The sequence below is a fragment of the Caretta caretta genome, chromosome 2 (assembly GCF_965140235.1).
Source record: "Caretta caretta isolate rCarCar2 chromosome 2, rCarCar1.hap1, whole genome shotgun sequence".
Taxonomy (NCBI): Eukaryota; Metazoa; Chordata; order Testudines; family Cheloniidae; genus Caretta; species Caretta caretta.
Window position 1 is genome coordinate 246,224,145 of NC_134207.1, and position 72,089 is coordinate 246,296,233.

At 41.9% G+C, this 72,089-nt stretch overlaps 1 protein-coding gene across 1 annotated transcript; it reads right to left on the reverse strand.

Annotated features, from left to right (window-relative positions):
* Positions 1-24,148: 24,148 nt before the first annotated feature.
* On the reverse strand, positions 24,149-25,903 carry LOC125630834 (uncharacterized). Its single transcript, XM_048836957.2, has 2 exons — positions 25,323-25,903; positions 24,149-24,735 (listed from the first exon to the last, which is right to left on the reverse strand). The coding sequence occupies exons 1-2, from the start codon at positions 25,876-25,878 to the stop codon at positions 24,179-24,181; spliced, it is 1,113 nt and encodes a 370-aa protein (XP_048692914.2). The 5' UTR covers positions 25,879-25,903; the 3' UTR covers positions 24,149-24,178.
* Between the last annotated feature and the right edge of the window lie 46,186 nt (positions 25,904-72,089).

The following is a 72,089-nucleotide window of genomic DNA, read 5'->3' on the forward strand; positions in this document are numbered from 1 at the left end:
CATCTTGCCTCCTAGGTGAAGGATTCCATGTGTCTTTGCTCTGAAGATAAACCAGTCTCATCATTTTGCTTATTCAGAAACAGGACACTCCTGTTCTTTGTTTCATCTTGTAGACTTTGCAATCTTTCATTTCACAACTGCATAGTATGCAAATAGGCATACAGCATGAGGCATACAATACCCAAATGGCCAGAAAGAGATAAATGTCTATTACCTCCTTCCTGAAAGAAACATTCCTGAGGTATATCAACTCATGGTGACTTGCTTTAATTTAATATAATTTAATTTGGTTTCAAGACCCTAAGACCTATAATTATAATAGATACATAACTCCTTAAATAGTATCCATACATGATGTGACAGGGTCGGGCCGGATGGCTACAGTAGAGTAATAGAAGGCAGATATATTAGCCCCAGGTTAAGTAGGTCCCTTTTCCCTAGGTAAGGTTACAGGGAAGATTCCAGAGCCATCAGGAACCTTCTGGAGACAATTAAGACAGACAGGCTGATTAGAACACCTGCAGCCAATCAAGAAGCTGCTATAATCAATTAAGGCAAACTAATCAGGGCTCCTGGGTTTAAAAAGGAGCTCACTTCAGTTTGTGGTGTGCGTGTGAGGAGCTGGGAGCAAGAGGCACTAGGAGCCGAGAGTGAGAACGCGGACTGTTGGAGGACTAAGGAGTACAAGCATTATCAGACACCAGGAGGAAGGTCCTATGGTGAGAATAAAGAAGGTGTTGGGAGGAGGCCATGAGGAAGTAGCCCAGGGAATTGTAGCTGTCACACAGCTGTTCCAGAGGGAACTCTAGACAGCTGCAGTCCACAGGGCCCTGGGCTGGAACCCAGAGTAGAGGGCGGGCCCGGGTTCCCCCCAAACCTCCCAACTCTTGGTCAGACACAGGAGGAGTCGACCTGGACTGTGGGTTCAGAAAAACGGCCAAGCTGAGGGCTGTCGTGAAGCTCTAAGGTGAGCAAATCCACCAATAAGTGCAAGACCAACTAAGGTAGAGGAGGAACTTTTGTCACAATGCATTTTGCACTATAAATGACCAATGGACTGCTTACATGCCACCCTTTGTTGAACTATTATACATATATCCGACCCAGGCGATTCCTGTAAAACCCTATATACCCAGCCACCCCAACCCTTGCCCTTTTCAGAGTCTCATGTGTCTTCAATACCCAGACCACCCAGAACCCCAACAAGGAGGAGCTTCTCCTTCCTAGACTGAAGAGATTTGTGTTTCTTCTTTGTCCTTTGAGATCTTTCAGAACACCCTATAGTCCTTTCACTACCAGAACTAAAGCCCAGGACTGGTTTCCCTACAGTGAAGCTCCAGTCCCCTGTCATGGATGACTCAGTCTATGCCATATGCTCTATCACCTTACTGGTCTTGGGCTTCCCTTAGAGACTCCAGACCCTCACCTCTTTCACTTTCTAGGGAGAAGTCTCCTTCCCCAGAACAGGATTTATTTTCTCAGCATCCTGCTACCATTCCTCAACCTGCTGTGCTGGATTTCAGGGAGGAGGGAGAATTGTTGGAGGGAACACTACACATTTCCCTCCCGCCCATTTTTCTTCTTCACTGGTGAACCAGTTACTCTGAAGTAGACCTCTCCCCTTCTCCCTGCCCAGAGGACTTTTAAGCTTTCCAGGACCTCATAAGAAGGATGGGTACTTCTTTAGAGGTGCAGACAGAGATTGTGCAGGAGAATCCTCATATCGTCCTGGATATTTTACAGATTACTGCTCCAGGAAGGGTTGCCCTTCCTACGAATGAAGCCAGCTAAAACTCTTTGGGGGACCCCAGTCTCTATTCCTCCTACAGCTAAGTGAGTGGACAGATGATACTAAATCCCTCCACAACATTTTGGCTATTTCTTTACCCATCCAATTCCTGATTCCTTGGTGGACACAGCCACTAATAAGCAGACCCATCAAAGCCTAAACTAAGACCACTCCCAATGATGATGAATTTATGAGATTGGATTTACATGGCCTTAAAGTTTATTGCACTGCCACACCTCAAATGAGATTATCAAGGTGTTTTGTCAAAATACAATTTTAATAATGTCCCTGCCATTTCTAAGTTTGCTGATAAGTTTCCAGATGAATATAGGCACTAGTTTCTAGCTTTGGTTTCCAAGGGTCATCTTGCAGCTCATATATTTACATCCGTTCAGGCAGCCACTGATATCATTTGCATTCTGTGACCACCGCAGTCTCCAGGAGACGCTTTTCTCACTGTGGGGTTCTGGCATTCCAAAAGAATTGCAGAATACAACAGAAGATTTACCCTTTGAGGGTGCAAATTATTTCTGCTAAAACAGATGATGCGATGTGCACACCAAAAGACTTTTTTGTGCCTCACTTTGTTTGTAAGACATTTACACTCCTGCTATGAAAGGACAACAGTTTAAGCCACGATCTTACTCCAGACTCTCTTTCCATCAGAGGCCTCAATCTGCTTCTAAGAGAAAGTCAGGACCTCCTCGATGTCACCAGCTCCCTTTGGCTGCAGCAGGCTCTTCTCATCAGACAACTGCAATCTCGAAGCAATCATTTTGACTTTTTCTGATCGAGGACCGCATGCTAACAATATCTCCTCCCTTCAGGGAAAATATCAAGTCAGTAAATGGGTATTCAGCACCTGTCACAGGAAGTGCCTTTGATTCACAGTAGGCATCAACCATTGCCAGCACACAGTGCTTCCCTTCAGTCTGTCATCAGCTTGGGGGGTCTTCAACAAGTGCACTGGAGAGATAGCAGCCCTTTTTCACTGATTGGGTGTTAAAATATTTCCTTACCTGGACGATTGGCTAGTTTGTTCAGCATCAAGCAAATGGGTCCAAAACAGTGTCCTAGTGATCAGACAGAATTTCTCCTGTCTAGGCCTGAAACTAGATTAGGACAAATCACAATTACAACTGACCTAGCACATAACTTTCATAAGAGCAGACCTCAATGCCAGGACAACCATGGCTTATCGTCCAAAGGAGAGGTATCAATCTATAGACTTCCTTTCCAAAAGCCTGAAGTCCAACCCAACAACAACAGTGCATGCTGCCTTCAACTCCTGGTCCAAACGACCTCATGCACATCCATAACTCCAAGTGCCAGATTTCATCTTTGCTGTCTGCATGCCTGGTTCCACTTGGTATATCACCCTGCCAGGCACCCTCTGGACATGTGGATTCATGTAGCTGCGTGAGTGCCTCGGTCTCCCAATTGGTGGTTGGATCCCTACAGTGTGAGCAGAGCTCAGTTTTTATTTCCAGGACTGACCATGAAATGCTAACAGATGCATCTCCCAAAGATTGGGGAGCCCATCTCGGCCAACTACAGACATAAGCTCTTTGGCCACCCCAGGAAGTGCATAAATGTGCTGGAGCTCAGACTTATTTGTTGGACCTATGAGATATTTATGTCCACCACTGAGAACCAGATGGCAGTGGTGTTGTCTGAACACCATATTTTACCTGAACAAGCAAGCAGGTGCACGACTGCGTCATCTGTGCTAGGAGGCTATCCTCCTGTGGAATTAGTTCATTCATCACAATATTTCCCTGAAGGCCTTTCACCTTCCAGGAGTGAAAAAAACTCTAGCAAATTCCCTCAGCAGGGTTTCATAGACCAACAAGTGTGGTCAATAAGGAAACACATTCTCCTCTGGATTTTCCAGTAGAGGGGATATATAGTAATAGATTTGTTTGCAGCCAACCTGAACACAGGTACATGACATTTTGCTCCAGGGCAGATCACAGACTGGGTTCCATCACAGGTGACTTTCCCCCCATAGTCCGGTCATCTCCTATATGCATTTCCTCCTGCTCCTCTCATTCTGAGAGTACTCAGTACTTAAACTAGACAAACCATCATTAATTCTTATTGCACTAGCGTGGCCAAGACAATATTTTTGGCTCATGGATCTACATCAGCTTGCCCATCCAGTCACCAATAACTTTACTGCTAGTTGAGCATCTTCTGTCCTAGAACCAGTACAAGTCTCTGCATCTCAACCTCTGAACACTTCTCCACCTTATGGTGTGGATGATCTCTGTTTAAATACTCAGGATAATTGCTCATGCATTGTGCTCCTGAGAGATTCGGATCATCGAGGTGAGCCGTACAAAGGATTCCACTAGAGCCATGCACTCAGTGAAGTGGAATACATTTTTTGTTTGGATGCAACCTCAGTATTTATCACCGTCATCACACAGAGGTTATACATGTGCTGGATTATCTTTTACATCTTTAAATTGACAGGCCTTTCAGTTAGTTCTGCGGGAGTCCACTTGTATTTCTGCACTATACATCTGCCAGTAGATGGATTTCCATCTTTTCTCATCCACTCTTTTTCTTAATTTCTGAAAGGCCCCATCAATGTTTATCTTCCTGTGTCTGCTCATGTAACTGTATGGAATTTAAATCTAGCTCTCTCCAAATTAATAAGACCCCCTTTTGAGCCTATGACTACACGTTCATTATCTTTGTCTATGAAGATGGCTTTTTTTAGTAGAAATCACTTCTGCAAGGAGAGTTTCAGAACTTTAGGCACTCCTGATTGAATCTCCTTTCACGATCTTCCATAAGGACAAGCTTTCCCTGAGGCCACACCCTAAGCTTATGTGTAAAGTAGTGTCAGCTTTCCATCTAAACCAAATGATTAGTGTTCTTGTGTTTTTTTTTCTGAAATTGCACTCATCTAAAGCTCAGAAAATACTTCATACCTTGGATATTCATAGAGCCCTGGCATTCTAGTTGGGCCAAGCTAGATCCTTCAAGACTTCCTCCAGACTTTTTGTAGCCATGCTGAGAGAACTAAAGGTCAATCAGTGTCAACTCAGTAATCTCACACTGTATTTCTGACTGTATTAAGCTCTGCTACAATCTTGCTAAAGTCTCTCCTCCACTGAGAATAATGGCTCACTCCACCAGGGCTCAGTTTTTCAGAACAATGTTCCAATATCTGATAGAAGCAAGGGAGCCACGTGGTCATCTGTGCATAGCTTTTTCCACTCATTATCCCATCTCTCAAGCCTCTCATGACAATGCCAACTTTGGCAAGTCAGTGTTACAATTTCTGTTCAGAGGACCAGATGTCACACACAAGGGAACTGCTGATGAGTTACCCACAGTGCAATATGTGCCCAGTCCCTCAAAGGGTAAAAGAATGGTTACTTACCTGTGTGGTAACTACTGTTCTTTGATATGCCATGCACATACATATTCCACAACTCTCACACCTTCCCTTCTACTTTGGACTTTACATACAGCAGTGTGACGGAATGGACAGGGAGGCAGCAGACATGGGTCTTTTATGCCCTCACCTGAGAGTACGAGGAGAGCAGGGGTGCATGTGCCGCCTAGTGGTACTGCTGGAAAAATTTTCCAGCTTGACTGCACTGAGCGCACATACCCCTACAGTGGAATGTATATGTGCACAACACCTCTTGAAGAACAGTTACTGTATAGCTAAGTAATTGGTTTTGTCATTCTTTTTTTAAAATTAGTTTCCCGGTAAATCTAAATACTGACATGGAAGGGGGTGCTCATGGTTTAGGGATAGGATGCTGGCCTAAGTGTAAAGAAGCTGGGGCTTCCATCTCAGTCCTCCCACTAACTTGCTGTGTGATCCATTTTATTTTTTTGGCTGTTACTAAAATTCTTCTGACCAGCTTTTAGTTACATTTCGGTTCCCTATGGAATTTAACATTATATTTCTAACTGTAACTCTTCTATTATATTTTTTTCAGGAAATGTGGATAATTTGCATTTAGACTATGCAGAAAAAGACAAGTCTATCATTGTTCGACTGTGTTCTTTTTAGATGAATCAATTGCATAAAACAGATTTATCTTCTTTCTTGTATTATTTTAAGTGGGCTGGTTTTTTACATCCTAAGACCCCGAGAAGAACACAAGGGAAATGCCTTTCATGACACAGAGCTGCAAAGGAAAAGGCAGAATTGAAAAGCTCAGTTAAGAGTTGCTTAGTATTCAACACATCTCATTACACTGTATCCTCCCAAAGTGGGACTCATGGAGTAGGACTAAGGACGCTGTGTCAGGAATCAGGGCCTACAGCAGAGCATGTCTCCAGGCAATCTAACAGGCACAGCTGGCCCATAGTATGCTGCCTGATTGGCAGGAAGAATCAACAGGCCGTCTCTTAAGCCCAGGAACAGTAGCAATTTGGGGGCTCCTCAAAGCCTTTGCTCATGACTGCAATAGTTCCTGTGCCTGCTTGTTCCCAGCCTTTCTTCATTCCCGGTAACCCAGCTCTGATTCCTGACTTTCGCTCTGGCCTCTGACTCTGGTTTGGAGCTTTGACTCTGGTTCCTCACCCTTGGCTCTGGCATGTGACTTCCAACTCCAGCTCTGACCTTGGGCTTCTATTCCTCTTTACTGACTCCTGCTCCAACCACTTGGCATGACTGCCCATGTCCTGGTCTCTGACATACAGGAAAATCTGTAAAGCTCAGAGATCTGTGTGGCATTCTGGCCTGGATCCACAAAGTCTTAGGGCATGGCTACACTTGCAGATGTAGAGCCCTTTGAGTTAAACCAGCCTTCGTAGAGCGCAGTAGGGAAAGTGCTGCAGTATGTTCACACTGACAACTTCAAGGGCACTGGTGTGGCCACATTTGCGGCACTTGCAGTGGAATTGGGAGTGGTGCATTATGGGCAGCTATCCCAGCATGCAAGTGGCTGCAACATGCTTTTCAAATGGCGGGGGTGGGGTGGAGTGTGACAGAGAGTGTGTTTTGTGTGTATGGTTGGGGAGAGAGAGTGGGTTTTTGTGGGGCTGAGAGCACGTCAGTGTGCTGTCTTGTAAGTTCAGACAGTAGCAGACCTCCCTCCCCACCATACCTCTCTCTCACACACAGCATTACACAGTAATGGTTGCTTTGTCTCGTAGCAGATAAGCAACTGGCTGTCAGAAACGGAGCTTTCAACGGGCATTTCCGTATTCCTACAGCCGATTCCAAACAATGACAAGAGTGGCCACTTGACTTAAGGGGATTATAGGACATTTCTGGAGGCTGATCAGAGCACAGTAAACAACACCTCATCCACACTGGTGCCGTGGTGCTCCAACAGGGGCGTAGCAAACGTTATTCCACTTGCCGAGGTTGAGTACCAGCCAGTGTGGACGGGTAGTGAGCTAGTGCACCCGGGGCTTCTTTATTGCGGTGTAACTCGCAAGTGTAGCCAAGCCCTTAGGCACTGCAATACTGAATTTTGTAGTGTCTAATTTTCAGGTGCACAGGAAATCACAATGCAACACTGTGATCCATAAAGCTTGACTTAGGTTCCTAGGGTCCCTATACAATGAATGGAGGCAGGAAGACATCTTGCAATGTGATCCACAAAAGGCAGCATGCTAGGCAGGGAGCTGCCTCAGTTAGCCTGTGGGAAATGCCAAGTTGAAGGGTGTATCCGAAGCCCATTCCCTCTCATGGAAATAAGCACCTAAGTTGAGGCTGCAGGGAAGTGCCTATCTTTGTTTATTGCTCCATAGCTGGGAGCAGGGAGTCTCTTGGAGTCAGGTGGCTTTGGCATCTAAATTGGTTCTTGTGAGAATTAGGTAGGAACCTGCCTCACTCCACACAAAACAAGAAGAGGAGGAGGGGGTGATGCTGCTTTGACATTTAACCTAGTAGTTAGAGCACTAAGCTGGGATTTAGGAAATCCACATTCAATTCCCTCCCTCTGGGCCTGAGTAAGAGAAAATGTTTGAACAGGACATCTCCTGCCTCTTAGGAGAGTGCTCTACCCACTGAGCAATGGGATATTTTGATGGCAGGGGGTGTCCCTCAATTTCTCCTGTTGAAGCTTTTCTACCAAGTGTACGTACTGAAACAGTTGTTAGGCCAGAGACAGAGGAAGCATGAGAATGATTATGTGGCCTGGTGATTAGGGCACTCGTTTGAGAGGTGGGAGATTCAGGGTCCAGTATCCATGCTCCTGTGGCTTTTTAATGATTTATACACATTGGAACAACTTGAACAGAAGAGACCGAGAGAGCCTCCTTGCCCTCTCAGAATATCCCATAGGTCAGTGGTTAGAGCATCTCTCCGGAGAGGTAGGCAGACCCCCTGTTCAAATCCTTACTTCGCCTGAGGCAAGAGCAGTGGTGAAATTGAAAATAGGTATCCCACAACCACTGGGCTAAAACTTATGAAGTGGGTGGTACTACTACTACCCCCACCTTCTTCTGCTCTTCTGCTGGCCTCCAGATTTGGAATGAAACCCCACCTGGTAGGTGGCCTCTGAGCATACTTGCTGAATTGGGTGTGATAGGCAGACCAAAGTCTATCTTCTCCCAGTTGGTGGATCACACTGGGGCTTAGGTGGGAGAGAGGCATTCAGGTGCCTAGAGTGAGGCAGTAGTGCACATACCCAGAGCTAGAAACTTAGGCCCCTAGGGAGCTTTTATCGCAAAAATGTGGGTGCTGAGTGATTTTAGGTGCCAACAGGGTTAAGCAGCAACTTAGCAAGAGTTTTGTAGGTTACAGTGGAGTCTAAAAATGGGACTAAGGCACCTACGTACCTTTCTGGATCTGGGCCTTGGCTCCTAAGCGCTGATAACACAGCCTCTGGGCAGAGAGTTTCCACGTGTCTACTTCCTGAATGGCAATGTTGCTTTGAGAAGTATTGGATTCCAGAAGCCCCTGGGATGCCCTTACTCTGGCCTGTGAATCACACCTGTACAGCAGCAGTGAAATAGGGGACTCTGGGATTCACCAACATTAAACTCCTGCATGGACTGATGCTTGAAAATGTGCAGGATCCTGTAGGGAGCATGTTTCAGAGAGTACCTGTTGCCCAGATGCACCCTGGAAAACCTTCAACATAGACAAAGCAGCCTCTGGCTTAGGGAACAGAGTGTTCTTAAATCACACGTCTTTACTCCCCTCCAAACCATGCCAGGGAAAGAAGTAAAGAGTCCTTTATTGGCAAATAACATATGCTGTGTGGGTACTTATATATATGCTCTGTGATGCTAGAAATAGAGCATGATGAATTCATCACAAACTAGGTCCCTGAAATCAAATCCTCCTGACCTTTCATGGGCCCATCTCAGAAAAACTCAGTCTGCAAAAATACTGGAGTTGATCCTGGGCCAGAAACTCAAATGGTATAAATCAAGATGGTGGTGTTGAAGTCAGTGGATTTACTCCAGCTGATTAAGTCAATTTACACCACGAGCTCAAGGTAGATGCCAAATCAGGTGTGATCAGCATCACCTATCTCTAATAAATGTTATCAGTAGGTTTGTAAATCTATTCAGTACATTATATACACTCATTCAGCACAAGCTTGAAATAAAAATCCTAAAAAATACAAGAACTGAACATTTTTTGTCAAGTTTACAAATTAATTGAACGCTTAATATAAATATTTATATTCTATATTTATAGTAGTGTAACCGAGTAGGGGCAGGACTTTATTTATTAATCTTTGAAATTCTTTGTAAACTTTGGAATTTTCTGATTATTTTATTAATAAAATGTCATTTTTCGGCATAAATATTCAGTGATTAATTGCCTTCTGAAACTATATTTAAGACATAAACAAACTGCAACAGTGACAGCTTGTCTTAAACCATAAATACGTGCAATGCAATAATGTATGAATACACTGGAACTGGGAGGAGCTGTAAAATAGATTATTTCAACCCTTTGGCCCATCTGAGTAGCTTTAGGCATTCTATGGGACTACTCCCATGTCTAAGCATTTGCAGAATCACAGTCTTAGTAAGAAATTATAGCCCCAGATCTGCACTAGCAGAAAGGGGGAAAATACCTGCAACTCTCATTGAAATTAATGGGATTTGTGGGTGCTCAGTAGTCCTGCAAATCACACCATAAATATTTCTTTAAAAAGAAAAGAAAGAAAGAACCTCAAGTGAAAACAAATGTAGGTTCCAAAGTCAACCAAAAAATATTGAGGAAATGCCAGAATTAAGATTTGCCCATGCAACCTTTGTTTGCCTCCCTTGTGTATATACATTATGATACAATCTTAAATTACATGATCATGTACTATCTTTTGCATCTTTCTTTTAACATAGTATAGTTTAATATAACTTCTGAAGATTTTTTTTTAAAAAAACAGAAATTCCAGTATATGGAACCATTTTGACTATCCTACATATCATGTGCAGGGTTGGAATCTTGAGCTCCATAGCACAGACCTCTTCTTCTTGAGTTAATGGAGTAAGTGGTAGCTGGAGTAGTCACTAGAAGGGGATGAGATGCACATTTTCCCACTAGATTTCATAGCTATTTGCAAGCCACAACAGGAATGCTGAGACTTAGGAATCCTAGGTTCAACTCTAGATTCTGAAGAAGATTATGCTCTGGTACTCAAAAATGCTTCTTATCCTGTCTCTGCCCCTCTCTGCATGCATCCCTACTGCCCCTGAGTTCTGCTTCTCATACTGTCTGTAGCTGTATCTGAATCTTTCTCCTCCAAAATCCTTGTTAGTAAGTAGCACCTGGTAGCTTGGATAATCTACATAGTAAATTTCCATGTTTCTTCTGTGAAGAAAGATCAGGAAGTCTTCTGGGATAAAGAAAGTCTGAAACATTTTTGTCTGACTTATTAGAGACAAAATACTTCACATAATGGAAAAATATAAACTTAAAGTAAGTTTTCCATAGGCCACTCAGGTTTATTGTTTGTATGCTGATATCCTAGTGCAGTGATACAGAAAGAACAAGTTCAAGGTCAAACAACCTTAGACAGGTATCTCATAAGCGAACACCGTTGTCTTTAAAGGTTGAAGCTATGCCATTTAATGCCTGTCAGGTTGCTGTGAGAAGAGTAAACCCATTCCATTGGATGTACATTTGGATTCTTGACAGGCAATGTGGAAAAACCATTTTTCCCCTTTCCCCTTTCATCCAACCATAAGGATTAATAGAGAGGAGAGAGATTTAGGACCAAATTATTTTTTCATGTGAATTAGGCATTCTCACCCTACTAATAGACTAAATATTATGTATTTCTTTCTGGTATAACTCTATTAGGAGTCAAAGGAGATGACTTTGTTTACACCAGTGCAGAATTTGACCAGTTATGTTAGATGATTACAAGCTGCATCCATTTTTTTGTTGAAACTTTCTGAAGTGGCCTTATGTATTAAAAAGATGAAAATGTCTTTTCTGGTTGCCTGAACTGCCCAATATCCTTCTGCAATTTTCATTATTAATTCAGAATAGTGTTTGTCTCTGTTTCTCTCCTCTTCATAATATTAGCACACAGAAAAACTTTCTTCAGCAGAGGCCTCTTTGTGAGGCCTTTCTAAAACTCCAGACGCAGCCTGTAAAGCAAAAAGTATTTTAAATCATTCTCTGAAGAGTGCAAACAAAATGTGTCAAAACTTAGAAGTTGTAGCCAACAGATAAATAACAACTGTTTCCACAGTGTTGGAGCTAAGCCAATGTAACAGTCACTTTTATATAGAACTTGTAAACTTTATCCTTGCAACTAAAAAGTTTCAGTACCAGATGCCATAACCTATCTTTCTGACCACACTCTAATGCCCTGTGAGCTTGTTTAAGTATTGAACTCATCTAAACAACTGTATTATAGGATTTAGAGCTTATCTGTACACAGGAGTAATGTGCACTTTGGAGGTGTGGTTTCTAAAGTTCATTGCACATTAATTAGTCCATGTAGTTCCTGCTGATGCGCACTAGAAATTCCTTAGTGTGCTTTAACCAGAAGCAACGTGTGTGTGTGGGGGGGGGAGGGGGGGATGGGACTGCAGGGGTCACATGCCCCCCCCGCTTGCTTCATCACATGGTCACAGAGGCAGACGCAGGGGCAGGAGGAACAGCTAGGAGCTGAGGGGGTTGGTGCTTTCCAGGGGGGACAGTGCCTGGGGGCTTGTGTCTTGAACTGTTGTGGGGTTGTGCCCCCCTTCCCCCACTATCAGCAGGCATGAGTCATCTCTGGCTTTAACATAGCACTTTCTCAAACAATGCTCTGTTAAAGTGCACCAGCAGGGGCTACATGGACCACTTAGTGCACACCATCCGAATGTACTTTAGAAATCACACTCCCATCATGCACATTGCTGCTCTGTGTGGTCAAACCATAAGTTATTTATACCTATGGCCATACTGAAGGCTATAGTGAAGTTGTAGTGACCAGAGATGCTGAGATATGTACTATAGTGATGTGGGTCCAGGAGCAGCAAAAGCTTCCTAAAACTAAGGGGGTCCACAAACACCCAAACTGTGGCCCCATCCCTGCGATGCCCCTTCTCCCTGAAGACCCACCTCACGCTGCCCCTTCTCCCTGAGCTCCCACCCTCGTGCCACTCCTCCGCAAACCCCTGCCTTTGCACTGCCCCTTCCCCAAGATCCTGCCCCCGTGCCACCTCTTCTCCCCAAGACTCCACCCCCTCTCGCTCTTCTCTGCCCCCTTGCCTCCATAGCTCACGCCGACACACCTACGTGGGTCCTATAAGAACGTAGACCAGTGGTGGGCAACCTGCAGTCCGCTGGCCACCACTGACCTAGACAGATAAAGGCCAGGAGCTGGCATAGTGCATCCAGGCCCACTGTGGGGAAAGTTTTCACTAGCAGCCTTTCCTACACCTTTGAAAAACCAGTACGGAGAGGTAGGGAGCAGGGTTATGCTCACATACCCATCTTCTCCAGACATAACCCTGTAGTATCATAGCTGTCTTCTGCACAAGAATGCTATGGAAGAGAGATGCCTATACCATCTCTTAGGTGACAAAATATTTAAGCACCCACATTTAGATTTGGGGCCCTCGATTGATTTTGGGTAGCAGATAAGATGATTCCATGTGTTTGAGGGGAGACCTCACATCAAGGAGGTGAGCAGAACCACATGCCCAAAATTTACAAAACCCCTATTGAGACTAAAACTAGTTGGAAATGAATACAATGTTTACAATGTCCTTAGAAAAGAAAACTTAAAAAAAAAAAACCATCCAAAACATGAAAAGATTAAACTTTATTATTCTGCTAGTTATTCAATGACAAGTCAGAGATAAAAGTCAGAATCCACATTTGAATAGAGAGATTTCAAAATGCTTTTAAGGAGGAGGGAGGGGGAAAAGGAAAGGAGGGAAAGAGATGAATCCATTAACAATTATTAGTGAGAGAATATCAGGCATCTCCTCAATCTATTTTTATGCCAAATGATTCTGACTAAAAGTAGCTATATTCATATACGGCAAGTTCTAAGAGTGTTTACATGATTGACCCATTAAAAGCATTTATATGTAATTGGTGGGTCAATCAATCATGTAAACACTCTTAGAACTTGCTGTATACGAATATAGCTACTTTTTATTCCATTATTTTTTTTCCTTTCTAAGTGGTTAATTGTAGTGTAGCTCTTTCAACAGAACTATTTTTTTGCCGCAAGAAAACAATAAGACTTGTACCTACTCCCCATTCCCACGAATAGATTTAGGTCACTATAGTCTTTCCTGGTAACCAAAAGAAGATAACAGTAGATGTGTTAAACCAAGAAACATTTATTTTATTTCCAGTCCAGAGGAACAGCTTTTTTCCCCAATTACATACAAAGAATGGGCTGCTGTCTATCCCTTTTTGGCTCTGCTTACCCCGAGTCCCTAATCAAACAAAGTGAATTATGTAGTTCCTTGCACTGTATTCGCCACATTACAATCACCAGTCTGATTGCTTCAGTATCTGTATTATTATAGTTAAATTGCAGCCATGATTAACATTAAAAAAGCTGTTCTACCATGACAATTGAGACTATGTACTCATTATGCAAACGTACCCATCACAAGTGTGATCTTGTCCCTTGAACCACCCAATGCCTGTTTGTCCCATAGAATCTTATCATAAGGTTATGCTTTCTGGGACGGGGACAATATTTGTTTATATAATGCCTCACACAATGGAACCCTGACTGACACCTTATCACTGAGTGGATGTGTTTCTAGGGGTGTCCTGCAGGAATCAGTTTTTGGCCCTAACATCTGTTTAACATTTTAATCAATGATTAGAAGAAAACATAAAATCACTGGTAAGATTTGCAGATGACACAAAGGTTGGGGGAGTAGTAAATAATGAACAGGTCACTGATACAGCACAATCTGGATCAATTGATAAACCTGGGCACAAGCAAACAATATGTGTTTGAATATGGACTGATGTACAGTTTTACATCTAGGAACAAAGAATGTAGGCCATATTTACAGGACTGGGGAATCTCTCCTGGGAAGAGAGTTAGGGTTCATGGTGTATAATCAGCTGAACATGAGCTCACAGTGAGATACTTTGGCCAAAAAGGACGAATGCATTCCTTGGCTGAATAAGTAGGGGAATATTGAGTCGGAGTAGAGAGGTTATTTAACCTCTGTATTTGGCACTGGTGCAGCTGCTGCTGAAATTACTGTATTCAGTTCTGGTGTCCATAATTCAAGGCAGATATTGATAAATTGGAGGGTTTGGAGAAGAGCCACCAGAGTGATTAAAGGATTAGAAAGTATGTCTTATAGTACGACTGCAATATAATATCTAAATAACATTAATAATTTTCTCCACACTTCCTGTTAGAAGAATATAAAGACAATCATTTAAGTCAAGCCTGTCTCTAGAAACCAGACATTTGGATATCTAAAAGAAGCACCTATTGAAAGATGAGTGCAAAGCATCTGAGATGAAATCAATTGTCTTTGACTTCAGTGGGGTCAGAATTATTCTTTGTAAAATTTTTGTGACACAGCAAGAAATGTTCACAGATTGTAAGAAATTTTTCAAGGTCAGAGAGAGATGGACCTTGTGGTTATGAAATTCTTAACAGCAGCAAAAAAAATCCAGCAAAACTTTTTCTCACACTCATAGTCTGCAGTGTTTCAATAAAGAGGCACACATGTCTCTCTAGAATTCTGCTCTCATTCCCTGTCCCTGCTCCTTTCTTGAGGTAAATTTTCAGAGTGCTATGGGACTTCACACTTATGACTCTCATTGGGCCCAATTCATTTCTGCTGGAAGAATACAAGCTGACCCAAGGGCCAAAGAAAAGCCATCCCCAAACTTGAAGGATCGCCAAAGATCCCTGGAACTTTATGGGAGGCCAGAGCCATCCACACAGAGGCCTGAGAGCAACTCTGTCCCCATGGCAGCACCTATCCTCACTGAATAACTGTTGGAGCTGCACTACCAGAGATTCCATGATGGCTGGAATGTCTCAAAGAACTACAGGGTGAGGTGGTGTCCATAATAAAATTAGAACAGCTAAGGTTTATAAATGTTTCCAAGTAATTTCTGTGACGAGGCGGATGGGGCAAAGTGTGGGAGAATCTCGAGTCGGTTCCCCTTGAAGCCACATGGATCCCAAGCTTTGCGTGGAGCCTTCTACTGAGTCCATAGCCAGGGAGAGAACAGTCCCACCTGACATTTGAGCCCCCTTCTGTGTGGAGGAGAGGAGTTCTGTACTTGGAGGAGCCCTCTCCTCTTGGATATGGTCTGGCCAAGGAGCAGGCCAAATATACAACTTCAAACCCATTTTGTAAACTGCCTTTGGCTAAGTGGCTTAATAAAAAAAACCACATCCCTCCCATAAACTTCACTCATGTCTTTGAATGTGTGAGATTATTTATGTAACTGTACTTACACTTTACACAGTATGAAGTCTTTTAGGCCCCAGTCCTGCAGGGAACCCCATGCCAAAAGGTCCCTGCAGCATTGACTATAGTAGGGCTTTGCATGGGTCCAGAGTCTCAGCTGCATGGAACCCATTGCAGGAATGGAGTCTTCAGATGTAAATATTCGAGCAAAGGGTTTAAAACAAACTGCAAAATCCCCTTTTCCTGGTAGGTAATAACAAACAAATGACATTAAGATCAGCACAGCATTAGTGTCTTAAAGTGGCAGATAAGCCCATGAACATTAGCTGGTTAAATAAACACACTAAACAGCTACTATTTTGCTGTGACAAGATATATGGAACAACATTGCCCTTTAGGGGTTACATAAAGTGGAACCAAGCTAATAAAAACGTAAATGTATTCCTCCACATATTGCTATTTAAACTGGGAATACTCAGATGTCTCCAAGGCCTTTCTGGATAATTTTATCAGTTTATGGCCACTATACATCTGGGCCAAGTAATAACATTTTTTTCTTAAAATGAAGTTAGAGTACAGAAATCTTTCCTACATGACAATTTGGTGGATCTCTGAATCCTCCCATGTCTTCCATTTGAGAAACAGTGAGGTGAATTAAATCTATTTAAAGTTTTATATACGGTGTCATAATGCAGGGAAAGTAGTAACATAAAGCAAAGTTAAGTACCAGAGTAATTTGTAACATATACAGGCACATGTTTTTCAGTCTTCTTATCAAATGTAGGACAAGTTTGGGCTTCCTTTATAGAACAATGCAAGCCTGAGTCCTGACACTGCTCCTTTTGAAGTCAATGGGAGTGTTCCCATTGACAGCAATGGGAACTTGATTGAGACCCTGATGTCTGTGGTAAAATGGGTCCTGATCAGGCTCTCATTGATAGAAATAGAAATACTCCCATTGACTTCATTGGGAGCAGCAGGATTCCCCTAAAATGGGGTCTAGAGAAAGGAACTGCCATAAGAGATATATTCGCCACATGACAGGGGAACAGCTGGCACATTTGCAGCTAGGTATAGTCCACACTAGTTATCATTATTTTGTTCCTAACCTCTGAAATGAAATTTGTTTTGGGCTAGCAAGAAGGGCAGTTCATGCTCCTGCATGTGATACTCAGAACAAGCCAATTTGGGAAGCTAACTTAATTCACAGTTCTAATCATGGAACCAAGCTGTTTCTTTTTCCTGAAGTTTTTATTTTAACATTTCTCACACCTACTTTCCACTTTTAGTGCTTATAGGTAACTTTGGTACCCCTTACATGTGTCTATGAAGAATTATGTCCTCAGAGACATTATAACATTTAGGACATGACTTCAGGTCTCCAAAAAAATACAGAAGAAACTCTTTGTGTTTGGGGTCTGCTCAATCTGTTAATGAATATAAACATTGTAAAGGGAATTATCTACAACAGCTGCATTCCTAGCATGGTCTGAGATAAGTGAAAATATTCCCACCGAGAAGATCTATGGATGTTCAAGTTACTACCCACAGTTGCAAATAAAGAGTACTTGGATTTATTACTGAGTGTGAGATGAAAATGTCTATGAGCTTTTTCCTCTTTTTTTAAAAGAAAGTTTCTTCTAGGTAAACCAATGTGTATTTAATACCTGACTCATCTATAGCAGTGCACGTGTGTGCATACCCACACACATATACAGAGAAAAAAAACTATTTTCAATTGTAAATTTCCTGTCAAATTTTATTTTTCTCCAGAACTGTTTTTCTATATGTATCTCAGCTTTCATTCCCAACAACGTGAGATGGCAAAATTATTTTTGCTGCCCCATCTGCTTCCTTCTTTCACACACTAAGTTTGTCATGCAAACATTTAAAAATAAGGAGATGAATCACTCATCAAGTTGTTTAAATCTCCAAAATTTGTGCAATTCATTCAACAATTTCTGGTGAAGTTATAACATTTTTTTCAAATGTTAATAACATTTAATACAGTAAACTAAGATAATCAAAACTGAGTCCCCGTTAATACCTATTTGAGTACTTAAGTGGGACTTAAATACTATGTAGGCCTTGTGATGACTGTCTTCACAGAAGTTAATATCACTTATTCTATTCAGATTCTTATACTGCACTCATACCCATAGTACTTGAACACTTTCCAGTAGAGCATTAAGCAACATTTATAAGGCATTAATGAGACAATGATTGGAATGCTGTGTCCAGTTCTGGTGCCCACACTTCAAAAAGGATCTTGCCAAATTGGAAAAGGTTAATAATCCCACATCCTCAAACATCATAGAGATGGAGTCGACTACTTCTGTTGACATAGTACTAATATAGAGCCTGTATTATCTCTGATCCTAACAGTCCTCCAGTAGCTGTCCCACAATGCCTCTGTCCCAGCAAAAGTGGCTGCTTCAGTCACAGTTTTGAACTCCACTGCTCAGGGTTCACAGATACTAGAAGCCCACTCCCCACCATGTTTTTGAAATACCTTTTCCTCATGGGCCACCTGGGAAAATATACGTCCCTGTCTACCTTCATGAGCATCTGCCCATGTTGGCTCAGTGTAGACAAAGATCTACACATAGAGTGCTCCTTCCTGGAGCAGGACAGAGGTCCTGACTCTCCTCTGCCTGTGAGGAGAAGAGGCTATGCAAGCCCAGCTAAGGAGCAACTGAAGGAATATACGTATATATGTGCAAATTGCATAGAGGATGCTAAACCTGGGGCATGACAAGGATGAGCATCAATGCCAGGTGAAAGCCAAGGAAGTTTGGCTGTTATATCAGAAGGCGAGAGAGGGCAACAACAAATCTGGAGCTACCCCACAGACCTGCTGCTTCTACAATGGTCCCCATGCGATACTTGACAGGGACTGCACCACCACCCCTGAAGTGCACAGTGAGAAGGAGAGGAGGGACGCTCAGGGGGATACAAACCATGCAGCAACTGTTAAAATAATATTTTAAGCCTCCCTCAACAGTATAACACAACAGTTGGCTTTCTAATAGCCTTTGTGTCTGGCTGTTCAAAATCAGCAGACAGCTGATCCACTTCACCCCTCTACCCTGCCAGTAGCTTTTACCTCTTCACTTTACAAATATTATGTACTAGACAAGATGAAGCAATCACAGTAGGAATGTTTGCCTCACTAAGATCCAGTCTAGTCTTTGAGCAGTTCCAGCAAGTATTGAGTCTACCAAATGCACGTTCAACAGTCATCCTCCACTTGCTCAGCTGGTAGTTGAATCTTTCCTTGGTTCTGTTGAGGTGGTCAGTCTATGGCTTCAAGAGCATGGGGTAGGCTGAGTCCTCAAGAATCACTATCAGCATTTCAACATTAGCAGTGTGAATGCACCAGTCAGGGAAGCATGTTCCTGCTTGCAACTTTTGGTGCCAGACAAGGATATGCATCCTGTCTATTGCCCCACCATAGTTCGGGAGCCCCACTGCTTCAAATCCATCTACTGTTTCCTGCACATTGATGAGAGTTACAGTCCCCACGCAGCAGGAGACGCTTAACGGCCTTGCACATTTGGATGACAACAGCCCTCACTGCAGATTCCCAATTCCAAACTGATTGCCCACTGACTGATAGCAATCTGGCACTGCAAGCTTCCAGAGAATAATTGCCATTCACTTTTTCATTGCCAACACAGCTCTTATTCTGATGTTTCTGCACTGGAGAGTGAAACAGCACAGAGATCTAGAAATGTAGCCTTTTATCCCAGGGGAAGTTCTGTCTCCTGCACAAGTGAGATTTACCTGCAGTCCATATTCTAAACTGTTGGGTTTGTAACAGTGTAAATATTTTACATTTGGTATTTGAAAACCAGTTTTTTTCTTTACTTATGTGCCAGGAACTGCTTTCAAAAGTTTCTATATTTTCCCATGAAAATGTCATAAATGTCTTTAAGCAAATGCAAGGCAGGCAGGAAAGAGCGTCCTGCGTTGTTCAGCTAGCACCGACTGTTGGAAATAAAACATAAATCTTCAGGACTTAGCATTTGCCATAACAGAGAAAGAAATGCTGACCAAATGCCATGTTGAAATATTCTTTCTCATTTTTAAGTCTGTGGGTGAGATCTTTAGATGCAGCCAAAATACATAGAACACAAGTCACAGAGTGTGGGGCAAAGGTAGCTTAAAAATCCCCTTGAACCTGGTGCTTCTGTGCAAATGAGAACCCTGATATCTGTTCTGTCCTACACAGCCACAGGGAGTTGAAAACACTCTTAAGGGTCCTGGCCATGCTTCCTTCTGTAGCTCCACCTCTTTCATTTTGTGAAGCTGGCAGCTGGGAGGCATGTGGATTATAAATCTCCTTGCTGGGTCTACACTGTCACAGTATCACCTTTGTGCTGGGATGATCCTCCCTGACCCAGTGAAGCTTGACTTACAGCCCAATTATCATAGGCTACTCCTCATGTGAGAGCCCAGTGCTAACATTGCGTCTTGAATGGTTTAAAAGAGCTTTGCAGTTCCATTTTGATGATGTGCAGTCAATCTGAATAACAGATTTCCATGCTGGAGCAGTATTAGTCATGCTCTCCAGCTGCTCTCACTGTGCTATTTATTAGCCCAATTAATAAGGTGGACTGTTCCCAGTCTGATCCCCAATCAGCTGTTCGGGATGTACGCTGAAGTATACTGGGGTCTGATGCAGGAAATGTAATAAAGGTGGTTACTGTTAAGGGTGTGCTAAAAAACCAAGGACAAACTCTCATAACGCTGCTGTATACAGCAGTCTTTCAACCCCAGGGTTTAATTTGTGCCAGGGCTTGCCAGGGATGAGCCCCGGCACTTCTAGGCTTGGCAGTTCATAGCCCCAGTACCTCTGAGACATACCGTGTCAGGTATGAAAGTATAAAAATTGCTTGAGCCCTGGCACTTCTTTCATTACAAATTAAGCACTGTTCAGCTTAGTCATGCTTTTTCTGAAGGAAAAGGGGATTGTAATAAATTGATCTCGTAGGTAAGACCTGGGTAACTTCCTTGAACCCCCTTCTGCCATCCGCACTTATGGCAAGTACTGCTGTACTCACACAAGCAGTCTCGCTGCCTTCCATGTGGCTACTAAGTGCTTATTTGGGCCCAGTGGGTCAGAATTCAAAAAGAGTTCAGCAACTCACATTTAGACCCTCAACTAAATTGCCAAAAGACATCAGCTCCCATTTAAAGTACAGGAGTACTTGTGGCACCTTAGAGACTAACAAATTTATTTGACCATAAGCTTTCATGGGCTACAGCCCACTTCTTCAGATGCACAGAATGGAACATATAGTAAGAAGATATATATATACATATAGAGAACATGAAAAAGTGGAAGTTGCCACACCAACTTTAAGAGGCTAATTAGTTAAAATGAGCTATTATCAGCAGGAGGAAAAAAAATCTTTTGTAGTTAGGCACCTCCGTGTAGTGGCCAGATTTCCAAAGCTTCTCAGCCCCCAGTGCTCTCATTGGTTAAATGGAAACTGAGCTCTTTTGAAAATCGAGCCTCTACTGCTGGAGCTGAGCTTTTTTAAGATCTCTCCCAGTTAAAAACAGGTGAGTGGAACTGAGCATTCCAGCCCTACAGTCCATTTGCGTAATCAGACTCCTTAATCTCTGATTGGAAGCCACACAGTGATTTTCAGTGCAGAATATTAGTCATTCCTATGCAACCTGTAAGATATTTAAGTTTTGCACAGAGATAATCGACTTTACAAGGGGCTTTACTGACCCTCCTTGCTAATACTGTATATCCTTCATTATTTTTTCTCCTCTTACTGTTTTCTATTCATCCATCTCTGCTCCCCTTTTTTTTCTAGGGGTATGTCTACACGACGGAATAAGGTCGAACTTATAGAAGTAGTTTTTTTAGAAATCGGTTTTATATATTCGAGTGTGTGTGTCCCCACAGAAAATGCTCTAAGTGCATTAAGTGCATTAACTCGGCGGAGTGCTTCCACAGTACCGAGGCTAGAGTCGACTTCCGGAGCATTGCACTGTGGATAGCTATCCCACAGTTCCCGCAGTCTCCACTGCCCATTGGAATTCTGGGTTGAGATCCCAATGCCTGATGGGGCCAAAAAGATTGTCGCAGGTGGTTCTGGGTACATATCGTCAGGCCCCCGTTCCCTCCCTCCCTCCATGAAAGCAAGGGCAGACAATCGTTTTGTGCCTTTTTTCCTGAGTGACCTGTGCAGACGCCATACCACGGCAAGCATGGAGCCCGCTCAGGTAACCGTCACCGTATGTCTCCTGGGTGCTGGCAGACGCGGTACGGCTTTGCTACACAGTAGCAGCAACCCCTTGCCTTGTGGCAGCAGACGGTACAGTACGACTGGTAGCCGTCATCGTCATGTCCGAGGTGCTCCTGGCCACGTCAGCTGGGAGCGCCTGGACAGACATGGGCGCAGGGACTTAATTTAGAGTGACTTGACCAGGTCATTCTCTTTAGTCCTGCAGTCAGTCCTATTGAACCGTCTTATGGTGAGCAGGCAGGCGATACGGATTGCTAGCAGTCGTACTGTACCATCTTCTGCCAGGCAGGCAAGAGATGAGGATGGCTAGCAGTCGTACTGTACCATCTTCTGCCGAGCAGCCATGAGATGTGGATGGCATGCAGTCCTTCTGCACCGTCTGCTGCCAGCCAAAGATGTAAAAGATAGATGGAGTGGATCAAAACAAGAAATAGACCAGATTTGTTTTGTACTCATTTGCCTCCTCCCCTGTCTAGGGGACTCATTCCTCTAGGTCACACTGCAGTCACTCACAGAGAAGGTGCAGCGAGGTAAATCTAGCCATGTATCAATCAGAGGCCAGGCTAACCTCCTTGTTCCAATAAGAACAATAACTTAGGTGCACCATTTCTTATTGGAACCCTCCGTGAAGTCCTGCCTGAAATACTCCTTGATGTAAAGACACCCCCTTTGTTGATTTTAGCTCCCTGAAGCCAACCCTGTAAGCCGTGTCGTCAGTCGCCCCTCCCTGCGTCAGAGCAATGGCAGACAATCGTTCCGCGCCTTTTTTCTGTGCGGACGCCATACCAAGGCAAGCATGGAGGCCGCTCAGCTCACTTTGGCAATTAGGAGCACATTAAACACCACACGCATTATCCAGCAGTATATGCAGCACCAGAACCTGGCAAAGCGATACCGGGCGAGGAGGCGACGTCAGCGCAGTCACGTGAGTGATCAGGACATGGACACAGATTTCTCTGAAAGCATGGGCCTTGCCAATGCATGCATCATGGTGCTAATGGGGCAGGTTCATACTGTGGAACGCCGATTCTGGGCTCGGGAAACAAGCACAGACTGGTGGGACCGCATAGTGTTGCAGGTCTGGGACGATTCCCAGTGGCTGCGAAACTTTCGCATGCATAAGGGCACTTTCATGGAACTTTGTGACTTGCTTTCCCCTGCCCTGAGGCGCATGAATACCAAGATGAGAGCAGCCCTCACAGTTGAGAAGCGAGTGGCGATAGCCCTGTGGAAGCTTGCAACGCCAGACAGCTACCGGTCAGTTGGGAATCAATTTGGAGTGGGCAAATCTACTGTGGGGGCTGCTGTGATGCAAGTAGCCCACGCAATCAAAGATCTGCTGATATCAAGGGTAGTGACCCTGGGAAATGTGCAGGTCATAGTGGATGGCTTTGCTGCAATGGGATTCCCTAACTGTGGTGGGACTATAGACGGAACCCATATCCCTATCTTGGCACCGGAGCACCAAGCCGCCGAGTACATAAACCGCAAGGGGTACTTTTCGATAGTGCTGCAAGCTCTGGTGGATCACAAGGGACGTTTCACCAACATCAACGTGGGATGGCCGGGAAAGGTACAGGACGCTCGCATCTTCAGGAACTCTGGTCTGTTTCAAAAGCTGCAGGAAGGGACTTTATTCCCAGACCAGAAAATAACTGTTGGGGATGTTGAAATGCCTATATGTATCCTTGGGGACCCAACCTACCCCTTAATGCCATGGCTCATGAAGCCATACACAGGCAGCCTGGACAGTAGTCAGGAGCTGTTCAACTACAGGCTGAGCAAGTGCAGAATGGTGGTAGAATGTGCATTTGGACATTTAAAGGCGCGCTGGCGCAGTTTACTGACTCGCTTAGACCTCAGCGAAACCAATATTCCCACTGTTATTACTGCTTGCTGTGTGCTCCACAATATCTGTGAGAGTAAGGGGGAGACGTTTATGGCGGGGTGGGAGGTTGAGGCAAATCGCCTGGCTGCTGGTTACGCGCAGCCAGACACCAGGGCGGATAGAAGAGCACAGGAGGGCGCGGTACGCATCAGAGAAACTTTGAAAACCAGTTTCATGACTGGCCAGGCTACGGTGTTAAAGTTCTGTTTGTTTCTCCTTGATGAAACCCCCCGCCCCTTGGTTCACTCTACTTCCCTGTAAGCTAACCACCCGCCCCTCCTCCCTTCAGTCACTGCTTGTAGAGGCAATAAAGTCATTGTTGCTTCACATTCATGCATTCTTTATTCATTCATCACACAAATAGGGGGATGACTACCAAGGTAGCCCAGGAGGGGTGGTGGAGGAGGGAAGGAAAGCACTTTAAAAGTTTACAACTTTAAAATTTATTGAATGACAGCCTTCTTTTTTTTGGGCAATCCTCTGTGGTGGAGTGGCTGGTTGGCCGGAGGCCCCCCACCGCATTCTTGGGCGTCTGGGTGTGGAGGCTATGGAACTTGGGGAGGAGGGCGGTTGGTTACAGAGGGGCTGCAATGGCAGTCTGTGCTCCAGCTGCCTTTGCTGCAGCTCAACCATACACTGGAGCATACTGGTTTGGTCCTCCAGCAGCCTCAGCATTGAATCCTGCCTCCTTTCATCACACTGCCGCCACATTTGAGCTTCAGCCCTGTCTTCAGCCCGCCACTTACTCTCTTCAGCCCGCCACTTACTCTCTTCAGCCCGCCACCTCTCCTCCCGGTCATTTTGTGCTTTCCTGCACTCTGATATTATTTGCCTCCACGCATTCATCTGTGCTCTGTCAGTGTGGGAGGACAGCATGAGCTCGGAGAACATTTCATCGCGAGTGCGTTTTTTTTTCTTTCTAAGCTTCACTAGCCTCTGGGAAGGAGAAGATCCTGTGATCATTGAAACACATGCAGCTGGTGGAGAAAAAAAAAGGGACAGCGGTATTTAAAAAGACACATTTTATAAAACAGTCGCTACACTCTTTCAGGGTAAACCTTGCTGTTAACATTACATACATAGCACATGTGCTTTCGTTACAAGGTCGCATTTTGCCTCCCCCCACCGCGTGGCTACCCCCTCAACCTTCCCCCCTCCCTGTGGCTAACAGCGGGGAACATTTCTGTTTAGCCACAGGCAAACAGCCCAGCAGGAATGGGCTCCTCTGAGTGTCCCCTGAAGAAAAGCACTCTATTTCAACCAGGTGACCATGAATTATATCTTCTCTCCTGAGGATAACACAGAGAGATAAAGAACGGATGTTGTTTGAATGCCAGCAAACATACACTGCAATGCTTTGTTCTACAATGATTCCCGAGTACGTGTTACTGGCCTGGAGTGGTAAAGTGTCCTACCATGAAGGACGCAATAAGGCTGCCCTCCCCAGAAACCTTTTGCAAAGGCTTTAGGACTACATCCTGGAGAACCGCAAATGCCAGGGCAAAGTAATCCTTTCACATGCTTGCTTTTAAACCATGTATAGTATTTTAAAAGGTACACTCACCAGAGGTCCCTTCTCCGCCTGCTGGGTCCAGGAGGCAGCCTTGGGTGGGTTCGGGGGGTACTGGCTCCAGGTCCAGGGTGAGAAACAGTTCCTGGCTGTCAGGAAAACTGGTTTCTCCGCTTGCTTGCTGTGAGCTATCTACAACCTCATCATCATTATCATCTTCTTCGTCCCCAAAACCTGCTTCCGTATTGCCTCCATCTCCATTGAAGAAGTCAAACAACACGGCTGGGGTAGTGGTGGCTGAACCCCCTAAAATGGCATGCAGCTCATCATAGAAGCGGCATGTTTGGGGCTCTGACCCGGAGCGGCCGTTCGCCTCTCTGGTTTTCTGGTAGGCTTGCCTCAGCTCCTTCAGTTTCACGCGGCACTGCTTTGGGTCCCTGTTATGGCCTCTGTCCTTCATGCCCTGGGAGATTTTGACAAAGGTTTTGGCATTTTGAAATCTGGAACGGAGTTCTGATAGCACGGATTCCTCTCCCCAAACAGCGATCAGATCCCGTACCTGCCGTTCGGTCCATGCTGGAGCTCTTTTGCGATTCTGGGACTCCATCATGGTCACCTGTGCTGATGAGCTCTGCATGGTCACCTGCAGCTTGCCACGCTGGCCAAACAGAAAATGAGATTTAAAAGTTCGTGGTTCTTTTCCTGTCTACCTGGCCAGTGCATCTGAGTTGAGAGTGCTGTCCAGAGCGGTCACAATGGAGCACTCTGGGATAGCTCCCGGAGGCCAATACCATCGAATTGTGTCCACAGTACCTCAAATTCGAGATGGCAATGTCGATTTAAGCGCTAATCCACTTGTCAGGGGTGGAGTAAGGAAATCGATTTTAAGAGCCCTTTAAGTCGAAATAAAGGGCTTCATTGTGTGGACGGATGCAGGTTTACATCGATTTAACGCTGCTAAATTTGACCTAAAGTCCTAGTGTAGACCAGGGCTAGGTCTTTCTCTTTACATATGTCTCTTTTCTTCCTTGTTCCTGCTTTTCTCCCTGCCCACCTTGTTGAGTGTGAGCCATCCTAGCTCTCTTTCTTTCTCAGTCTTTCTCTTTATGTATGTCTCTTTTCTTCCTCATTCTGTTTCTCTCCTTCCCCACCTTGTTCAGCGTGAGCCACTATGCTAGCACTTCAGCAGATTCCTCTATTAAATGTACAATGTTTGATTATCTGAGAGGTTTTTTTTCCTGCACCACTTATATCCCCATTATGAGCAGCAGCAATCACTAACTCTGTGAACTAATTAAAACCTATCTGGATACAGTCTGACTCTATTAATGCAAGAAGCCGCTAAGACCTGACTAAGATGAATTGAATTGGAATCCCCAGCAAACCTCTTAGGACTTTTTGAAATCCATTTTATTTTTAATTATAGGTTCATTAATTCTCCGGTCAAGATTTGAATATTAGTTAATCTAGTGTATAGTGACAAAGATGTGCTTCTTCAAGGGTTAAAACATTGTTGTTCATACCATAAATATTCAAGAGGAAAGGCAGTTAATTCTTTTTGAACCATGACTTATTAAAGAAGAAAACAAACTGGCTTTTAACTTTAAAAGTCCCTCCCCCATTTCAATTATACTTAAACTAGATTAGAGGCAAATCTAAAATGAACAAGGAATTTTTATAAAGAATGAAAAGAGAAAAGGTAAAAATTATTTTTGCAAGAAAACAGACCGGACAATCATTTACAGTGATATGACCGAAACTCTGATTTTATTACCAACATGTTGGTCCCCTAATAACAATAATTAATAAGCCACTGTAATTCCTCAGAATTTTAAAAACTGGAAAAATGTTCTGTGAAAGATGAGCTTGTGTGTATGAACTTAAATAGATGAATATATATCTTAGTAGATGTATGAACCATTCTAAATTGTACAAAGATGAAATTAGAAATCGTCTTGTGTTTATCTATTTTTGCCTGAAAGACTAGACATGCTAGATTCAAAGCTGAATCACTGCATCACTATTTGCCATTAAAGTCTGGCTGATTAATATTTGATTGGTACCTTTAATGAGACTGAACTTCGCCCCTGGTCTTGCTGATTTTGTATTTTAACATAAAGGATTCAATTCTACCATACGTCATGAAAAATCTGCCGTTTTCATAATGCGTTTCTCCCTGTTTTTATGAAATCCTGAATCTATGTGCAGTAGGTGCAATTTATTAAATGTCATGGATGGGTCATCTGACCAGTAGTTTGAGCAAGAAATTCATATCCCATGATTCTGAAGGCTGAAAGGTTAATACATAACAGATGGTGCTTTGAAGGAAACCATTATAGGCAATGCTTTTCAATCAATGAGATGCTATTATGAGCAATAGAGCCAATTTCTTTTAATCAATGAACCTTTATTACTACATTTACTAAAAGAAGCTGTATGCAGTTCTTATAAACCATTCTGCAGTGTTCTAAAAATAATTCCTTTTGTTTTGTTTTTTCTTGAGGCCCTTCCATGATTTCTCCAGTTTTGCTCATTTTAAGGTAGCACACTGGATTTGCACGTTACTTATCCAATTAAGCAAAGCAAACACAGCCGTTAAACATATGTTTGAGAGATAGTAAAGGCAAATATCATCTGTGACTCCTATGATGGGGCTATATTGTGCCTTAGTAGGCAACTGTGAGTGGAGTAATGCACTCTTCTGCATGTGAGCATGAGATCTATCTGGATCTTATGCCGTTGGAGAGGAGCTCGGGTCTGAAACTGAGATGATTCTCCCACAAGGGTGGTGCTGGCTGGGCAAGAAGGGGAAGAATGTTCCGTCTTGTAAAGGAATGATTCAATAATACACTGCCCCATCCTAGTGGTATAGAGGTGCTCTGGGAGAATTGTAGGCACAGTGCCTGCCCAATGGTTCTCCTGTGATAGTGCAGCTGTGTGCTACTCCTTTCTCAATCCAGTGCCTTCAAAGCATCTATAACAATTACTCCTGAGGGCATTCTGCATCACAAATTAAAAACTCTTTGCACCTTATTTTAAAATTCTGCAAAATTTATTTGTCAAATAAATGTGGAGGCTCCAGCATGGCATCGGGGAGCAGAGGCCACTGGCTGCATGGAGGTAGGAGATCACTTTGCAGCTCCTCCAGCTCGGGACATGGACTCAGCAGTGAGGCCGCACCCAACCCTGACACAAAGCAAAGACCGGGCCTGCCCCAGAAACTCCCCATGGCCCTGCCCCTCCATGCCAGGTGCACCAGGTATGGGCAGGCAGGCTCAGCATGGCAGGGTCCAAATGTGGAGGAGCTTAGTGTGGGGGGGGGATCCAGGTGTGGGTTGAGAGGGTTCTGTGTGGGGGCAATCTGGATGTGGGTGGGTCAGTGGGGGATCCAGGTATGGGGGCGGATCTGGATGCATAGGGGCTTGTTGGGGGGTTCTGGGTGCAACAGTAATGGGACTCTGCAGGAGGGTCCAGGTGAAGGTAGTTGGGGCTAAGTGGGGGGTCTAGGTGGGGGGTCTAGGTGGGGGAAGATAGAGCTTGGCAGGGGGCCCTGGGTGTTGGGCATTCAGTGGGGGATCCAGATGCTGGGGGAGTGGGACTCAGTGGGGTGAGGATCCAGCTGCAGTTAGTTGGGACTTGGTGGGGTGGGGATCCAGGTGTGGGTGGCTTGTCTGGGTGATCCAGGGTGAGTGAGGCTCATCCGGTAGGTTCTGAGTCTGAGGGGTGAGTTTCAATGGGAGGGTCTGGGTATGAGAGGATCTGGATGCATCAGGGTTGGGTGGATGGGAGAGCAGCTCCCTGCAGCTGAGGAACAATGGGTGCAGGAAGCAGGCAGGAGGGGGAGCTTGCAGAGCTTCCTGCAGTGGGGGCGGGGGAGGGGAATCTAGGGGTGGGTCTGACCCAGCCCTGGATGCCGTGCAGAGGAAGAGGAAGTCCCATCCTCCCAAATCCAGTAGGGACTAGCAGCTGAGCCCAGCACAATTAAGGATGTCCTGATACCACAGGAAGTGCTCAACAACTTGTGAGATCAGGCCCCTTCTTTGGTCAGTGGCATCTCTCCTTACACAGTCTGGAAAAGCTAAACATGACAAAATATTGACTATTTATTTTTTTCTGCCAAATGGGGAAAGTTCCATATACACACAAATTTAGTGCTCAGTGCCGCAAGCCTTCTATATGCAGAACTCCTTGCTGAAACCAATAGGAGTTCAGCATGTGTCAAATGAAAATAAAATATGGAACTACCCAAGCAGATGCAGCTTTTCACTATATTCAATTTCTTGTGTCTTATATCCCCATCCCCTCATCTATTTTGTGTCTTTCAGGGTGCATAGCCTTTGGGACAGGGATTGTCTCATTTCTGTATTTATGCATCACCTAGCACAATGGGGCTCCAATCTTGATAGGGGCTTATAGGTGCTATTATAATATAAATGTTTGCTGTCAGTACTACTAATAAAATCAGGCCTCAATTTTTTTTAGAGGCAGAATCCCATCCATTTAGCCATGAAAAGTTGTAGTCAGAAATGGTGGAATTCATTCCATCTAGATTCAAGTGTGCAAATACAAACTAATCAGTTTTCATCTGTGAACACTCATAAAGTGATGGCTTCTGAAAGCTCTCTTCTGACTTGGGTGGGCAGAAAAGGTTCTACAGGAAAGGTTCTTTATACATTGCCTTCTGCTCATGAATGTACTCCAGCCCCCTGCTTCGCCAGCCACGCAGTTACATTTATCAATGGGCACAAGTCTAGAAAAAGAAGAAAGCAATTCACATATTGTCAATAATAACATGAAAGGGAGGTCCACTGCATACAATGAAAAACCCTACTCTGAAATTAAATGTCTCAATTTGCAGTATATAAGCAAGAATCTATACGTTCTAAACAACAATGTATAGTGTAGTGTTGCAGCACGTCATTAATTCAGTACAAATGATTGGATATATAATATACAGCTGGAGATGTGGAGCATAAACTGAAGATAAGATACCTTAATCATAGAGGGCCAAATTGTCCTCCATGTGGTTATTTTCATGTATGTGACAAGAAAATCTCAACAGTTTAGTTTCAGAGGATCTGACTTATAGTTACCTCAAAGGAAGAGTGTCTTCTCCCTCTGCCATATGGGAAGGTAAGATATGTCCCTGAAACCGACAGAGCTCAGGAGTCCACCAGTGGCCACGGCTATCTTTGTGGAAGCCCTGTACTTCCACACTGCCTGCTCCCAACAACTGTGCTTTCATGGTGTCCCTGACTGCTGCTTCCCTTGTTGCACATCTCATGGGGGAACTGGTGTAAATTAATGTGAAAAGATCAGTAGTAAGTGTGTATGGGGCATACCTTCAAAGTTCAGTCAGAATAATGCTGGATATTGCCTCTAGTCTCTTCCACCCCTGCCTATCAAGTCCCACTTGCAGTGCACTGATAAATGTACATAAAGATGCTTCTGCTAGGTCAGTGAGGGTCCGGAGGGAACGCTGTGGAGCTGGCATCCCTTCTTCCATTCCTCCAAACCTGACCTGCAGCTTTTCTCACCCCTTACCTCATAGCACAGAGAGGAGGAATTTTACCAATATTTACAAGCAGTAATAAAAGGCTGAAAAAGCAATTGGAGAAAAGTATGGAAATAAAAGAAACACCATGGTAAAGGGAGTTCATATGATTAATAACAGACTCATGAAGTACAGATAAACTATAATACGATTGATTTGGTTCTCAGGGGAATATTGACACAGAAAAAGGGAGTTAGCAGCTAGAAGAGGAAGAGAGCTGATTGGACAGAAAGAAGAGCAAAGAAATCGGAATTTAAAGATATTATATGGTGTTCTCCTGTATGTACATGGAGACAGCCAAAAAGATATACAGTCACCAAATGTAAGGTTTGCAATGTAGCCCTGAAGTAAAATATAAGTATTAAGTATATTTACAAGTACAGATGGGCCCAAACTAAAACCATGGATCCCAAAATCCTGAAACTTTGAGAAAGTTTGGTTCTGATTCTGGATCCAAATTTTGTGGCTTGAGCCCATTTCTACTTGTAAGTATTTTTTAAATTATTTCAGCTCTGTTCATTACTATAAAGAGCCAATCAAGCAACCTTTCACCAAAAATATGATGTCTATCAAAATCCTTAAGGAATTCTAGCTGTGTTTCTGTGAAATGTTAAGATCAATGAGATCTATGTGATATTGAGTGGTTATTTTACACACCATGGGGCCACATTTCAGTGAACAGCAACAGTTAATGGTGTGGGTGTATTATGAAAATTCAATCTGTATAAATGGCACCTTTTTACTCAACTGATTGGCTCACTATGCACTTGTCTACACTACAGCTTAAGTCGATATAACTTACATTGCTCAGAGGTGTCAAAGAGCCAGACCCCTGAGCGCCGCAGGTTACATCGACCTAAGCGCTGCCCACACCAGCACTAAGTCAGTGGGAGACACTCTCCCGCCAACATAGATTCTGCCTCTGATTGACGTGGAGTAATTATGCCTACAGGAAAGCACTCTCCTGCTGGCATAGCTCATCATCACCAGATGTAGCGTGGTACTGCAGACTAGCCCTATTAGTATGAAAAGTCAGTATTAATTTTGCTGACAAGAACATGTATTTTGTGACAAATTTGTGTTGTTTTACATTGTTGGTTTTCAAGTAGAAAATGATGATGGGGGAATCCACTTTTGGTGTGTGTTTCCCCTTACTTCCCCTGTTTTCAATGGCAAAATGGAAAAAGAAGAGGAAGGAGGAAAAGAAGGGAAGATAAGGAGAAAGGAGGAAAAAGAAAAAAATCTCAAACATTTTGTAAAATAGAGAAAACTTTATAATGAAAATGTTCTCAAAATATTTACAAATATGCCCTCCTCCCCCATTCTTGACTAGCTCCAAGTATGCTATATTGCATCATTAACCATCAAAGTAATGTAAAACTGAACAGAAACCACAGAAAAGGACTGACCTTCCATGGTCAGGTCTTATAAAGGTTGCATCAATGTTCCTTTTTGTCATGTGAATGCCTTGCTGAAAACACTGTCGTGAGAAGCAGAGAAAAGATGAGTTTCCTCCTTGTCACAAGTCCTGTCCAGTACAGCTTTCATTCAGGGATGCTTACAAAAAACACTAGACATCCTGCCAAATGAAATCTTTTATAACAAAAGAAAAATGGTGTATCTAACATATGCTAACAAGGCACCCCAGGTTGGGTATTTGAAAAATAAAGTGAAGCTATGTGACAGCAGTAAAATTACACCATTCATTTGGTGCTAAACACTGGCAATGAATTTACACTGAGGCTGGCAGCGTTGCTTCCTGATGTCCCTTATTGAACAAAGTTTCCTGTGCCAAGCCATGATTAACTGTTTTCACATCAGTGATAAATTGGACAAGGAGGCATTGGAGCACCAGAGATGTTTGGTGGCCATACGCCAGGTCAAGTCCAGGGAAGTTGCCTCAGGAAATTTCTAAGACTTGGCTCCAATCCCAGCAAACAAAGTTTGCAGGGGAATGAATATTCCCTCACTTTTGCTTTCTTGGAAAATTAGCTAGTATAGAGCGACTGTGCACAATGTTACATGCAACATGTATAAAATCGGGCAAGACAGGCATCAGGTTCTGCATTGTCTTCCATTATAATCATTGCAGGGAGAGAGTGAATCGAGAGACAAAGATGAAGTCCTTGTGCCTTGATTAATGTATTGATTTTGGAAAATTTGGAGGATTTCTAAATCATTTGAATTTAACATGGATAGGGGATGTCTGAGAAGGTGCTGCAGTTTTACTGTGTAAGTTATATAAAAATATCGTAAAAAGCCTTGATGAAGGGCTAGCCTTGGGTTTCATAGGGCCCAGAGTTAAAGAAGGCAATGAAAAGCATCTAGTGAACTACCTTTACCACACAGAACATCAGGGAAAGTGGAAGGATTTAGAAGCTAGGCAAGACAGACTGTGGGTACTTTCTCGATATTCTTGGGCATTGGATCACATGTTTTCATAGATTCCAATGCCAGAAGAGATCACTGTGATCATCTAGTCTGGCCTCCTGTATTAAACAGGCTATAAAAAGTCCCCAAAATAATTCCTAGAACATATCTTTTAGAAAACTATCCAATTTGAATTTAACATTTGCCAGAGATGGAAAATCCGTTATGACCACTGGTAGATTGCTCCACTGCTTAATTACCCTCACAGTTAATGTACACATTATTTCCAGTCTGAATTTGTATAGCTTCACCTTCCAGCCTTTGGATCATGTTATATCTTTGTCAGCTAGACTGAAGAACTCATTGCTAAATATTTCTTCACCCTGTAGCTACTTATAGACTGTAATCAGCTCACTCCTTCACCTTCTCTTTATTAAGCTAAATAGGTTGAGCTCCTTGAGTCTATCACTACAATGCACGTTTTCTAATCCTTTAATTATTCTCTTGGCTCTTCTCTAAACTCTCTCCAATTTATCAACATCCTTCTTGAATTGTGCACACCAGAACGGGACACAATATTCCAGCAGCAGTCACACCAGTGCCAAATACAGAAGTAATATAGCCTCTCTACTTCTAGTCGGGATTCCTCTGTTTATGCAAACAAGGATTGCGTTTAGTCCTTTTGGCCACAGTGTCACACTAAGGGCTCATGTTCAGCTGATTATTAGCAAATCTTTTTCCGAGTTGCTACTTCCCAGATCACAGTCTCCCATCTTCTAAGTATGGCCTACATTCTTTGTTCCTAAATGTATGCATTTACATTTGGCCATATTGAAACACATGTTATTTGCTTGAGCCCAATTTAGCAGGCAATCCAGATTTCTCTGTTTCAGTGATCTGTCCTCTTCATTATTTACCACTTCCCCAATTTTTGTGTCATCTACAAACTTTATTAGTGATGATTTTATGTTTTCTTCCCGGTCATTGATAAAATGTTAATTAGTGTAGGGTCAAGAACCAATCCCTGCAGGACCCCACTACAAAAACACTCTCTCAATGATGATTCCCCATTTACAATTACATTCTGACACTATCAGTTAGAGAAATTTTAATCCATTTATTGTGTGTTAAGTTAATTTTATATCATTCTAGGATTTTTTAACTATTTATTTAGGAAATAGGTTTACAAATCCTTGCCATGTAAATATCAGCAACAAAACAGTCATTACAACAATTAGCTTTTGTTTAAAGAGACATAATACAGGAATATAGCCATCAGATCATTTTGTGTAACAGACTGTTATATTACAGATTGAGCATCATTACAACACCTATGTAATTTCTAGAGACTTTATTATATTGAGTAAAATCTTGATACACACATATTTAACAAACCTCTATGTCTATCACATGTTAATATTCAAAAAAATTGGACAAGTGCGCTGGGGTTTTTTTGTTTGTTTGTTTTGCAGGTGAAGAATATACTTTGTTTAAGGACTGAATAAAAGGTAACCAAATATCTAAGTATCTGTCTGTCCTTTGTGTATTTTGCTGTGTAGATATTTGGTGTGTTAATTTTTCCATAACCACAACCTCCCATATTTTTTGAACCATTCCTCAATAGTTGGGCTATTTTTTCTTTTTCCAATGAGAGGCTACCAATAGAAGAGCAACTATTAGCTAATGAAAAAATTAGTTCGTCATTTGTTTTTGTGTGACCATTCCCACTTGAAAGCCTCAGAATGATTACCAAAAGAACATTTGGTAATAAATATCCCACAATTTTGTGATATTTGGTTATGGATTGCATCCCAATATGTTCTAATGTCTGGACATGTCCACCATATATGTGTAAAATCTCCTCTTTCCCCACATTTTCTCCAACTTTATCTCCAATCAATCTATATTTATATATTAACCTGTCTGGTGTGAGGTATCATTGAAACTGTATTTTCTTTTATTGTGCTACAGACTGAGGTTGCTGGCCCTCTTTTCTAGACCAAATCCCATTCCTCTGGGATAATTTGTCTATCCACATCCCTTTCTCAGCGTTTCATATATGGACACTTTTTTGTTAGGAAAGCTGTTTGCAGAGATTAATATAAATCGGTTATTATAATTTTTCTCTGTTTCCTAATTGACCAGACACCATCACTTCTATTAAAGTTAGCTTTTCATATAGAACAAGTTCTCTAGAAAATTAAGAAACATTCGGCCTGATTTGAAAGTACTGGTACCATAGGAGAGCGGGCCAGTAAAAGTTAATTTTGATCTCTAAGTTAGAAAACTTTCTTTACTGAATAGCTGGATAACCATGTGTATTCCATGGCTTCCCCCATCTTTGAAGCTTTCTGGTTAAGATCTGAATTATTTGCTATAGGTTTCAGTGGTGGTGGTGGGGGAAAACCTGATCTTATCTCTAGTTCTATTCCAAACCCACAGAGCAGCCTTTGTGAAAGGATGTGTATAAATTTATGGAGGGCATGATTTTTTATCATTATTCATGGTAGCTTAGTGATGTTCACACTGCCTCAGTTTTCTTGTTCAATAAAGACCCAGTATTTGCCTGGGTTAGAGTGACCCCAGCCCACCACTGCTTTGACATGGCTGGCTCGATAGTACCGTAAAATATTTGGACCAGCTAGTCCACCTAGTTTAATGAGCCTGTACAAAGTATCTGCCCTCACTTTGGGTCTTCTCTTATTCCATAGCAATTCTAACCACATCCTCTGTATTCCTGCTAGGGTTTTATCTGGCATAATTACAAACAAGAAAGATATCCTTGGTGAATATTCATTTTGACTGTGGCTAATCATCCCAACCAAGAAATTGCATACTTCCTCCAGTACTCCACACCTTTTTCATGCATTTTCAATGGCTTGACGTTTTAAATCCTAGAGCTCTTCTAGGTTTTTGAGGTTTGAATTCCGGATACTTTCCCAACATCCTGGATTTCTTTAGAAACTAATTTTAGGAAAATATTTGATTTAGATGAAAATAATATTACATCATCTGCATATAATGGTATTTGCTGGTGTATTCCTGTAAATTTTATTCCTGTCGTCGATTCATTGTGCCTTATCCTCTGTGCAAAAGACTCCATGACCAGCACAAAAAGTAAAGGAGACAATGGATATCCCAGCCTCCTTCCTCTATGTGTTTGAAGAACAGGGGAGATTTAGCCCCATTAACTCACACAGCTGCTACTGGACTGATGCAAAGAGCAGTTATCCATTTAAGGAACTTGAAACAGAAAGTTCCACTCTATGCTATCAAAGGCTATTTCTGCATCTAGAGAAGACAAGAGAAATGGATCTTTTTTTGATCTGGCATTATGGATGATTCCAAGTACTCTCCGAATATTGTCGGACTTCTGTCTATCCTTAGCAAATCCAGTTTGATCTGGATTTATAAGAGCTGAGAACAATTGGCTAGCTAGTATTTTTGCTAAAATCTTTTTGTCATGATTCAACAGAGATGTTGGCCTATGAGAACTGCATAAAGTAAGGTCTTTTCCATCTTTAGGGAGAAGCACAACAGTAGCTTCTTTCATAGGTTGTGGAAGTTCCTTCGTTAACAGGATACCATTGATAGTACCTCTCAAGGGACTCACTAATACCTCCTTAAATAACTTGTAAAATTCAGCTGGAAAGCTATCATGTCATGGAGTTCTACTACTTTTCATACATGCTATTGCCTCTTGGATTTCTTGTTCCGTTATTTCTCTATCTAAAGTTTCTTTAATATTTTTTTTACTGTTGGCAAGTTTGCTACTACCAGATATTTTTGAATAATTTCAGAGCTTGGAATATCTAGGAATAGAGATTTTTATAATGAGTGGCAAAAGGAGCACATATTTCATTATGGTGTGTACCTATCTTTTGCTGATTGTTCTTAACTGGCGCAATAATACATTGCTCTTGTACCGTCTTCCCTTTTGTGTTACCCTTACTTGAAATCCACAAATGAAATACCAACATGTGAAACAGCCCCCCAAATGACTGCTGAGCCCTAATGCCTGTACTCTCCCCATAAGCACGTGGACTGCTTCTCTTGCAATCCAAAGGAGATATATTCTCCACCTATGGGACCTTGACCCTCGCCCTTAGGGACAGATGGCCATCTGATCATTTGAGTTATGGAGAGGATTTAACAGAACCCCTAAAGGCTCCTCCCCTTCCCCTCTCAATTCTTCTCCAATTTCCTCCAACCTTAAAATCCTTCCCCACTCCCATCTTATTCTCCTTTATTTTGGCTATGTTTTGAAATACAGAACATAATATTACTGATCAACCCAATTAAAATAAGTTTTATACTATTTTCTTTATCATATTACTATAATTACACTTCAGCTGCTTATTCCTTCTGGTTAGTCCCTTCTGGTTATTCTTTGGATTACTACTCAGGTATCTGAGTTCTCTTGTTCAGCTTCACTTCTTCCATTGCTAGTTTGGTCTCTAGAGTTTTCTGTTTTGTCTTTTCTTTCCTTGCCTTCTTTTTCCTGGGTTTCACCATTTGCCAAGATTGTTTCAGCAGCTTATCTGTAGTTACTGCCTCCCAAGAGTCTTCTTGCATCTGAGATTTGGATTTTTATCCCAAGTGACTTGGGGTATTTTTTCCTTGTTTAGTCCCTTATTATATAATACTGATTTTGGAAGCTGAATAAGAATTTAAATGGGAATCCCCATCTGTAGTGGATATCTGTGCATCTGAGTGCTACTGTAATCCCTGCCAGTTCTCTTCTATTTTTTAAAGTTAGGGCAGAAAGGTCATGGAAAATTTACAGCTTGTGGGCTTTGAGTATGAGCTCTGAATGCTCTCTGGCTTTCTTCATAATTATTTTTTTCTGCTGATAATCCTGAAATTTCACAATGAGGTCCAGGTAGCAGGAGCAGTGTTCTGGGTGCTCCCTCCACTGTGTGCTCCCTTCCAGAGAATTCAGATGTAACAACTCCACAATTAATGTTTTTACAAACCAGTTTGGGTTTCCTCCTTCAGCAGTTTCAAACAGTTCTCAATGCTGATATTGTTCCTTCTTGATCTGTTTTCTGTAATGTCCAATTTAAGCTGTATCTCTCCCTCTCTTTTTACTCCATCAGTGCGAAGCAGCCGCTTGCTTCTCTTAGGCCACTCTCTAGCACTATGACTCGCGCTTCCAAGTCAGTAATTTCCTTATTCATTGTGAGAAACTTGGTCATCAGATCATCTCTCATGACCTTAAATTCAGAGATCATCTCCACAATGTCAGCTTTGGTAGCCATTTGATTCTCTTCAGCTCTGGCATTTCTGATTGATTTGGCTGCCACGTATTCACTTGGAATTTGAGTGGAATTTGAGATTAATAAAACTGGGACTTTTCAGCTTGGAAAAGAGACGACTGGGGGGGATATGATAGAGGTCTATAAAATCATGACTGGTGTAAATAACTTTATTTAAGGTGTTATTTACTCCTTCTCATAACACAATTACTAGGGGTCCCCAAATGAAATTAATAAGCAGCAGGTTTAAAACAAACAAAAGGAAGTATTTTTTCACACAACACACAGTCAACTTGTGAAACTCCTTGCCAGAGGATGTTGTGAAGGCCAATACTATAACAGGGTTCAAAAAAGAACTAGATAAATTCCTGGAGGATAGGTCCACCAGTGACTATTAGCCAGGATCAGCAGGGACAGTGTCCATAGTCTCTGTTTGCCAGAAGCTGGGAATAGGCGACAGGGGATGGATCACTTGATGATTACTTGTTCTGTTCATTCCCTCTGAGGCACCTGGCATTGGCCACTGTCGGAAGACAGGATACTAAGCTAATTGGACCTTTGGTCAGACCCAGTACGGCCATTCTTATGCTTTGAGCCAGAAACATTCTTCTTAGTGAGGTATCGTTTTACATTTTTGGATTTTCTTAGGTAATTTATCCTCTACAACTCTGTGCTCTGGGTTTTTGTTTTTGTTTTTTTTTGCTCTGACCCAGCCCCATGTCTTCCCCATGGCCCCCGCCCTAGCCCCGCCTCTTCCCACCCCTGCTCCACCACTGCCCCCACTCCACCCCTTCTACAAAACCCCTGCCCCTGCTCCACCCCAGCCCCTGCCCCTCTTCCCGCTCTGCTCTGCCACCACTCCCCCGAGGACTCCAGAAGTGGTCAGGCCTGCACTCACCGGTAAGTAGAGCAACCCAGCCCCAGCCTGCTCCGCTCCCCTGACTGCCAGCTGTGCCGCTGGCAAGAGCTGGGGAGTGGTTCCCCCCTCCCCCAAAGCCTGGGAGCCAGAGGAGTGGAGAGGCTGGGGCCAGGTCACTCCACTTCCAGCAGGAAGTGCCCCCCACCCACCGTGTAGGGCACCAAAATAGCTAGGGACGGCCCTGCACTACAGCTTGGCTGGGCTCTGGATTAACCAGAATGGACTATGCTTTAACCTTAATTTATCTATGCTAACCTAAGGACTTCCTATGCAGTATTCCTGTTAATGAACTGGACTACTGCACTACTGTTTTGACAGCACTGTTTGAGTGTCACTGTAAATGGTTGGTGAGGTGCATTAATCACTGAAGAGAGTACAAGTCTCCATCAGGAATCTGTCTCAGTTGGACTTGCTGAATGGAACTCATGGTGTGAAGCAGGAGTTCTGAAGGCTCACAGGTCCAGTCTAAGGAGGTGGTGAGGCCACGTGGCTTACCTGGAAGATGAGTCAGACCTCTAGGATGTCTGGCACACTGAAGAGGTTCCTCCTAGAAACTGTTCCAAATCTGGGATCATAACACCGATCCTGTGGATGTGTGATACATGTTGTCTGGACCTGCTGATTTTAAAATATCTAACTTTATAGCTGCTCTTTAACATCTTCCAGAGGTACTAGAGGAATGAAAAGAGTTATCATGTGATATGATTACATCGTCTGTTTTTCCTCCCCAAATACAAAACAAATATTTATTGAACACCTCTTCCTTTTCTGCATTCTTATTGTTCATTCTACCATTTCCACCTAGTAATGAACCAGTACTATTGTTAGGATTCATTTTGTTCCTAATATACTTAAATTCCTTTTTATTGCCTCAACTCTGCAGGCCATGGAGTTCTCCTTTTGTCCCTTTGCTTCCCTTATCAATTTTCTATAATTCTTAGCTTCTGAGTCATATTCTTTGCTATAAATTTCCCTTTTCTTCCATTTGTTGTATAATATAATTTTTTACAGCTGCCTCTGCTTCTCCAGGTCATTTTTTTGTTTACCAGTAGCGTCTTCTTTCTCAGTTGTGGCTTTTTGGGCATCTAGTAAATTGTTCTTCAGCAATTCTGAGTTATCATACACATTTTTTGTGATTAAATTCTTCCTCACAGCTGATTTGGCTCATAATTGTTTTCAACTATGTGAAACTGGCCGTTTTAAAGTAGCAAATATACATAGTGCTAATTTATTCTGTTTGCATATTATTAATGTGATTAAGTCATGATCACTTGTACCTAAATTACCATTCATTTTTAGTTCTGTGATCAGTTACTCCTTATCTGTCAAGACAAAGTCTAATGTAGATGTTAGAGAGCTTATTCCTTCACTCTCCCACTTCCCTGGTCCTTCTCGCATGAACAGAGAGCAACAATACCCGAAGTCCGAAGGTGCAAACAATTCGATGTTTATTGGGGTGAACTTCCAGCAAGCTTAAATACAAGTTCCTTTTTCCTTATTTTCGAATCCCAACTTACTTCCTGTTTGCCCCTAATTTATATAGTATTATTCTTAGCTATACCTTAACCAATCATTCTACTGAAATTTAACTAACCAATCCTAACATATTGTAACATGATTAGCTAACCAATTATATCCCACCACCTTAATTAGTTTACACCCAGCAAAATTAATTATACAGCAGACAGAAACAATCACAGAACCAGACAGAGATTATACAGACAAACAATAGCAAAGTGGGAACTATAATGACAAAACAATACAGAAGTGAGGATTTCACATCCCAGCTATTGATAAGTGAGTTCTTGCTAGACAGGATGCTACCAAACTAAGTTTCCTTTTACATTTTCTAGGCACTTCCCTTTCTCTGGAGGTGATAGGAATACAATCCTGTCCTGATAGTGCCTGACAGCCCAATAGCACCTTATTTCAATGTGACTAGTTTGGAATGTGAGGATGTGACTGTTCGCTTCCCAGCTTATGGCTGCCTCTGCTGCTTAGCCAAAGGCCTTAGCCTAAGAACAGGGCCTCAAACTGTCACAGTAAGAGAAGGCCCTTACACCAGCAGACAGTGATTTTGATTCTTTCTTTTATACCTCTAGAACTAGCCAAGTGATAAGAATACCCCTAAATTCTTAAAGTACAGGCCTTTGCAGACAGGCCTGAATATCTATATCCTAACAGTAGAATTCCCCCATGTTAGATGCAACAGTTTCAATTAGGAAATTATCATCTTTAATATTAAGAAATTAAGCAGAATAAGACTTCCAGCATGTTATTTAAATTTAAGACTCCCATGGTCACACAGCTTTTTTTCCTACTGAGTATAGATAGGTGTTTAAGGAGATGGTAGCCCTGTTCCCTAGTTGATTTGGTGGTCTGTAGCAGACACCTATGAATACCCCATCCTATCCTTTATCTGTTAGGACATTGATCCATAATGATTCAAATTCATTTTCTTCCAAGTTTTTATTGACTCAGAAACAGGTAATGACATTTTTGACATAGAGTGCCAGTCCCCGTCCTTTTTTCCCATTCAATCCTTCCTAAATAGGTTATAACCATTGATTTTAACATTCTAATCATGCAAATCATCGCAGCAGTTTTCAGTAAATACCAACTAGATCAAATTTATGCTTGTAAATGAACAATTCCAATTCCTCTTGTGTGATACCCAGGCTCTTAGGATTGGTTTACAGGCAATTAAATAATTTCATCTCTTTATGTCCTCTGGTTCTTTGATTAGTTTTGTTCTCAACATCTCAATTCTGTGCTAAATGAGAGCTCATATCTTTCCTGTTTTTAGGGTTTGTATATGCAGAATTAAAGGTGGGTTGATGTGCCAGGATCTAGTGCCTCCAGGCAGCTGAGTTTGAGTCCCTTAGTGGGAGCTCCATAAGTCAAAATGTCTCATCCCATATTAAATATATGAAGTTTATATATTATACATATATAAGTTTGGGACTATTTAGAAAAACTGGACGTACACAAGTACATGGGGCTGGATGCGTTGTATCCGAGAGTGCTAAAGGAATTGGTGGATGTGATTGCAGAGCCATTGGCCATTATCTTTGAAAACTCATGGTGATCGGGGGAAGTCCCGGATGACTGGAAAAAGGCTAATGTAGTGCCCATCTTTAAAAAAGGGAAGAAGGAGGATCCTGGGAACTACAGGCCAGTCACCCTCACCTCAGTCCCCGGAAAAATCATGGAGCATGTGCTCAAGGAATCAAGTCTGAAGCACTTAGACGAGAGGAAAGTGATCAGGAACAGTCAGCATGGATTCACCAAGGGAAAGTCACGCTTGACTAATCTAATTGCCTTCTATGATGAGATAACTGGTTCTGTGGATGAAGGGAAAGCAGTGGACGTGTTATTCCTCGACTTTAGCAAAGCTTTTGACACGGTCTCCCACAGTAGTGCACTACAAGGTGGGTAGAAAGCTGGCTAGATTGTCGGGCTCAACGGGTAGTGATCAATGGCTCCATATCTAGTTGGCAGCCGGTATCAAGTGGAGTACCCCAAGGGTCGGTCCTGGGGCCGGTTTTGTTCAATATCTTCATAAATGATCTGGAGGATGGTGTGGATTGCACTCTCAGCAAATTTGCGGATGATACTAAACTGGGAGAAGTGGTAGATACGCTGGAGGGGAGGGATAGGATACAGAAAGACCTAGACAAATTGGAGGATTGGGCCAAAAGAAATCTGATGAGGTTCAATAAGGATAAGTGCAGGGTCCTGCACTTAGGACGGAAGAACCCAATGCACAGCTACAGACTAGGGACTGAATGGCTAGGCAGCAGTTCTGCAGAAAAGGACCTAGGGGTGACAGTAGACGAGAAGCTGGATATGAGTCAGCAGTGTGCCCTTGTTGCCAAGAAGGCCAATGGCATTTTGGGATGTATAAGTAGGGGCATAGCGAGCAGATCGAGGGACGTGATCGTTCCCCTCTATTCGACATTGGTGAGGCCTCATCTGGAGTACTGTGTCCAGTTTTGGGCCCCACACTTCAAGAAGGATGTGGATAAATTGGAGAGAGTCCAGCGAAGGGCAACAAAAATGATTAGGGGTCTGGAACACATGAGTTATGAGGAGAGGCTGAGGGAGCTGGGATTGTTTAGCCTGCAGAAGAGAAGAATGAGGGGGGATTTGATAGCTGCTTTCAACTACCTGAAAGGGGGTTCCAAAGAGGATGGCTCTAGACTGTTCTCAATGGTAGCAGATGACAGAACGAGGAGTAATGGTCTCAAGCTGCAGTGGGGGAGGTTTAGATTGGATATTAGGAAAAACTTTTTCACTAAGAGGGTGGTGAAACACTGGAATGCGTTACCTAGGGAGGTGGTAGAATCTCCTTCCTTAGAGGTTTTTAAGGTCAGGCTTGACAAAGCCCTGGCTGGGATGATTTAACTGGGAATTGGTCCTGCTTCGAGCAGGGGGTTGGACTAGATGACCTTCTGGGGTCCCTTCCAACCCTTATATTCTATGATTCTATGAGTATTCTTGTCAGCAAGTTAAAGAAGTATGGGCTGGATGGATGCACTACAAGGTGAGTAGAAAGTTGGCTAGATTGTTGGGCTCAATGGGTAGTGATCAATGGTTCCATGTCTAGTTGGCAGCCAGTATCTAGCGGAGTGCCCCAATGGTCGGTCCTGGGGCCGGTTTTGTTCAATATCTTCATTAATGATCTGGAGGATGGTGTGGATTGCACCCTCAGCAAGTTTGCGGATGACACTAAACTGGGAGGAGTGGTAGATACGCTGGAGGGTAGGGATAGGATACAGAGGGACCTAGAAAAATTGGAGGATTGGGCCAAAAGAAGTTCAACAATTTCTTGGGTACAACAATTTCTTGGGTTCAACAAGGACAAGTGCAGAGTCCTGCTCTTAGGACAGAAGAATCCAATGCACCACTACAGACTAGGAACCGAATGGCTAGGCAGCAGTTCTGCAGAGAAGGACCTAGGGGTGACAGTGGACAAGAAGCTGGATATGAGTCGACAGTGTGCCCTTGTTGCCAAGAAGGCAAATGGCATTTTGGGGTATATAAGTAGGGGCATTGCCAGCAGATCGAGGGATGTGATCGTTCCCCTCTATTTGACATTGGTGAGGCCTCATCTGGAGTATTGTGTCCAGTTTTGGGCCCCACACTACAAGAAGGATGTGGAAAAATTGGAAAACATCCAGAGGAGGGCAACAAAAATGATTAGGGACTGGAACACATGAATTATGAGGAGAGGCTGAGGGAACTGGGATTGTTTAGTCTACGGAAGAGAAGAATGAGGAGGGATTTGATAGCTGCTTTTAACTGCCTGAAAGGTGGATCCAAAGAGGATGGATCTAGACTATTCTCAGTGATAGCAGATGACAGGACAAGGAGTAATGGTCTCAAGTTGCAGTGCGGGAGGTTTAGGTTGGATATTAGGAAAAAAAAATTTCACTAGGAGGGTGGTGAAACACTGGAATGCATTACCTAGGGAGGTGGTGGAATCCCCTTTCTTAGAAGTTTTTAAGGTCAGGCTTGACAAAGCCCTGGCTGGGATGATTTAGTTGGGATTGGTCCTGCTCTGGGCAGGGGGTTGGACTAGATGACCTCCAGAGGTCCCTTCCAACTCTGTTATTCTATGATAAGTTTGTTGCATTAACTGGACTTGAACTTTCTGTCATTACCACAGCCATTGACACAAAATAACTGTGTATGTGTTTAGCTGCAAAAATCTTATTTTTTCCTGCACTTTCAGACATTGTTTAATGTACAAACAAGACTCAGCTATCCTTGCCTATTCTGGGCTGATTTTTTTCATGTCTTCTATGTTGTTAAGTTCCATAAGTTTTTAGTATCTAATTACTGCTTGATAGAGGGATTCTTTTGGGAAGATTAGGAAAAATAAGTTAGTTTAAGCATTGTTTTTTAATATGGATAAACATATTTTTACAAACCTCTGGTGCCCCCATGCTTTTGAGCAGGGATTTTTAATGTGGCAGATGCGTTGCCCTAGTGTCAGGAATGAGTCTTTTGCCTTTCCCATGAAAATCCGCCCAAATATGGCCAAATTATAAAACTCTGAAAAATCTCAGTTTTCACATGATTAAAAGAAATTTGTTAGAGTTTGGCAGCTAACTTTTATTAAGATTCCATCTACAGAGAGCATGCTCCATCCTCTTCACAGCTGCTATGTGCCCATTAAACCGAGTTTGCTCCATCTCCACAATGACGGATCATGCACCATACAGGAGCTGCAGGGACTGAGCAGAATTCCTCCTCCAATTGTGCCTTCTCAATGCCTCCCATGGACTAAGTGAGGCAGGGGCCCCGTGGAAAAAAATAGTTTGTAATCATGTAATTGTAGACTGTATCATAATGCATTTGAGCTAGGGAGCCAAATTAATTCTGCACAGATAACCTTAATTCTGGCATTTCCTAATTTTTGAGTGCTTGACTTTGCAACCTTAAGCACTTTGTTAACATAGTTTTTTGGATGTAATGCTACATACATTTGCTTTTGTAAAGGATCCCAGCCAACAGTGTCAAACATTCTGCTATGGTCTTTCTTACATTCTTTTTGTAAGCCTTATTTCACTCTGAACTAAGCCCTTTGTGTTTGTTGGGATAGAGTGGATTTGTGTACGGGAAGTCTGTAGGCATGATGCTTCAGAGCCCTCCCTGTCACCAAATCTCATAGAATTGTAACTATATGGTCACAGAAGCTATTTTATAACAAATCTTGAAGTGGATTCCAGCTTCCCATTTCAGATCCTAATGCAAATTTCAAACAGTCCAAAGATGGCAAGTATGTATCTTCAAGTTTTTGGTTCTTTCTATCATAAAAATAGGTCCATTTGCAAAATTTGGGATTTAGTTTTGGCTTTCAAGTTCAAGGATGTTGGGATTCAAGATTTTGGTTTTGGCCCTTCTGTGATCAAACCCCATATTATCTTTGCTTATGTTGTAAAGATAATGAAGGCTGGATGAACTTTTCAAAGTAGTTGTGGAGATTTAGACACACATTTTCTATTTAATTTCAATAAACAATGTTGTGAGCCAGTGTGCACTTACTAGCTGGGAAAAGAAAAATAAAGCCCCGCCCCCTCACCAGAAGTCCCAGGGTAGGACAGGAAGTATCAAAGGAGTGCCCCAGAGCTCAGTCGGGGTTTGAGCACCAGAGGGAGCAGACGTCTCTTCCAGGGAGCTGGGATCTCACAGGATCCTGGACTAGGCCCTGCGTGGAGCTGCGCCCTGTGTTTGGAGGAGACAGACGAGTACCCCGAAGAGCTGCCAGGACAACCATCAGACAAATGCCCTAAGGAGTTGTGGGGACTGCAGGTGGCCGAGTACCCTGAGGAAACGGAGGACCTTTGGACTACAGGGCCCTACACCCAAACTGCAGTGGGAAGTATCCCAGGGGAACCAGACTCTGGTCTAGTTCTGCTGCTGGAGTGTGAGTTAGAGCATTGTGGTGGGATTCCCTGCTGACAAAATGGCAGAACACTCTGCCACTGTTAGGACTCTGGGCTGGGTCCTGGTGGGGTTGTGTGGTCCTGGGCCCCCTACTCCTGACACCCCATCTCAGGGGTGGCAGCCTCCCCACCTTTAGGCCCAGAGGCCTGTGTTTGTTGTCCGTCCGCTAGAGTAAGGTTGCCTGACTGTTTCATGCCCCACCCTGCCTGAGGGTCCGGGCGCCAGACTTCTGTGCTGCTCTGCCCTGACTGCAGGCCGGAGACAAAGACTGTTTGGTGCCCCACCCTGCTTGAAGGTGCTGGGCTATAGACTGTTTCTGGCTCTGCCCCAACCAAGGGGCTAGAGTTTCCCCTACAAACTGTGACTTGAAGTCTTCCTGAGGTGAGGTGGAGTGGCCTCCCTCCAAGCTGGAGAGCGAGGAACCAGTAAACCCACCTTGTCACATACCGGTATGTGTTTCTGGCTCCTCTAGACTGTTTTGCAAATCTCAACCTGGATACTGTAAGTTTGGAGGACATTAAGTTAAATGTCACCACCATATGTTTTATACAGTGTAAAATGCAATATAGTTTAAAAAAGCAATTTCAATCCATTGGATGGTCTTTCTAGAGCCATTTCTTCAAAATGAATGCTGGATTAACTATTAACTATTAGGAAAAACTTTTTCACTAGGAGGGTGGTGAAACACTGGAATGCGCTGCCTAGGGAGGTGGTGGAATCTCCTTCCTTAGAAGTTTTTAAGGTCAGGCTTGACAAAGCCCTGGCTGGGATGATTTAATTGGGGATGGGTCCTGCTTTTGAGCAGGGGGTTGGACTAGATGACCTCCTGAGGTCCCTTCCAACCCTGATATTCTATGATTCTATGATTAACTCTTTAGCCTTATGAATTTTGCATGCAGTTCAAATAGAGTACTGGGAGTGTGTGTTCACAATTTGTGACAGTGAAGATTAATATAATTTGCTTTCTTACTGGTGAGACAACGCATAGCTTTTACAAAAATCTATTGCAAGATTTTCTATAAAATGTTTTAGATTTTTTTGTAATAAAGCACAGGTTGGGGAACTGGGGAATTTCAGACTCATTTAGCTCAGGACATAAGACAGCAAACAAACTACAAAATTGAGAATTACCAAATCCTAAAGAGCTTTGACAGTGAATAAATTTACAGTTGGGATTATTTTAAATTGTATTTTTAAACAGATGGTCAGTGCTTTGACAGTAATTTCTGTACTGGTAATCTTGTGGGATGAATCAGTTTGTGATTTTGAACTTGCAACTGGCTACCATTGTATTAATTTTACATATAGTTCATAGATTCTTTATCTTCCACACTTCCATCACTCTCCAGAGCATCTTAGAACCAATGGATACTTCAGATCCTTTTGTTTCTCCACTAAAAATCAAGCTAATTCCCCTTACCCTACCTTTACTATCTTTTCTTCTACATTATTACTTTTGAATTAAAAGGGGTATTTCACTAAAACACAAGTATTGAGCCTGAGCATAGAATAATGAGATACATTGCTTCATGTACTCCTAAATTATTTTCTTGTAGGATTGCTTTCCATGTACACAGAATGTCCAGATCCCAAATAAATCAGTGTAAAGAAGGGTCATTTTATTCAGCAGCAAAGAAGCATCCTTAATCAGTGCTCAGAATCCTGGAGCTGGTTGATTTCAGACTTTAGGGCAAGGATCTACCTTAGCATCTGCATATGATATTGTGGTAGCACTTCCTGTGACAAAAAATGTGCAGTCATATTTCCTGAAGTTGTTAGTACTTCAAATCTTAGATGATAAGGCTTTGTGGTATACAGTGGACCACAATGATAGGAGAAGAAACTCCTAATTCTTAAATGGTCTAGAACCACAAAGACCGCCACACAAACACTAGTGAGGGGGTCTAATTCTCTTTCACTTACACTGGAAACATTGAGGTCAGTGGGGTTACAGCTGTTGTATACCAATGTAAATGCAAGAGAATCCGATCAGAGTGGACTTACCAAGATAACAAAAGAACTCATCTTCCTACAGCCAAAGCACCTTTTGAAAGGGTAGGCCTCAGGGACACTTGAAAGATGTCACAGCATGAGGGAATCACATCTCAGATACATTTCGATCTGGTTGTCAGAGGTTTTCTGGCTTATCAGATTACTGCCCACTTAGTTTCCAAATGTTCCGGCAGGACCGTAGGTATTTGGCAACAAAATGTGAGTTGTGATACTAGCTGTGCATCCATTTTCATACTATTCAAAGCTACCAATAATGTGGTAGAACACCCACAACTACAAATATGCTCTGGGTTTGTCGTCCCCCTGGCCCCCACCCCCTGCCCCAGAAATCACTTTCAACCGCCTATATTAAGTGACACTGTATGAATGCTTACATTTTTAACCACAGAAAAAACTAATTTCTACTTCTAGCTTCATCCTGCTGACACATCAGTGATGCTAACAATGCCTGTATCTAGAAATGCAGCAGGAACTATGTGTGTTCCTGTATCCCATGAAATGAAGGGAAACACTGAAGCTGACTTTTTACTTGTGTAAAAATCTCACTAAAGCTCTTCCATCACAAACTGTCTGCTGGGAATTCTAATCTCGTCTTATGTGGGGCACAGGAAGCTCTCAGGCTGGGCCTGCCTGAAATGCATTTTTAGAAGCTCAAAAAAGTAGTGACAGGCTAAGGTAGCACTGTCTACTACATTTTCCCTCTTGAACTAGAGTGGCATACTGAATGAATGGAGTCAGTAGGTCTAGGCCTCCTGTGGCTAATCACTATCTTCTAGAGCAGTGGTTCTCAAAGCTGGTCTGCCGCTTGTTCAGGGAAAGCCCCTGGCAGGCCGGACCGGTTTGTTTACCTGCCACGTCCGCGGGTTTGGCCGATCGCAGCTCCCACTGGCCGTGGTTTGCCGCTCCAGGCCAATGCGGGCTGTGGGAAGGGCGGCCAGCATGTCCCTTGGCCCGTGCCACTTCCCGCAGCCCCCATTGGCCTGGAGCGGCGAACCGTGGCCAGTGGGAGCCGCAATCGGCCAAACCTGCGGACGCGGAAGGTAAACAAACCGGTCCGGCCTGCCAGGGGCTTTCCCTGAACAAGCGGCAGACCGCCTTCGAGAACCACTGTCCTAGAGTATGAATAAAGAATGGTTGGAGTTAAGAAGCATGCTTTCAAATGTATCATTCTCTTTTTTTTTTAGTGGCCTATTTTCTTACCTGCAAGCTATCCTCATTGAATAAATTTTCTAGCTTACTTCTCAGATCCATTATGAACTAGCCGTCGGAGGCTTCCTGGCTTATTAGAAACATAACTACAGGGCTACACAATGTGTTTGATGACTTATTGCTTTTGGTCAAAGATCATCTGAATATTCTTGTTGTGATACCATTTATAATAAGTTTTATGTGGTTCTTTAGTTCTTCCTAGCACTCTAAAACTAGGGCTGGAACTACTGATGCCTAAACTGAGCCTAAGTGAAGGATAATAAATGAAAAACAAATAATTAAATAGCAATCCCCTGACAGATGATTTTAAGATGGCTAAATCTGAGGCCTTATGGGATGGTTCAGCTCTTGAATGATTTTGTTCTTCCTCCCTGACAGATCCAACAGGATGCCTTTGGGGCAATTGATTGTTCTGAGCGATCGGTCATGTTTTGCTCATCAAAACAATTTTTGATCCCGGTCCCCCATTTAACATGTATGTGAACTAGAGGGACAGTAGAGACAGAAAGGTGAACAGGTCTTTCATGATAGTACCACTCAGATTGCATTTGACTTTGAGTCTCATTTTCGTCAGACCCAGATAGTTCTTTCTCTGTGCTTTCCCAACCCATGCCTGGGATTAGAATTTAGACAAGAGTGAACAGGATAGACCTCAATCCAGGAAAAATATAGGTGATGCTGATGGGCTACGGGAAGTATCTTGCAGGTATAGCAAGGTGAGGTTCTTCAAGAAGTTCACAATTTGGGTGTGTTCAAGGAGCACAGGATCCCAGTGTCACTGGTGCCTAAAAATGCTATAGTTTTTAGTGCACGTTATGGTCTTATCTGACCAGGTTTTGATATCCTTACTCATATGGAATAGTACCTTACTCTCCAAGCAGTCCCATTGTTTTTAGTGGGATGGCTGAAGGACTGAGACAGAGAGACAGAATCATCAGCCCATTAGCTATGATGGGGAATTATTAGTTAAATTGGATAAGATGGGGATCAATAGGAAAATTGAAAGGTGGATAAGGAACTGGTTAAAGGGGAGACTACAATGGGTCCGACTAAAAGGTGAACTGTCAGGCTGGAGGGAGGTTACCAGTGGAGTTCCTCAAGGATCGGTTTTGGGACCAATCTTATTTAATCTTTTTATTACTGACCTTGGCACAAAAAGTGGGAGTGTGCTAATAAAGTTTGCAGATGATACAAAGCTGGGAGGTATTGCCAATTTAGAGAAGGACAGGGATATCCTACAGGAGGATCTGGATGACTTTGTAAACTGGAGTAATAGTAATAGGATGAAATTTAATAGTGAGAAGTGTAAGGTCATGCATTTAGGGATTAATAACAAGAATTTTAGTTATAAGCTAGGGACGCATCAATTAGAAGTAACGAAGGAGGAAAAGGACCTTGGAGTATTGGTTGATCATAGGATAACTATGAGCTGCCAATGTGATATGGCCGTGAAAAAAGCTAATGCGGTCTTGGGATGCATCAGGAGAGGTATTTCCACTAGGGATAAGGAAGTTTTAGTACCGTTATACAAGGCACTGGTGAGACCTCACCTGGAATACTGTGTGCTGTTCTGGTCTCCCATGTTTAAGAAGGATGAATTCAAACTGGAACAGGTACAGAGAAGGGCTACTAGGATGATCCGAGGAATGGAAAACTTGTCTAATGAAAGGAGACTCAAGGAGTTTGGCTTGTTTAGCCTAACTAAAAGAAGGTTGAGGGGAGATATGATTGCTCTCTATAAATATATCAGAGGGATAAATACTGGAGAGGGAGAGGAATTATTTAAGCTCAGTACCAATGTGGACACAAGAACAAATGGATATAAACTGGCCACCAGGAAATTTAGACTAGAAATTAGACGAAGGTTTCTAACCATCAGAGGAGTGAAGGTTTGGAATAGCCTTCCAAGGGAAGCAGTGGGGGCAAAAGATCTATCTGGCTTTAAAATTAAGCTCGATAAGTTTATGGAGGAGATGGTATGATGGGATAACATGGTTTTGGTAATTAAATATTCATGGTAAATAGGCCCAGTGGCCTGTGATGGGATATTAGATGGGGTGGGATCTGAGTTACCCAGGAAAGAATTTTCTGTAGTATCTGGCTGGTGAATCTTGCCCATATGCTCAGGGTTTAGCTGACCACCATATTTGGGGTCGGGAAGGAATTTTCCTCCAGGGCAGATTGGAAGAGGCCCTGGAGGTTTGTCGCCTTCCTCTGTAGCATGGGGCATGGGTCACTTGCTGGAGGATTCTCTGCTCCTTGAAGTCTTTAAACTACGATTTGAGGACTTCAATAGCACAGATATAGGTGTGAGGTTTTTTGCAGGAGTGGTAGGTGAAATTCTGTGGCCTGCGTTGTGCAGGAGGTCAGAATAGATGATCATAATGGTCCCTTCTGACCTAAAATATCTATGAATCTATATGATCATTAGGCATCAGCTTTGTAATATTCCATATTTCCTATTAAGTTAAATGAGAAGTAGAAGAAATGCTACACAAAATTAGCATAAGAAAAGTGGTTCAGGTTACATATGCCATAAAATTATTTACATACATACATATATGCACAATAGGTTGTAAATTTACAATGCAATGTTATAAACTACTGATTACTGGATATGAATCTGTTACATTTTAGCTACTGTTTTCTTTATATGGCTGTAATCTTACTAATGAACAGTCCTGACCCTAGCTGCATTAGACTTACATGTTCTGCATATTGAAATGTCCTTTCGCTGTACCAAGTAACGTGTCTGTATGAAAATCATCAGTCATGCTTAAGAGAGGAATGATGGGGTTAGAAGAAAAATTGAAAAGTAATCTGTGCTGCTTTTCAGACTGAGAAATAACTGGTAACATCACATGAGTACATTTAAAAAATATGTTACTGTAGCAATTTCTTTAATAAATAATCTAGTTGCATAAAACGCAGAATTACATTACAGTACTTTCACAGCACAGCCCAGAACAGGTCCTGATCCTGCACCCGTGAACTTAACAGTATTTCCATTGGTATCAAAGGGAGCAGAGTCAGACCCTCAGAGTCTAACAGCATCTTGTTAACAGCACACTGACAAGTCATCAAGGCAGGAAAGTAGAAGGTTTCCTACGAAATACATTACTGTGTGCAATGCCATAACAGTTGTTGCAAAGAAAGCAGGCCTGATCCTCCCCTCTCTTATGCCAGCTTGACTTGGCTGACGTTAATGTAATTGCACTTGTGTAACAGAGTGGAGGATCAGGACCAGTGATGGTGGTAAAGATTGACATCAGCTGAAGACTACCTTAGCCGATCAACTATTTTTGTAGAAGAAGCCTTTGGATAGAATCTATTTTCAGTATTATGAAGTCAACCTTTTTTGTAACACTATGGGTATTTGAATAATGTTACCCATAATTATCACTGCTTTTGCTATTACAATTACAATTGTTTGGCAGTCTTCCTAATGTAAATGAATACCTTTTTACTGTGAGAGGGTGACCGTCTCCCTGGTGGAGTTAACAGCTGGACTGCAGTGATGAGCTTCATCAAGGATGAAATGGATTTGTTAGTTTAGCCTAGGTAGTCTGGAAATAGGTATTACTATGAATTCTGCCATATTGTCAATTGTCTTTATTATCAGTTGTGCAGAATATCTTGCTCCCTGTGATGTTGAGGTTTAATGGTGACGATGCAATGGTATGAGGTTAAAGTCACTTCAGTGGATCTCTAAATATAAGGACTCTTTTTTACTGTTTATTTCTACTTCCTCGGATTGTAGGCACCTAGCACAATGGGTTCTCAGTTCTCAGTTCATGATATGGATTGCCAGTGCTACTACAATACAACAGTATATAACAATAAATCTGCACAAGCTCAGCACATGATTTTCAAGTGAGCATATCTTTGTTAAAATCAAATCATTTTTTCCCAAATAGCAGAGACAATAATCCTCATTTGAGGATTATGAATTGTTACATTTAGAGCATCAGACTTCTGCTGTTTGCGGAAGTTCTGTCTAGAAAAGTTAGAATTTGTTTAAATGGAAGACTGTCCAACTCAAAGGAGGGTATGTGATCAAATTAACGATTAATACGTACATATACTGGCAGATACCGTACCAGACATGGGAAGGTCAAGCCAAATATGAATTTCTAGGAAAGTTGTGTGTATTAAAATGAGGGGGGTTATAATGGAAGCTGTTTTAAAACATTAAATATAGTAAAGCAGGCTCCGCAAGGTGTCTGCCATTCTACTAATAAAATAAAAGGTGACGGTGGTAATAAAATGTGTTGTGCACCTTAAAATTGTATTCGAGTAGCAGGTGAACAGACATAGAATAGTATCAGGGGGATGGTGAAAGTAAATGTGAAGAAATGAACAGGAAGAATGCTGAGATCTTAAACTCCCCTTTTCAGAGGTTACTATTTAGTAGATTGATAACGAGTCTGGGAATCAGGAGACATTGGACAGATAATTTTGCTTCACAGGTGAGACCCCCTACTAAATATAGAAATGGTTTTCACATTCTAGGAAAACTTTTGATTTTAAAAAAACTGACTTGGAAAGAAAAGTTGAAATCTCAAATTTTCATGACTTGACAATCTGATTTTTTTTTTTTTTTTGGCTCAGGTCAACTATAACCTTTCACTCTGATATTTTCAAAACATTTTGTTTTGATTTTGACCTTTTAATTTTTTTTAAAAACCATAAGTAGCTTAAATTTCTAAACTAAGTCATTTTGAATCGAAAAAATATTTTTTTTGTTTTGCAAATATCGAAAAGGAATGTACTGACCATTTCAAACCTTTCTTTTTTTCAATGAGAAATTTGTAAAAATCAACCCTTTTCTACTGATAGTTTTGGTTTGGACAAAGCCTCATTTTCCATCAAAAAATGGTTTGTCAAAAAATTCCTGATCAGCTCTACTACTGCAGTTTCATTTCAACATCTCCTTCCACTTTTTGCTTTTGGCTGAGGTGGGAAGTAGAAGTATCAAAACATGCTCAGGAAGACTATTCACACTGCCATCCCAAACTGATTAGTGCTAAGAAGTACTTGAAACCTACTGGGAAAGCCAGTTTAATAGTTTCCATTTCTAGTGAAAAATGTAACATCATTTGGAGTCGGACAGTGTTATTGCAGTTCAGTTCCCTAACTGAACATTTTAGCAACTGGATCTTGGAGAAATATTTGTCATCTGTGGTGCACTCTTTTACATGCTGAATATATTGTCATTAAACGAGTTACTTGCTTGAATCTTTCTTCCTAAAAAATCATTTTCTAGGTAAAAAGAACAGGAGTACCGTGTAAATCTTCCTACAGTTTATACTTGTCACAGTTCAGGGCACCTTGACCTGTTCCCCCTGTGGCCAGCGAGGCCAACCACTCTCAGGCTTCCAGCTCCCCATCTCTCACCTCTCTTGGGTAGAGACATGCATCCCTTCCCTCCTGACCAGGGTATTTCCAGGCTTCACAGTTCCCTGCCTACTCTGCAAATTCCCCAGTAAAGTCAGAAAACCTAAGCAGGTGAGTTTTACTTTTCTCCTCAAAGGCTATAAGCAGTGTAATTACCCACAGTTAATTTACCACACAACTTGTTTTAAGCAAACACATTTATTCCTACGGTGAAAGCAATACAGTGAAAACATATTAAAAACAATAAAATTTACATGCATGCTAATAAGCTTCCCAGATATCACCCCAACTCCAGCGAGGGTTCTGGCAGGAGAGCAGTCCTTCTGACTCCACTGCATTTTTTTGTGTGATCACAAATTCATAACAGCTTTCACATCAAACTAGCACAGCCATGAATTTGTGAGTCACTCTTTATCCAATTTGGGCCTCTGATCTTGTCCTCATGTAACAGGTGATCATGTTTCTCCTCAGGGCACAGCTTCAAAAGGTTGGGTCTAGAAGTGAGAAGTCGCCTTCTTTTCCTCCCAAGTATTTCCTAGGAATCCCACTTAACTTTGTTTTGCTAGCACATTGTTTCAAAGAGTCCTTTGAAAGTCAAAACCCATTCCTGGGTTTACCTTAGCCATATCTTCTTCTCAAAGAAGTTACATACAGTCCACAATAATACATCAACATTTGCATTTTTAGTACAATGACAGGTTTCAGAGTAACAGCCATGTTAGTCTGTATTTTCAAAAAGAAAAGGAGTACTTGTGGCACCTTAGAGACTAACCAATTTATCTGAGCATAAGCTTTCATGAGCTAGAGCTCACTTCATCGGATGCATACTGTGGAAAGTACAGAAGACGTTTTTATACACACAAACCATGAAAAAAATGGGTGATTATCACTACAAAATGTTATAACATTCATAAACCAGTCGGAGAACACTTCAATCTCTCTGGTCACGCGATTACAGACATGAAAGTTGCGATATTACAACAGAAAAACTTCAAATCCAGACTTCAGCGAGAGACTGCTGAATTGGAATTCATTTGCAAATTGGATACAATTAACTTAGGCTTGAATAGAGACTGGGAGTGACTAAGTCATTATGCAAGGTAACCTATTTCCCCTTGTTTTTTCCTACCCCCCCCCAAGAGTGATCACTTTAGATAAACTATTACCAACAGGAGAGTGGGTTTGTGGGGGGAGGAGGGGGGGGGAAGAAAACCTGGATTTGTGCTGGACATGGCCCACCTTGATTATCATACACATTGTAAGGAGAGTGATCACTTTAGATAAGCTATTACCAGCAGGAGAGTGGGGTGCGGGGAGAGAAAACCTTTTGTAGTGATAATCACCCATTTTTTCATGGTTTGTGTGTATAAAAACGTCTTCTGTATTTTCCACAGTATGCATCCGATGAAGTGAGCTGTAGCTCACGAAAGCTTATGCTCAAATAAATTGGTTAGTCTCTAAGGTGCCACAAGTCCTCCTTTTCTTTTAGTACAATGAACTCCTAAGATACTTAAACTTAATTCAGTAAGGTTTCTTGAAAATATTGCAGGAAATTGCCATATCTGTCACAATATTCATAAAAGCAGATAAAACATTATGAGTTTGAAAAAGCTTCAGAAAAGTATCTAAACTTTTTGATGCTTGCCTATCACTAATAAATCTTTACTAAGTTCTTAAGAGACCAGAGTGTTTCAAGAATTCGTCAAAAAGGCGCATCACTTTTCAATTGCTTGTGAATAAACCCTCTGAGACATGAAATGGAAAAAATACTTTCAATCACCATTTCATGCATGTCTATACATTAAAGTGCCCAGTGTGAGCAAGGGACCAGGTGAAATACTAGCACTGGGACAAATGAAAACTGAAGGCATAGGAGTAAGAAAGTACTAGACAAAAACAGATAATTTATCATGTGAAAAAGTTTACTGAGTACTGCAAAGATCGTTATCTGAAATATTACCTATATACTTCATCAATGAGTTTTGAAAAAGCTGCTTTACAGTAAGATATCAAAGTTATTGTTTGACACTATGTTGTGGGGAAAAAAACAATGCTAAATGAAATACAAAGTGAAGGAATGGTATCATTTAAGCACTGGCTTTAAGTTTCTAGAGCTTACATTTTTCTAATTTAAGATATAATACGTTTTACTCTGAGTCATGGAGGGGAAAAAAAGTAGGAATATCTAGTTAATGCAAATTGCTAGGAATAAAAATGGGGGGGGGGGGTGGAATCCCTGATGCCTTTACCCTAATTTGCATCTGCACTTAAGAAAAAGAGATAATATAATTGCTTTAAAGGGTTGAAATTCAAAGAAGCTAATTTAATACTAGTTATGAAGCAGGATTAAAGAAGGCCTGCTTTTTTCTTACTTGAGAAGAGGAAACTTCACAGTGACATAGCTAAAATTGTGAAAAGGAGGGATTAATTGAAGCAAACAATAAACATTTGAGAAAATGAACTAACAAAACTGGCATGAAAAAGGGAGTTTAGACAACTATTTTAGAGAAATGCAGATATTTATATGAAATTGGTTACAAAAAGGGAAACACACACTCAAAAGACACTTCTAAACAAAAAATTAGTGTAGCTCAGTGTAAGGGAAGATGGACAATTAAATTAAGGTTAGACACCAGTCTGAGTAAAATAAAAAGAATTCATATGCTTTCAGCTAAAACTCAAACTTTTACAAGATTTAAAAGAGATTAGAGAACTTTTTTCTTTATTCATGTTGGTTTAGATTCTGATATTTTTGCTCATGTCGAATAGCACTTGACTCCATAAATAGGGACTAATGTGCTATTACACATGAGTTAGATTATCAGTATCTGGTCCCTTGAGTGTGTCTGAGTCCAACTGGGATTGAAAGCAGAAATGCACAAAGATGGGGGAAATATATCCAAAAAAGGCAATTTGTCCTTATAGTATTCCCAGTGTGACTTGAAGGAGGCAGTGCTGTCCCTGTGAGATATGCAGCCCACTTTTGCATACCAAAAAGGTTCTGACAGCTTTAATAAGATCTGGGTAAGTATCTGAATTCTAAAGTTCTTGACCACAAACTTGTGGCATAAACTAAAACTGCTGCCCTGCAGTTTTAACTCACACTGGAGTTGGGTGACCAAAGATTGCAAAGCAACAGTCAAACACCCTGCAGTACTTGTCTCCGCTAAGTCAGAGTAGAGTTCAGATGCACTGGAGAATCAAGATCTTAAAATGATCACGGTTACGATGTCAACATCTGCCAAACATAATCACTCAGTGGTATGTGAGACACCATAGTTATTGCTTAGTCTAAATAAAGGAAAAAATTGGTACCACTGACAAATAGCTGTTAGTATAGTTTGTCTTAACAACAATCATTGTGCCAAAATAGATTTTATCTTTGCACTAATGGAGCAAATATACAAATATTTTCAGGTGCTTATTCAATATTGTAGTTATCAAGGATATTTTGAAGTTGCATTTCATTTCAAAGTCTTTTTGACATGGGTTTAAAGGCTAAGCCTACTGATCTTATCTACTTAGTGATTCTTTTCCCCCCACAAATGCTTTTTGCAATCCATTTTAGGATCATGTTCTTTGCAATTTATTTTACGGATTTTGCAGTCTTAGTTATTTTAGGCATCTGCATTGAACATTATCAGGCTAAAAGATACTGTCTGATATCTTCTCCCTATAGCTTTTAGTACCAAAGCTAACAGCCATATTACTACTTGTATATTTCATCTGTCTGATAATCTGGTCACAAATCTGCACTTGATCCTTGGAGCTCTCTGCTGCTGGTTCCATTGCAGTTGCAATTTTCATTTCCAGAATTTCAAACACTACATTGTACCTGGCTAGACAGGATAGTGTTTTCAGTAGCATAGTAGACCCACAGTATTCTCAGTGCTGTTAGTTCATGTGATTAACTTGATTGTTGTTTTATTAATTAAAGTCAGCTGTTTTAACAGCAAATTACAGAGTTATTGTTTATTTATTTATTCCACTTTTTAAACTACAGCTATAGATGACACTAAAGTGGTATATTCACATACATTCATTCACTACTGGTCAGACAGAGGTGCAGCAGGCTGTCTCACTCCCGGACGTCCCCCCTTTTCAGTTCTGTCTTGGGACAGACCCCCCCCACACTTTTTTTTTTGTGACTCAGCCGGACTCACTTTCCAGTCCACCCCTTTTGGGGTATACCAAAAGAAAGTCCAATCACAAAGAAGACTTTCAGTGCTCGCATGGCCTTCAGGGCTTTCACTGTAGTTTGGGGACTTGGGGCCTGGGCCCTTGAACATTCAGGATCTTCCCTAGCTGGATTCTCCCATCTTTTGGAGTTGGTAAGGGAGTCTGGGCCAACCCTCCCCACCGGGCTCTGATCCAGAGCCCAAGGATGGGCAGCTATGCTCTGTACCATGGGATGCTAAGCAGCTGCCTCCTGGGATCACTTCCTACCTAGGTACCTTTTTTCCCAACAGGGTAAATTAAATAATCACAAATAAAGTTTCTGACCTTCAAAATCAGTCACCTGTCTCTCATTAGCAGGTTTTATCAAGTGTGTGTGCCCAGGTCTCCAGCAACAAGAGCTCCTGGGCAGTATTTCCCCTGAGGTCAGATCGGAGATCTGCTCCCTTTCACTGTCTGCCTCCTGTAAGCCACTCTGCTTCCCTTTTTTAACTCCACCTCCAGCTTGTGCAGGCTTTGCAGGTCTGGCAGGGTGGGGCCATGTGGGCTCAGAGCTGCTCCTTAACCCTTTGTTCGCCAGTGTGGGGTTAGTACATCCCACTACTGTGCCTATCCAGTGCTCTTGGCACTTCTCTCCTAAATTAAGGTTTCAGAGTAGAAGCCGTGTTAGTCTGTATTCGCAAAAGAAAAGGAGTACTTGTGGCACCTTTTGCTGAATGCATCCGATGAAGTGAGCTGTAGTTCATGAAAGCTTATGCTCAAATAAATTTGTTAGTCTCTAAGGTGCCATAAGTACTCCTTTTCTTTTCCTAAATTAAGAAGCCCAACATAAACATAAAACAAGGACTGCTCAGAAATGCATCCACCTCAGCCCACACCCTCCTCAACAGTCTGAACAAGAAGGAAAACAGATAAAAAGAACACAATTAAAAATAACCTTAATTATTAACCAGATATAGAACTGTAGGTTTTATAAAGTATTTAATGCACTTACATTTTGACACAGAATACCTGAAAGTAAGTTCCTGTTTGCTTAACAAAGTCCAGAAACGAGGGATTTGTGTTGCCAAGGTATTGAGGGTATTGCTTTTGGTGGAGTGGCAGATGCAGGGAGAACAGAAGCTTGAACTGATAGCTAAAAGCAAAACCTACTTTCAAATATTTTATTTTTAATGTTTACATTGTACATACTATGTGGTCATATTCAGACCTGATCTAAGTTGGCGAACTTGCAAACTGAACTTGATCATTTCCTGACATTAGGGTGTTTAACTTGGCAACCTTTCCCCTGTAAAGTAGCTCTTTTAATGGAATAGTTTAATAATAAATAATTATAAATAAATACCTGAGGAAAAATCCTGACCCACTATAATCCGTGGGAGCTTTGCCATTGATTTCAATGAGGCCAGTATTTCAGTATTTCAGTATTTCAGTATTTCTTGTAGGTCTGATCCAACACCAGTGAAGTTAAAGGAGAGACTTAATGGGAGTTGCATCAGACCTATATAGCACTTTTCTTCCACAGATTTCAGATGTTACCTGACTTGCCCAAGGTCACAGAATAGGGCAGTAGTGCTGTTCGGAATAGAACCCAAGTCTCTGGCTCTTTGATCAGTGCCCTCGCCGTTGGACCACAGTGCCTCTCAGAATAGCAAATCAATTATTACCACTAAATAAAGCACAAGAAAGAAAGGTCTGTCCTTTCACTAGACTGGATCAATGGCAACTAGTGAATGGTTGTTTTTAAATGATCTGAGACATCATCAAGAGGGCAATGAATAATGTTATTAATCCTGGAGAGGTTTAAAATTTGATCCTGAAAAAAGCAACTAAGTAACTGGGACAAAAAGAAAGTACATAAAATAGCTATGGCTAATGTATGAGGTATTAGGCATAATGAAGAGAAGACGAGTATGAAAATCAAGGAACCATCACATGACACTGAAGATGCGGATTGCAGAGACCTTGATTGGGAGATACAATTGATGAGGTGAGTCAAGCAGGGATACATCAATAGAAAAGTGCATAGAATTAGAGTAGCAGAAAAGAAAATCTTTGATATTGTCAAGCATTATCCTAAATCACTCACTCCTCATTGCAATGTCATCAAGGAAGCAGATGGCAAAAGAGCTAATGAAGCCAGAAAGCATCAATAACTGCTTTGAAAGAATACTTTGGGAATTATATAAAGCAGCAAGGATATTCCAGGTTTGACTAAGAGTGAAACAACTATCTACCAAACAATGTTCATAAAGCTTCCACTTAATATCAGAGCTACAGGAAAAATAGCTACTAAACTGGGGATTGGACAGTTAATACTATGTGGCATAATGTACAACATCCCCTAAATGGACATAATAAAGAGGTAGTTTACCTAAAGATTATGTTGGCTTCAAAAATTGTTGAGATAAATGTTCATACAATACATCCACTTTCACTCCTACCCCAAGTATCAAATAAATTAAACCAAGAACTAATGAACAAGAGTTAATATTTACTCCTTATAGTGGACCACAACAACATATATGCATCAGTTAAGTTCCGCAAAATAAGACCTTAAGGGTGTGCAGATTTTTTGATGAGTCTCCTACACAGGGATGAATTTCATCTAAGACCTGTGTATAAAAAGAAACCAATTTCACTGTTACAGCCCTCATTCAACCCAATACTCCCACCCCTATCACTCCACCAGCATCCTTTGCTTCATCCTTTGCTATGTTATGTCTGATTTAAACTGTCAGCTCTTTAGGGCAGACACCTGTGATTTCTTTTATCCATGAAGGATGAGGCCCATATGTAGAATTATATAAATAATAAATATCAGTATCACTTAGAAGAAGAAGAACACAGAGATTAAACCAAATTCAATGTTTTTTCCCAAGGGAATATGTAAGTAACCTAGTCCTTTGTTGATCTGCTTTTTCTTCCCAACTCCAAATTTTGTGTCTCCTGCCCACCCAACTTCTGTATTGCAAGTTTCCCCATTACCACTTCCATTCATTGTTGCTTCTCTCTTGCTTTCCAGTGACCCTAAATTCCCTACATGCCTAAAGTTATCGAAATTTAATTGACAACAGTGAAGTCCCAGAAAAGTGCTTTGAACTCACAGTGGCAGCACTTTGACTTTAAAATACTATTTTCTTCTTATTATGCTATGTATGATACTTTAACTTCTGAAGTCCTAGGGCTAGAAATTTTTAGTTTTACACCTATTGTCTCATCCATTTTTTCTCCCATTGAAGCCAGTGGAAGCACAATCAATTCCTATCGTCTGAAAATAGTGCATAATCCTAATTTTACATGGGTTTTGGTCATGTACTTTGTTGGCATCCACTTTTACTTTATAACACGGATAATCTCCCCATAGATTTTTAATGTTTTTTCACTACTATTAAGAATATTAAAAGGGTCACACTGACTAAAAAGGTTAGCAGTTAAATGAAGAACATCTTTTTTTACAGTAACTGTGGAGGTAACATAAAGGGGAATAGTTTGGATAATGGTACAAATAATCAACCCATATCACGCTAATGGAAAAGGAAGAGTGTGAAACTGTAGAATAATCAATGCCCCATGAGAGTAAGATTTTGCTGCATTTCGTTAGAGATCACTTCAAGGACAAGATGGAGACAAAAGAAGTAGAAAACTCAAGATTCAGACACGACTACACAAAATTCAGGAACACAATCATGCTGAACTGTACGTGTCATAAATGAAATGACCCTCTGTGTAGGTCACATGTACTCCAGAACTGGTAAAGGAATGAACAGTTAGTGATTAGAATTAGACCCTACACAATAGACAGGTAAGATTGGAAAGAAAGCACAAAAGTGTTCTGTTCTCTACCCATATCTTTATGACATCTGTGTTCCACTGTCATAGTGACCAATGGCCAAAGTCACACAAAACAATTTCTAGCGATCTTAAATTTAAGGCTTGTCTACATGGTCTTGGCTAATATATGCTGTCTACATATTCAATATTTGTGCTTAATGTAATTGGTGCTTAATGCATCCTGATATATATATGGTGTAGATAAAACATTTACATATATACACGTTTAATATTAATATTAAATATTAATAAAATGTATTATCCACTCTCTCTATATATCTATATCTATGTATATTAGTATGCATTAAGCACCAGCAACATTAAGCATAAATATTGTAACAGTTATATAGCTTAAATTGACCTATACCACATTCCTGTTCATTTATGCTAAATATCCCATAACAACTTACATTTGCTGAAGTAAGTATTTGGAAACTTATCAAAATCCATGTCTGAGTACAATCTAGGGAAGTAGTTCATCGGACCAATATCTGGAATGTTAGTATCCAAAACAAATATAATGAAGGTACAGAATAAGAAGTTCGGGAATTGGAACAAATGGAAGGGTTGGATTTTATTGAGATATGTAACTTGTAAAATTATCATGTAAATAATACCAACTGATATGTGTAACTTTGGGAGCCCATTTTTTGAATAAGGTGAATGTAACAGCATTGCACAAGACTGCTTTCTGGAGAGTCATATAATATAATACCATTTTCCTGTACTATATCATTATTGACTTATAGCAATAAACCTGTCTGACATTGGCTTTTTGGTCTCTTGAGTATATATCCTGTCCCCTCTCAGTCTTCTTTTCTCCAGACTAAAGAAACCCAGTTTTTTCAATCTTCTCACATAGGTCATATTTTTGAGACCTTTAATCATCTTTGTTGCTCTTCTCTAGACTTTCTCCAGTTTGTCCACATCTTTCCTGAAACGCGGTGCCCAGAACTGGACACAATACTCCAGCTGAGGCTTTATCAGCATGGCATACAGCAGAAGACTTACTTCTTGTGTCTTGCTTACAACACTCCTGCTAATACATCCCAGAATGATGTTGTTTTTTTTTGCAACAGTATTACACCATTGACCCATATTTAGCTTGTGATTCACTATGACCCCCAAATTCCTTTCTGCAGTACTCCTTCCTAGGTAGTCTTTTCCCATTTTATATGTGTGCAACTGATTGTTTCTTCCTAAGTGGAGTACTTTAATTTGTCCTTATTGAATTTCATTCTTTTTTTCCTGGATGCCCCTGTGTTGATAAGTCCTTAGTTTAATGAAATTCATTTCTCTGCAAATATTACTCAATAACTGCCTTGTTCTGTTCATTCCTGTTGAAGCATCTGGCATCGGCCACTGTTGGAAGACAAGATATTGAGAGAGATGGACTGTTGGTGTGACCCACTATGGCCATTCCTATGTTTGTACTAGAGATACCATCCAATTTCTCTTTATCCCTTGAGATTCTTAACAATATCATTTGGGTCTGTTGATATTTTGAATTCTTCAGCTGTCCCATAAACTAAGAGTGTCCCCCAGCACACAGCTAGAGTTTTACGCACAACCAACACCAAGCCATATCTCGACTTATTTAGGCTAGATCTGGAACCTGTAAGGACTTAGTCCAAATTGTAAACTTTCCACTCCTCCCAGTCATGTGCCAATAAGAACTGGCTGCAGCCCCTTCCCAAATGTGATTTTTCCTTTGGAATATGTTGATTTGACTCATGATTCAAACAATAGCACTGGGCCAAATTCAGACCTGTAGAAGTAGGTTCTTACATCAGGTCTGAATTTGGCTCACATTGTCAGCAGCAGCCTTGACATTTCTGCCCAATTGTTTATTCCAAAGAAAAAAAATCTGCATCATCTCTCAGGAGGCCATGCCAATATCTGGTGATAGGATCACCTTCACACATAGCAGAACTGCCTATTTAGACAGCGAGGTGCACAGTGAGGAAGCTACGGAAAGAAAAGCACAGGCAAAGAAACCTAAGTGAACACCTCAAAATCATGAAGAGATGACCCAGAAAAAGATCCTGAGAACCAGATCATCAGAAAGAGAAGCAGGAAAGAGTGAGCTCCTGTAGGTAGGTGGTGTTTCCATTCTGCTTAAAATAAAGTATACATATGCTGTGTCTGGTCACACTTTTCCCTCTTCCTGTATACGCCCATTGATACTGCACTAGGCTGTGCAGAAAGCCCCTGCAAAGTGGGGCACTGTATTATATGGCATTGGATAGTCTCTGTGTGGCCCCACAAATCCTGCCCTCTTCTACGCAACTCCTAGGAGGCCATCTGCAGCCTCAGTGAAAGGGGCAGGAATCCCTCTTTCCCCATTACTAAAGAAGAGATTTAGAATAAGGACAATAATTAACAAGGCACCTCATCTCCAGAATGTCATTTATTGTCAGGTTAGAATCCTTGGCACCTGAAAGCTATAAAATTTGCTGTGACTGGTGCTACCAGTGCCAGTCAGTAGTCAGCATAGTCCCTGACTAGTGCAGTGTTACATTTTTGCTGACCAGGTCCTTCAAAAAACCTCAGTGATTGGATACAATTCTCTGCAGCCTACATTTGACTTATTTCAGTTTGTTTCGTTCATTACATCTGTGATGGTTTGGGAATCTGTCTGTACAATTGATTAATTCTGTGTGAGATTATGAACTCTTGTGTATCTGTACAAGCTGCCAATTCCATTTTGAAGGTGCAGCCTTTTGTTTTCTCTAGCGACTTTTTTGCCTCCGTATTGGCCTAGAAGTCCCAAGACATAGAGATACAGGGTTAATATAGGTTAGTTTGCTTCACATTGCCATCATTGAAAATTTAGTAAAAAAAAATAGCTTCTACCCATGGGCAATGGTTTGTCAGGGGAGAGGTCACCTTGGTAATGAAGTCACCTGGCAGGGATTTGTGCTTGTGTGGGGGAAGCTGACAAGGGTGTCACCTGACAGGGAGCTGTTTTAAATAGTAGACGTTGTCCTGCTCAGTGGCTGGCATTTTCTCCAGTCCATGACAGTGAAGCAATCCAGGAAGTAATGCCTTGTGAGGCAGGGAATATGCTGCCTGGAAACCAATGGTCCCTAAGGACTCCCAGCTAGGAAGTGAGGAAACTGAGCCAGGAACAAGTGTGTAGCATTTACTGTTTTGTATAACCTGCACTCTTGTGCTTTGTATGATTAAGTCAAGGGACAAGTGTGTTAGACTCTGTGCAAAGTCTCCCTCTGTATGTTAACTGCTTCACAATTGCAGTGTGTCCCTAAGAGAGTTAAACTCTAAACCAGAAGTTTCACACCTTTAAGGTGGATTTCTGGGACAGGGTGTGTTCAAGTATGAGGGGGTTGGAAGGGGCACTGCTGTACCTAGAGAGGCTAGGCAACTAGACAGTGGGTTTCAGCTCTCTGAAGGGGGTGCTGGAATGAAGGTCTGCATACTGAGATTGGGGCAGTGCCTGGATTCTGTTCAGACTGCAGGCCTTAAAACACCTGGGGGATCCAAGAATATAGAGGCTTGGATTCCCTGCACAACAGTCCAGTGAATGGCTGGAAGGGGGTGTCTGGCAGGATCTGACAAACCATTTATTTCATCCTACTAGGTAGCAGGTTAAGTTCCAGCCACATTGCTGAGGAATTTAGACAAACCAGGGGGTATGGAACATGTGACAAAACATGTGGTTAAGACTAAAATAAAAAAAATCTTAAGGCTCAGTCCTCCTCTGTAACTAACCTCCACTCACTGCAAGTGGAGTGTGTGGAGAGGGGGAAGCACAGGGAGCACTATGGGTCTCCTGTACAAGGGGGCTGGCCAGGCATGGGCTTGGCCCTTGGGGCAATTTAGAGTAGCCCTAGAGATGCTATCAATTATTCCAGCTGCAGCAAGTCCCGCCAGGGGCCCATTGTGCCAGTCAGGGTATGTCTACACTGCAACTGGGAGCGAGCCTCCCAACCGGTGAAGACAGATTCACACTGGCAGGGTTTGAGCCAGCACACTAAAAATAGCAGTGTGGACACTGCGGTTTGGACTTAAGCTCAGGATCTCAAGCCCACCCAACCCCCAGGGCTTGAGATCCCCAACTCCAGCCTGAGCCGCAACATCCACACTTCTTTTTTTGAGTTTGCTAGCTTGAGCCCTACTAGCTTCAATCTGTCCGCCTGGGCTGGGAGGCTCGCTCTCAGCTGCAGTGTAGACATACCCTCAGAGATTGCCACAGTACAGCAAGTACTGTAGCTATTTCTCTTTCATAGAATCATAGAATATAAGGGTTGGAAGGGACCCCAGAAGGTCATCTAGTCCAACCCCCTGCTCGAAGCAGGACCAAATCCCAGTTAAATCATCCCAGCCAGGGCTTTGTCAAGCCTGACCTTAAAAACCTCTAAGGAAGGAGATTCTACCACCTCCCTAGGTAACGCATTCCAGTGTTTCACCACCCTCTTAGTGAAAAAGTTTTTCCTAATATCCAATCTAAACCTCCCCCACTGCAACTTGAGACCATTACTCCTCGTTCTGTCATCTGCTACCATTGAGAAGAGTCTAGAGCCATCCTCTTTGGAACCCCCTTTCAGGTAGTTGAAAGCAGCTATCAAATCCCCCCTCATTCTTCTCTTCTGCAGGCTAAACAATCCCAGCTCCCTCAGCCTCTCCTCATAAGTCATGTGTTCCAGACCCCTAATCATTTTTGTTGCCCTTCGCTGGACTCTCTCCAATTTATCCACATCCTTCTTGAAGTGTGGGGCCCAAAACTGGACACAGTACTCCAGATGAGTACTGTGCCATGTCCTTTACATCTGGGGCTGCAAGAGAGTGTCTGTATTAAATCAAATGTATGGCTTCTATGCATCCTGGTGCAACCTAAAAGGGACATTTCATGGACATTTCATGGGCTAGGATCTAGCTCTTAAAATGTAACAGTATTGTTTACGCTGCTGATGATGACAATTTTGCTTAAATGTTCAGAAAAGAGGCTCGTGTTTGTGACATGGATGCAATTCCCTTGGTTGGGATTGTTTGTACTTGTTGACAAGTACTATTGGCTACATTTACCAGCTGTGCATCAAAGTCCCTTGCCCCCCTTTTCAATAATTAGTTCTAATTGTATAACTGGTATTTTATTATAAAGTTTGCAATGAAATAATTCAGAAGGGAGGGATCAAGAGTTGAAATACAGTCATAAAAATAATGATGGGGGGAAAATCTCAAATTGATATTAGGCTTGTGGGTTTTTGTTTTTAACATCTAGTGATTTTTGTCCCTCTCTGCTAAGAAAACATAAATCTACAGCACAACTCTAAAATTCCTTGCTTTCGCTGGAATCCTGCAATGTAAATGCTTCTTAAGCATTTGGTGGATAAAATGAGAGACTCTAATTTTTTTGTTCAACCCTCCCCCTTATAAATAAGCCAGTATTCTTTTTTTTTTTTTTTTTTTTTTTTTGACAGCCATGTCCTACTTCAGGGGTAAAGATAATGCTTTTCTTAACTCAGTTTCTGTAAAGATCAATAGTGAGCTGATAAGGCAGACATCTGAGAGACATGCAGCATAATGATGAGCAATGGCATATCATGATTTGGAGTTTAATTACCTTCTAGAAGTAGCCTGGATCAGATAATAATAATAGTACACATCCTACTGGATATAGAAAGTATTTCTGCCTTGCCTTTTCATCTCATATTTGGAATTTGTTTTTTTGAAACGTTTGGCAATTCCGAATGATAGGTGGTGCACTTAAATGTAGCACCCTCCATGCAAGGAAATATGAGAGGGAAATATTAGCAATGTATTTCTTAAAATTCTTATACCATTAAACAGAGAATCAATATAGAAAATTTCAGAGTCAACTACTTACTACATTTTTAAATTAACCAGCCTTGAGCTAAGTGCTTGTTATTAGCATAGTGAATCCAATTAGGGAGCTGTTGCACTGTCCCGGGTTCCTAATTCAGGCAAAACCCCTATGGAAATCATTGGGAAAGCTGACTGAGGAAGTGAGTGTAGTATCAGACAATTAATATTAGCAACTATATATTTGTTATTAGCCAATGATAGTGTTATTGTTATTAATAAATGTATATGTGACCCTTTACAAAGAGAATGAAAGTATGGTCCCTAATCAGAGGAGTGTTGTAGATATCCGTCCCAGAAACCTTTATTACTGGGTGTAGTATTTACTCTTGTGCTATTGATGTCAATGGAACTACAGTCTATAAGTACCTACATGGAGAAGAAATATTTAATAATGGGCTCTTCAATCTAGCAGAGAAAAGTAGAACATGATCCAATGGCTGGAAGCTGAAGCTAGACAAATTTAGACTGGAAATAAGAAGTATATTTTTTAACAGTAAGAGTAACTAACCGTTGGAACAACTTACTAAGGATCATAGTGGTTTCTCCAACACTGACAATTTTAAAATCAGAATTATATGTTTTTCTAGAAGATCTGCTCTAGGAATTATTTTGGGGAAGTTCCATAGCCTGTGTTATCCAGGAGGTCAGCCTAGACTGGTCCCTTCTGGCCTTGGAATCTATGAAGTTAATAGGACTATTTGCAAAAAGAAAAGGAGTACTTGTGGCACCTTAGAGACTAACCAATTTATTTGAGCATAAGCTTTCGTGAGCTACAGCTCACTTCATCGGATGCATACTGTGGAAAGTATAGAAGATCTTTTTATATACACAAAGCATGAAAAAATGGGTGTTTACCATACAAAAGGTTTTCTCTCCCCCCACCCCACTCTCCTGCTGGTAATAGCTTATCTAAAGTGATCACTCTCCTTACAATGTGTATGATAATCAAGGTGGGCCATTTCCAGCACAAATCCAGGGTTTAACAAAAACGTCTGGGGGGGGGGGGTTAGGAAAAAACAAGGGGAAATAGGTTACTTTGCATAATGACTTAGCCACTCCCAGTCTCTATTCAAGACTAAGTTAATTGTATCTAATTTGCAAATGAATTCCAATTCAACAGTCTCTCGCTGGAGTCTGAATACAGACTAACACGGCTGTTACTCTGAAATAGGACTATTGACAGTAGTAAAACAACTTGGCCCTAGTTCAGCAAAGTCAGAATGATACAGAACATGTGGAGGGAGAGAGGAAGGACAGGAGAGATGTTATGTGACATTTCCCAGGAACCTTAGAAAAAAATCAAAGAAAGAATTCAGCAAGGATCATGCAGCACTTCAAAATAAGCTAACAGTTGCTCTGGACAGCAGGTATAATAGGCCGGGGAGGCTCTGTCTCCCCTCGTGCTGCTGTTGCTGCCGGACCCCTGGTTGCGAAGTTTTGGGGGGAAGTTTTTGCTTTATTATGCCCCATACAGGTTCCGAGGTGGTTGAGCAGGCAGTATGTGCTATTCAGCTTCCTGGATTCATCAGAAATCTCTCCAGACTCCTGAGACTACTGATGGACCAAGGAAGATGAGTAGCTCTGTGGCCCAGGAACCTGTATGGGTCATATCTAAAGCTTCTTCCGACGAGAGTGAGAGGCTTTTCCCTGTAGCGGCGTGGGGTCTGGGGAGGCGTGCCATGGCGTGGCTGCAGCTGGCCCGGGTCAGCTCTGGGCAGGTGTGTGTGGGGCGGCTTGGGGATTCGACTGGTCCGGGACTCCTCCAGCTGAGGCGGGGCACTTGGGACTCCTCCAGGCGGGAGAGGGCTGGGGGAGGGACACCAGGCAGGGGACAGAGCAGGGGGCTAGGCTTCCCTAAGAGACGCTCCACCCGCCATCCGTACAGTTGCTAACTTTTCTATCTTCCCATATGAACTGCTCTAATTTGTTTTTATTAATCAGACATTTTGATGACATTATATTAAAGGTACCCATTTTGTCCCTGCTCTTTTTTTCCATGTCTGTAAAGAGCAAATAAAGTTTGCTGGTAGTAATAGAAAGGACAATATGAAAATACCTGACTAGCTAGGTAGGACCTTACCAAAAAAAAGCAAGGTGAAAATCAGGAACAGAAAACTCCCAAGAGACATTTCATATTGTCTTGTACATACCACTTGTCAAACTATTCATTATGAATTAAAATTGTTCTGATATCAGCTCCTTTTTTGGTTAGTGTATCATTTTCAAACAGATCCCAATTTTCTTACTATTTATAATTATTTGCCAATTAGTGTGAATGAATAATATTTAGACCATGGATTGCTAGTGATATGTTTGCTTTCATTAGTCACTAATTGTTTTTTGTGTGATGTATTTGGTCACATGCCATTGTTTTTTCTTCCTCACTTTGATCTTGATCCTGCAGACACTTCGGCACATGCTTAACTCTACAAAGTTTAGTAGCTCAATTGATCACAGACAGCTGACTTCAGTAAGGCTACTCATAACCACAAAATTAAGCTTCTGGGAATAGATTATCAAAACTTTTTTTAAGTAGGAGAATAAGATTATTGGATAGAGAATAATAAATAATGTGTTTCCAGTATGAATTTTGATAAACACATAGGCTAAAATTGGTAACACATTTGGGTTTTGCATATATTTTAATACATACCCATAAGCTATCTGAAAAGTCACAATAATGAATAATATGACCCATGAACTTGTCCATTTCATTTGTAACAGAAGTGAGTTTGATTTTTTTTGTCTGTCTGTGACTAGTTCTATTTATACTAAACCAAATCCTATGA

What these genes read in the sequence shown, in the direction of transcription:
- LOC125630834 (XM_048836957.2), bottom strand. Translation starts at nt 25,878, where the DNA reads ATGATGGAGTCCCAGAATCGCAAAAGAGCTCCAGCATGGACCGAACGG. An exon ending in AGGCGGAGAAGGGACCTCTG is followed by an intron (nt 24,736 to 25,322) that starts GTGAGTGTACCT and finishes TTTCTCCACCAG; the next exon opens with CTGCATGTGTTTCAATGATC.